Source organism: Rhipicephalus sanguineus, chromosome 1, assembly GCF_013339695.2.
Source record: "Rhipicephalus sanguineus isolate Rsan-2018 chromosome 1, BIME_Rsan_1.4, whole genome shotgun sequence".
NCBI classification, from domain to species: Eukaryota; Metazoa; Arthropoda; class Arachnida; order Ixodida; family Ixodidae; genus Rhipicephalus; species Rhipicephalus sanguineus.
In genome coordinates, this window is record NC_051176.1 from 269,052,704 (window position 1) to 269,124,792 (window position 72,089).

Here is a 72,089-nt window from a genome sequence, read left to right on the forward strand (position 1 = left end):
TACTTCTGCTGGAAAAAGTAAATAGAAGCCATGTCTATACTGAAATTCTGATATTCAAGGTGAGTGTTTCCTATTCAGACAGACTATCGACATCGAAATCAAGAGCGCGAGGCCTAACGCGACGCGGAGAAAGAAAGACGACGGTCGTATTGGTGGCGCAGGAATCGTGACGAGCGCAGTTTCCGTTGCAACGTGTCCGGTGCCGTGTGTAGGAGTTCGACAGCGTTCCTTCAGTGGTCTCGTAATTAACTTTAGCAGACTGCAAGTGCAAAGGAGTCAAGTCAATCGCTTCAAGATGGATGCCGGAACACCAAAACGCGCCTACAGCATGGATCATCCGCAAGGACTGGACGAGGCAACAGTAAAGCGCAGGAAACTAACGCCTTCATCTAATATTCCACCAACTGCTCCAATAATGGCTCATCAGATCAATCCTCACCATACGCCGGGGTCTCAGTGACCGCATGTGTGAGGAGATGCAGTGGCTACAGCATCACCAGCAACATTGCCTCCAGTGGGCCGTGGCCACCCTACAGGCTTCCAGAAGCTACCGTGGGTTCAGTGCCTCAGGATGCCTCGTGGGAGGACACCGGCTGCCAGTTCATCTAGGTCATCCTCCGTTCATCAACCAACAAATGGGCCTCATTTGCGAGCGCTTGATGATGAACGTCACCGCCGTGTGCGTGAGGACGTAGACGGCGCGTTCTCTGCCTAGCCCCACTGAGCAACTCTGCACATTTCTTCATGCACCACGAGGCAGAGAAGCTGTACGAGGCAACCACAGGCAACTACTCGCTGTAACGTGCTGGACGTCGCATCGCAAGAGGAAGTGGATACGCGCAAACTTTGTGTAGAGTCCCCAATAAATACCTTTCAGACAAAGGCATCTCCTGTGTATTTACTGTGTAGGCACTAAAAATTTAGGAGCCCTTCCCCAATCGGGGAAATGGGGGCAAGCGAAGCTTGGTGAGGCGTGCCTGTCGAACTGCCTTTCTTTCTTTCTTTCTTTGTAGGTAACGGCCGTCCCCGGAACGCTGTTTTCGGACCGAATCGGCATGGCGTCTTTCATGTTCTTTCCAGCGTTCGCCAGCTTGTAGGACGCCCCTACGAGAGGGCCATCACGCGATCATGGAAACGCGCTTTAGGAATTCAATTTTCTCGAAGTCTTAATTTGCCTTAAATGTGCAATTCTGATATCGACCTTACGCGTTGTCCAGCAGATCACTTCTATTCCGCCAACACGAAATATTTCAGTGAAGCGCCCATACCAAGTGTAGTGCTTCCCAATTGTTTTTTGCATCGTCGGTAGAATGCATTAGTATGCTTCAGTTCACTTCGCATTGGTAACATTGGGCGTGTCCAAGGCACTCGGTTACTCGGTTTCGCACCGGTGGGATACGGTCCTGTGTAGCTCATTTTTTAAATAATTGAGGCAAATTATTCGAAACTGAATTAGCAACAGCATGTTTTTGTTAAAATATATCGATATAAAAATGTCAAAGATGTCTTTTTTTATTCCTAGAGAAACTTTCGGAGGGTATCAGAAACGTTCTTGTGGCTATTGGCGGCGAGATTACCCTAGCGAGATCGAGCAGAGTCGGCACCTAGCGGCGAGCGGACGAAACCCCGCGGTGTGGATGGCTCCTTACGTCGTCTGCATGCTATAGCCACACGGTGTTCGCATGTGTGCGTTTGTCATGCGCGTGCTCAGATTACAGCTTATTCCGCTGTTATAGCACAACATCAAATCCTTGTACGTATGCCTACACGATATAGATAAGCATTTCGCCTTACGAGACTTGTATGCACTCTAATTAAAGTGACTACATACCCGTGTCGGTATGGCGCTACGTCTGACCATCGTACCGTTCATTCGCCAAAATCATTTCAATGTGGGTACCGCTTTCTCGTACAAGCGCGTCATATAATTCATTCGGCGTCGTCCTAAACGAAAAAAAAGTACTAACTGTCGAGGTGTGAATGCAGAATTTTAGCGATACCATCTCGTGATGTGTTGGCGATTTGGAAATCCTTGTGATACCGCAAAGCATGAACTAGTGTCTGCTGAGGATGGTTAGCGGTAAAAAAGACCTGAAGCCACGCATTTCTACAGCATACGCGTATTCATGCAAACAGAAAAGCAGAGTGCACAAAGTTCTACTTCATCTAATTACGCAGAAATACAGGCTCTCTTTCTTTGTAGCCGCTAGAGCAAGAAGTAAATATTCCTTGGCTCAGACGCGCAACACAGTTTATATTGTGGTATAGTCAAAACACAATTTAAACACGTGCAAATAAAGCAAGAAAAAACATCGAGCACAGTGCAAAACACGAATGTGAGTGAAGGCCAGTACCCCATTGATTGGCAAATTACAATTCTCTCACAATTAGGGTAAGGCGGGGCGAAATGAGACGGGGGGCAAAACGCGACATTTTGACTTTGCCGCCTTCTACAGCTAATACAAAAAGTACCTTTTCTTTGTTTCTCTGTTTCAGCGATAGGTGCCGGTAGTTTTCCACGTTTCTTGTGTAAAAGTTGTTGATTGCTCACAGCGTTCGCGCAGGAAAAATTGCGCGGCTGATGTCAGTGTGTTCGTGACCCGCCAAAAAGGGGCGAAATTCTGCTCGGCCAAATTTTCGGATCCGTGCATGAAGCTACTCCGGCGTCAGTACAACAACGCAAGTATTATATTGTTACTTTATACTACTATCTACATTCCACCAAAAGTTTAGTTCATTTGGTGTCGTGGGCCAAAGGGCAAATTTTTCTGAATTCGGGCATGTGGGAGGGTCAAAACGCGACAAAAAGGCATTGAATTGCCTTAGAGAGTGTCTTATTAAGTGAACACTTTATTTACGCTCATCATATAAAAATATTTTTTTGTTAGGATGTTACGGACGTACAAGAGAATATCATCTAGAGTTTCCTGGGAGGAAAACGACATGAAAAATGCACTGAATGCTTTTCAGGAGTTTCGGAGCAACACAAACGTCGGTTCTGTTTGGATTCAATTCGTGGAGTGCAAAGACAGGCTCATGAAGGATTGCGTGGGCGCCCACGGAGTGAACTTGAAGTGCTTCAACTGCAAGAACTCAAAGGATAAAATTTTTCACACTGTCTCGTTTTGCCTCACGCAGCGTCTCGTTTTGCCCCGCAGGTTGGGGCAAAATGAGACATCTGGTGCACTTTTTGTTTCTTTTTAAAATCAACCTTTGAACAGTCGAAACATCGCCATATTTATGCAGCACATACCTTGTACCCAAAAGAAAGTTCCTGTATTGATGTTTTATGGTAACGAGTGAAAAAAAATAAATTATTCGCTATTTTCAAATTTTTGTCGCATTTTGCCCCGCCCTACCCTAATAGGTACGTTAGGATGGTTGCGAGCATTGATGTGGCAATGGAGGGCGCATACATCACCATTAGGCTGCAGTCAACGCGCTTTACTCGCCAACAATCGACTAAAACCGCCTACGGCGAAGCGCCACTGCGTACACTTGTATACGCGCCGCCGACCGCCTATCCACATAAACACGGCGACGGTGCTGCCACCCAGGGGCGTAGCCAAGGGGGGGGGGGGTTGGGCGGGTTAAAACTCCCCCCCCCCCCCGAAATTTTTCAGTTTTGCTTGCGTATATATACACGCACACATACAAACGCATGCACGAACTTACATAAAGTATGGTTGAACCCCCCCCCCCCCCCGAAAAAAATTTCTGGCTACGCCCCTGCTGCCACCTATAGCCCGATCTCGCGGCGAATAACCCACTTCCGAAGCTACAAAAATATCTTTAGTGTTGCGCAACTGTTTAACTCATCGCTTCTTTACGAGCGACTCACAGTTGACCAAGAGCGGTGTATGGATCACTGCTTCTTGCCACGGGGTGCCGCCGCGCTTACTCAGTAGCAACACTAGTGCTCAACGGAATAACACCGAGAGAGAACGATCGCGTTTCATGACGCGCGCGTGACGTAGCTTCTCTAAAAGGCTCAGCAGAGTGGATATATCTACCTGATGACCGAAGGCTATCCGTTTATATATGCATATCCATTTGTGATGAGATTGCGTTATCTGGCCAATACCCATCATACAATAGAACAAAAGTAATGGCGAAATGCTCAACTATTGGCTAGATTAAAGAAAAAGCTGAGAGCAACAGGTATGCAGTGCTGAATCAAGGTTCTGGTGCGACGTCATCCTCACACGCGTGACGTTAGCGCAGCGCATATGTACCCCGACAGACAGTGGCGAAGCCGGGGGGGGGGGGGGGGGCACCCCGGGACGGTGCCCCCCCCCCGAATTTTTTTCTGCCAGAGCACAAAATGACACTCGACCACACTTACCTGCCCGGACCCCACGTCTGGTCAAGGGCGTGCCCCCCCCCCCCCAAAAAAAAAAAATCTGCCTGCGCCACTGCCGACAGACATACTACAGTGAACTAGAAGAGAGGTAGCGGGCTCACTGCGCGGTAGCGGCAACGAGGGATGTGAAACTGCTGATCTGGCCGTGGTCACAGGCGCCTTCAGGTGCGCTCGACTGTCGCGACAGGTGGTGCGCAGCAGTGCTAGAGGGGAAACGCGAGGCGTAAGAACGAATGTTGCTTACACTGCTGCGCACCATAGGTCCATTCGATTCACCCTGCACTGCCTGAACTGGTTCATGGTGGTGACGTCTGAGCACGACCTCCTTATAGAGGAGGTCGTGCGTCTGAGTTCCGTCGTCGTGCAGGGAACGTTTCAGAAAGTGCAGCAGCAACGAGATGCCGAAACGAATACGAGGAGTGCAGATGTCGTGCAAACCTTCTCCTACGGTCGGTTGTCTCGCGAATTGTGGAGGTTGTGATTCGTAAAAGCCGCCGCCGCTTACGCTGCCTGGCATTTAAACTACCGGAAAACGTTCACTGACGTATTTGTTGGGCGCCGTTACAATAGCCACGAATGCAGTCGGCTGCGTCGTCTGCTGCGGTTCCTGCCATTTTGTGCTGCACGGACTCGGCACTACCTCATGAGTAAGTGCCATGTGTCACGGCAGTCGAGTGCAGCTGAAGCGTTGGTCGAAATCAATGTAGCGGCTGTGACCAACGCTTGCTCACGAGGAGACATCAGCGGCGTCACGCGTTTGACGCCAGTGAGCCCACTACCTCACTTTTAGTTCACAGCTAGTGGACATACATAGAAAATATGTCAACAATGTTCGACGGCGAGATTCTAACTTTGGGCCACAGACGTGCGCAGGATGGCAACAGGGAGGGGGCGGGGGTGCAACCAGACAATGCAACACCCCTCTAAAGCTGTGGCATCACACACAAAACGTTTCATTACACAAACTGCACAATTTTTTTCCAGTTTCAACTTGCAGTGTTACTGCAGTTGCAATGATATACACACTAACTACAGCCAATCTCTTTATTAAGCGAGTATGCAACGCTGTTGGATTGTAACAGGGCCGTTCCATAACAGAGGTGAATTAGGTTTCCCATAGTGCCATACTGCGCCAACTCGCAACCCAGTATTGACCACAGCTTTCCCAATACAGGGGCAGAATTTTTACAGTTCAAGCCCATTGCGTGCGCTCTTTGTATATCCATTTCGTCATTTTCAGCTGACCATTGGTTATCTGCCCTACCCCTTATGCAACCCACCCATGTCCACTTTTTCCTATTAATGTCAGCAAGGATATCACCTACCCACGTTTTCTTATCCCCTCTGCTCTCTTCCTGTGTTACACCCATCATTTTTCATTCCATCGCACGCTGCATGTTCCTGAATTTCTTCTCAAGTTTATTTGTTCTCCAAGTTTCTAGAAACTGCTTTGTAAGAACTGGTGGAATGCAGTGGTTGCACACTTTTCGCTTTAGGAAGAGCTGCAAGCTGCCGGACAAGTTCTGGGAATGCTTGCCGTATGCACTTTAGCCCATTGTTATATTATATTCTTTGGTGAATTTCCTTTACATGGAGGCACCCCTGTTAGTAATTGACCTAGCTAGATAGACTTGTACAGATTCTATGGTCTGGTTGCCAATCGCGAGTTCTCTCGCCAGGCTATTGAACATTATTTTTGTCTTTGACCATCATCTTCAATGTATACAGCTATGCGCCATATTTTAACACCCATAGGCCTGACTGGCTGCCCAGGCGGCGCTGCGAAAACGGTGCTAAAAAGCGCCCCCTACGATAAGTTCTTTGGTTTCGAGTAGTCAGACTGGCGGCCGCATGCAGCACTAAGCTCAGATGCGCAATGGAGCCGCCGCTGTCGGTTGTGCTGCGCTTTGGATCTCGGCCAATTTCTGGCGTGGCTGAGTTCTTCAGGCCAAGCAATCTGCATAAACGCAAGAAGCTTGTCAACGTAAAGTATGTTTACGAAGTTCAGGAGATTGAAAGAACCATTTCGGCGCGCTGCAACTCGCAAGTGCAGCGAATCTCATACGACGTTGAACTCGAGTTAAGTTTTACGAGGCATGCTCGCGCGATTAACGACAGTGCATAAACGAAAAGATTGCTGTTAAGAAAGCCGAAATGATTTGCATTACACGACGAAACGGAATCAAGAAAGGTCCAGTGACGAAGGCTTGCCGTCGGCGGCCCGAATGAGCGCATTCGCGCCGTGTGCCGTTTTCTGCCGCATTCAGTCGCAAACACACTTTTTCCCCATGCACGGTCGTAATTTTCAACATTTGCTTCTAGGGAATTCGTCAAATTCTGTCAGCGTGCGGTGGCGGTCGAGAAGCGACGGCGCGCAATGTTTACAGCCGGCCGCTGGAAGCAGCCGGCTGTAAGCTGCCGGAAAAATCGTCGGCACATACACGGGGTGACTCATGGCATCGTTTTTCTCGTTTCTCACGAAATGCCGGCTGCATATCCTCGTGATCGCCGTCGGCAGCCACGTACGGCGTGCCGTCTGGACTGCACACAGGGAATATATACATATATAAACGCGTGCACGCGCGTACGAAAAGTAATCAGCACGTTGCGTTGCAAACCACGTTTTGCTCGCGTACTCACTTCACGCGTCGGACGGCACGTATCCAGCGGTTGCGTCGCTCCACTTCGTACGGCTTTCAGGGGAACCAGTAAAACCGCACATTAGGATCCTTACCACCACTTTCGAGGCAATTAACCACGCAACAATAACGGCGGCGACAGCGCTTCGGGACCGCGCACTGCTCAGAGCCGTCGCCCGGACCACCTACTTTCGGCACGGTTTGTTGAAGCAGGGATCGCTCGTCAAACATGTCAGACTCTGCAGGCATAGCGGACAAGTTCCTGCGTACGTTTCAAGCACTTTTTGAGCCTGAAAACTAGGCGCAAAGTTAAGTAAAACGCTCAAAGCAACTGAGAACTGCGTAACTTGCCGGTCGGCGTCCATTTTTGACTACCCAAGCAACTTCGGCGCACGCCACCAGGCTCCGCCACAGTACTCAAAACTCCAGCGCGTCAGCCCTATAGGCACACAGTATTTGGGACTGTACTTATTATATTGGAACATGTGCAGGTAGCCGCAACAGAATTAAGCAAACTGAACAAACATAATGCTACACATATCTTAGCTAATTCCAATTCAGGGAGGTTCCATTAACTTTTTTTAATTACAACTCCAAGGCCTAGGCTGGTGATGTACACACTGCATGTATGCAGCAAATGTGGCCCGTATATAGCTAGTTATGCCTTGAGCATATATATTGGAAGATACCTTATATTTTCTAGTCTTTCTTGCAATATAGTTGGTAAATGTGGCGCAGTCTCTTAACAATGAAAAACAGTCAGGTCACTGTTCAGATTCCCCAAACCGTGAAGGTGCTGAAATCGAACACATGGCGAGAGCATGCTCAAGCTGCATCAGATATTTCCAGTAGATACACTGGTGATACAAAGAATCTACAAGCGTCACTGTTAAGTGTAACATATTACCAGAAATTGCTACTGCCTGTTTGTGCCGCAAAGCGCATAATTGGTTTCATATAGTTGAAAGGCTATCAACATTTTTTTGAAAAACTGACTCTAATGTACAGCACTATATGGGGAAATAAGTCTTTCTTGCAATAAGGGTAAATGTGGCAGTCTCTTAAAGCAGGTCACTGTTCAGATTCCCCAACCGTGAAAAATCCACATGGCGACATGCTCAGCTGCATCACCAGTAGATACACTGGTGATTCTACAAGCGTCACTGTTAAGTGTAACATATTACCAGTTGCTACTGCCTGTTTGTGCCGCAAAGCGCTTGGTTTCCTATCAACATTTTTTTGAAGGCATCCCTTATTGTGGCCCTTTGCCAAATCCCTTATAAATGTCTTCATAATTATTTTGATGTTTTTTGTCGACTTTGTTTTCAAGAGACTTTTTGTTGACATGCAACTGTATAGCATGCGCAATTTTTCTAAGAGATGAAAGATAATGGACAGGGCACAAGGTACTGCACTTCACAACTACTATGTAGTTGTCTGCAAGTGCAGAATGAACTATAATTGAAAAAGGAACTTACAACTGCCACACTGTTTCACTCCACAAGCACAGATTAACTTTATTCAATTACAGTGAACAACATGCATTTGTAAATACTGTAGCCACTCACTCTAAACAAGATAACTTGTGTAAATTAACAAGCTACAGAAGTGATAAATCTTGCTGCCAAAATACAAGCCTATCAAGGCTCTTATATTGATTTTTAAAAAAATAGCCCTTTGGAGAATGCACTTATTGCTGCCAGAAAATTGTCACAGCAGCTAGCATTGAAATATATATAAATGTATATAACTCCCCGCCATAATAATCAGACACACAACAGCTATTTACAGACAATACAACTCTTGAGGTACACTGCAACACGAGACATGGCCGCTTGTCCCAACTTGTGCAAATGTAATGAAAACTGGGTTGATCTTATTGTGCGCACCTGTCCCTTCCCAAGATGAGAAGTGGCGCAACTGTGAGGGTCAAAGCTCAGCAACTTTAAAAACATTTCTTGTTCAACAATATTAAGGCACAACGATATGGTATACAAGGTAGGGATGAGCTTTGGTTGACAAGGGACAGAAGGATTCCTGCCAAAAACAGCGCATGAACTTGTCTGGTATGGGATCGAAACCACAACACACAGGGTGTGACTTATAGCAGCTGCCATGAATTGAATGAGCAGACCAATAGCCATTATATACTTTGCACGATGTTCATCATTACTTCACTTGGTTAGCAAGGCAGCAGGCAAAAATAATTCCGATAATCTGAAAAAGAAGAAAGGTAATTATAGGTACTAAATTTGAATTGTGTATCACACTGGCAAGGCTACATCTCTAGCACTTTAGTAGTATATGCTTGACAAGATAATATTCTGAAACTACTTGCATTAGATGTTGCACTGAAGTGATGATATACATAAAAACCAAACCAGCAGATTAAACATTTGCAATGTCACTACAACGTGGAAATGAGCATAAATTGCAAAAACAAAGAAAGAGGCCCAAACTAGCAGCACAAGTAGCAGCGGGATTACAAAAGAAAAGAAAGCTAAGGCTGTAATCACACTAGAGCTTGAAGCAGCCGCCTAAGTGGGCGGAAATGCAGGTGGTGAGCCTAACTGATCTCAGAGAGATTTCTTTGCCAGGGCGAAAGTGAGATTATTTTCCACTTTACTGGAAGCTGTGCTTTGGTAGCACTAGCATGTAAACATCCTGTTGCAAATTCAAAATAGTGGCCAAAGTGTCAATGGTGTTTCCCACTGATGCAATCACAAATTACTCTGTGCTGCATGACAAAACTCGTTCCCTCTAAAAGGATGCATTCCTCAAGAGCCTGATTTGGATGAGAATTGCAGAGGAGACTGGAAGTAGCAGAATGTGCAGCAGTGGTGCGTTGGTGTGCCTCAACATATCTCGCTTTTGAGAGCCCGGCGAATCTGCTGCAAAAGCTACTGGGTGTCCGCTTATTAGCTTCTGCCAGTGCATCTCCAGAAAACAACAGGTTGAAAAGGCCTAAATATTTCTTCTCCATGTTCTGCACGTATAGCTAAAATTCAGTACAAAATAAGCAACCCAGAAAAGAGGAAAAGTGGCATGCATTCAATTCCTTTGTTAAAGGAACTGTGGTGCAAGTTTTGGTTTTCCATTTGTAGTGCCACATCGTTCGTTTCAAGTACAAACATTCTTAAATGTATTTGCACTTGGTGGTGTGATTTGTGAGAAACTCATAACGCAACAGCTGCACGTTGTTTGCTGTTTGCGTGCCAACTGTGGTTTTGCTCGTGGTTGGCAAGATTTTCTGCTTGACAGAGAGGATGACGTGCACGCCCCATTTTTTGCCACCAGTTTCAGCACCACTGATCACCTGGGTGTCGGTATCATCCCTAGGCATTTTTTCAATCCACTTCAAAGCTGTATCTGACGGCACTTGGGAATGAGTCATCGACAGTTCCTCCCTAAGTGTTTGTTGGCAAAAATGTTAAGACAGTGTTCCTTCTTTTCCTTCTTATAACTTTTCCTTTTCATAAAAATAATTTAACATGCAGGAATTATGCTGATGTACACAGCAACATCAGCTAGGATGAAAGCCTGGCCAAGCCGCTTCGCTGTGCCCGGCCGATAGCCGTCCACTACTACATCGCATTTGGGCTAGACATCTATGCATCACTTTAATCTAGCATACATTATATTGCCTGAATTAACGAAAGAAGGAATTTAAATGGCTCGTTTTTCTTTGCTAGACACAACATTACTTAGAACTAACTTAGAACTAACTTAGAACTAACAGACCAGAAAGCCAAGGGAAGTATAGGGGGATGTTACTTGCATAGGCGTGCGCAGGGTTCCCCATCAGGGGGGCGAAGGTTCATTGCAGCGCCCCCCCCCCCCCACCCTACTAAGTCAATGTATAAGGCAGATTTTGTACCCCCCCCCCCTCTTAGGTAACTAGAAGGGTCAATGTATGGGGCAGATCTCGCCCCCCCCCCCTAGGTAATTAGGGGGGGCGGCCGCGCCCCCTGCCCCCCTGTGCGCACGCCTATGGTTATTTGTAGTAATTATGATGGAAATGTGAAGAAAGTAAAGTGGACGAAAAGATAACTATCTCTCCTCTGACAACAACATCTGACAACACATTTGGCAGTACTACAAATGAGGCATAATGCTGCTTCTACATATAACATTATTCACAGTTTAACGTTAAGCTAACAAACTACTGAAAATTAGTAAACAAAACTAACTATTGCAGCTAAGTGACTGGATTGAATGTTTGAACACTTTCTACTTGCATATTCATACAAATATCTTACCCAAATGGAAAAATCTTACACAAAATGAGCACCGAACACATAAAACGTGACAAAGGATTCTCTGTATATTATTTAACAAAGTTACCGTAAGCTAGCAGAGTACCTACATCCTGGTGGCAAGTGCCTCTCATGGCTACCCATTGAAAACACACTGCCAGCGCCCTAACACACTTCGAGACAGCTCCAAACGCCAGGTGTCAGCGTGTTAACACAAACAAGAGAGGAGTGCAAGATAATTTATGGTTGTGCCAGAGCTGGACTGAGCTATGAGACACTAAGGGATGGCTGGAACCATGTCGGTTTTCAATACAACAAGCACATGTAGCCCATTACAGCTCACCTCAATCAAACCGATGCCAATTCCTGCAACTCCAACATAGACTGCATATTGCGAGAGGTCCTCTTTCACTTTGTCATAGCAGCCCTGAAAAAAGAATGCATTATGATGCGTTTAATTTACTATGCATACATAATCTGATAATTGTTGGGGTTTTATGTCCCAAAACCATGATATGATTATGAGGGACGCTGTAGTGGAGAGCTCCGGAAATTTTGACCATCTGGTATGCTTTAACGTGCACCTAAATCTAAGTACACGAGCCTTGAGCATTTCGCCTCCATTGAAATGTGGCCGCCGCAGCCGAGATTCGATCCCGCGACCTTCGGGTCAACAGTAGAGTACCACGACCACTAAACCACCATGGTGGGTTCAAAATGTAACCAGACTTTTTACACAAATGCACAGTATTACTGTTCACCACTGGATCACAATAATGTAAGTGTATTCAGATGTGCACATGCACAAACAATACACACACACAAAAAAAAGCCTGTCACGAAAATTCAATACAATCCTAGCACAAATTGGCAATGTGCTATATTAAGCATTAAATGTTAAGACAATCACAACAGCACATGTGGACCGAATGCAGACCTCTGTGCCAAAGAACAACTAAAAGTGCTTACGTACATCATATGACTACCTAATATGTTCATCAGCGTATGCTGTATTAGCATTAACTGAGGGTAATTAGCGTTTGTAATTATGCAGCTAACATGTAGCTACCATTTTTTGTAGACTTCTATTGCCAAAGCCACAATCTGGTTACGAAGCATGCTGCAGTGAGAGAATGAATTAATATTTGCTGCCTGGGGAGCTAATGTAAACCTAAAGCACCTCAGACGAGCGTTTTTGCATTCCACACTATCAGCACATGGCCATCATGGCCAGGATCAAGCCTACAGCCTTCTGCTCAGCAGTGCAATGCCACAGCCACTGAGACACTGCAGAACAGTGAGGGACCACGACAAATGAGAACAGGAATACAGTAAAAGCTCGTTAATTCGACTCTCGTTAATTCGGAAAATCGGTTAATTCGGACACGTCATCTGGTCCCTGTAAATATACGCATCACTCTATGAGACTGGGCGCTCGTTATTTCGGACAGATTTGACCGCAAATCGGATAATTCGGCGACTTTCGGGCCGCTGGCGAGGCTCGAAAACGAAAAAAGAACAATTCGGAACAGAAGTGAAGCTCAAACGCAGCATCGCCATGGACATCAATTGTCGACTTGGCTTGACTTGAGAGTGCCAGACTGGTTGAACGCCTTTTCTTCGCGTGTGCTTTGTTCCCGTTCGTGTGCTGCATCGTTGAACGTCGTTTTATCGAGGAACGATTCAGTACGGCTCCTTTAGCTTGATTGTTGCTGGTGCTTTTGTGCTGACTTTACGTGTGAACGCAGTCTCCGCCGATGGCAATGCCTAAGTACAAGGCGAACGACTTCACCACCAAAGTAGAAATTTTGCGTGCCCTGAAAAATGGGCTCTGCCGACAAGAAGTTGCTCCTGTGCAATGACGTCGGCGAACAATACGACGCGAGTCTCCTGAGCGCAGTTAGCATTCTTGCGTATGTGTGGCAGAACACGCCTGCGCACGCCATTGCCAACTGTTTCAGGCACAGTGGCTTTGTTGTACCCGACTCCAGCGATGCCGAAGTGTCGCCGGACTACGGTGCCGACGTTGGGCAGGATTTCGGAAGTGTTATGCCTGATGCAGTGACACTAGAGGATTATATCAGCATTGATGATGGCGTTGCCACTGCCGGCTGTCTGACTGATGAGCAAATCGTCAAGGAAGTGATGCATGGCAACGAATCCGAGAATGAAGAGCCTGAAGAGGAGCAGCCACACGGGCCCCCTCGCACTGTGAAGGAAGTCGCGGAGGCCCGCCTCGTCCTTGAAGAATTTTTTGGCACTGCAGACAGCATGCGAGCTGCTGAGCACCTTAAAGGGCTCAGAAAAATTGTTTCCGCGCGAATTTCTGCTCGAAAACAGACACGCATCCGCGATTACTTTGTAAAGTAAAGGTATGTTGAAAAAACTCTTGCATTTATTGTGTTTATTTCGACCATTCGATAATTCGGACATTCGGTTAATTCGGACATTTTTTCCGGTCCCTAGAAATCCGAATTAACGAGCTTTTACTGTATATACTAAGTTGCCACAAGTTTAAAAATGCAGCATCCAGTGGCCCACAAACACTTGATGTAATTACCAAGAGATATGAAAGTGGACAAAAAAAAAATTATGGCAGCTTCACACTAGTGTTGCCCAGCCTGAAGGAAGAGCAGCGCTGGGTGGCCTTCCTTGTTTCGCTTTATTTTTTCCTTTCTTCTCTTTCTTCTCTTGTATCTTTTCATTTTACCTGTTGCTTTCTATTTCTTTCCTTCTCTTTCTCACTCTTTCTATCTTTATTTCTCTCTCTGCTTCTTTCCCTCTTTGTTTCTCATTACTTCTCTCTTTCTGTGTTGCTCTTTTGTTTTTTGTATCTTATTTTTGTGTGTTTCTTGATATCTTTCTTTCACTCTGTCTTTTTCAGTTTTTCCATACTTTTTGTGTCTTTATTCCCTTTATTTCTCCCTAATTTTCTCTTTCTTTCCATCGCGTTCTTTCTCTCTCTCCTTTTACAGCGAAAGCTGTCATGAGATCACAACAACGGCCGATTTTGGCGCCGTAGTTTTCCGTCGCCGGTATCCGTAACCGCTATCGCACGAAATAAGAAAAAAAACGAAATAAGAAAAAAAAATCCGGGATGGAAGAGGGTTCGAACCTGGGCCATCTGCATGGGAGCCCATTGTTCTACCACAGAGCCATGCCGGTGCTTGACACTCCTTTGCAAAAAGGCCCTATACAGGTTTCATGTCGGCAAGGACCACATTAACATATGTAATATAGCATCGTAGAAGAGTCACACAATGCGAATTGCGCAACAAGAGAGTTGTTGAATGCTTCTAACCCATTACAAAGGGCTCTGCTGTAATTCTTCGTCATCAGGCACAGCATCAACAAAGTGCACATAATGCCTTACAAGTGTTTTGAGGTTACCGCAATTCTTCGTGGAATGATGAAAAATGGCATAGTGGCCGATTCACTACTTCACAAAAATTAGTTATTCATAGCGTAGTGGTTACCTTGCAAGTGCACTTGTATTGGTTGCCAAGAAAGCCCATAAGGGCCCCATAATCCATTTCCTCAGAGACTCAATAAAGTTCTTTCCCTCTCCCTCTCTTTTTCTCACATTAACATATGTTATATATAGCATGGTGGGAGAATGAAATAACGACCGGGCATCCCACAATGTGAATTACTTAACTAGTGGGTCATTTAAAGCTACCAACCCATTACAAAGGACTCAGCCATAATTTTTCATCATCGTCAGCCGCCGCATCAACAAGGTGCACATAATGCCTTACAGATGTGTAGCAGGTACAGATGTGGCTTCTCCACAGAATGACGAATAAAGGCTCAGTGGGTGCTTCCCAACTTCACAAAGATTATGATTTATGGCGTAGTGAGTACCTTGCAAGTGTACTTGTATTAGTAACCCCCAAGAGATTTTACAATGGATTCTAGAAATGCCGCTCTTCCAGCTTTCGCTGTGACTGTGCTGCACTTTCCGCAAGGTCCTGGAGGCTTTTTTTCCCCCTTTCTCTCTATCTCTATTTCACGTGCTCCATTCACCAAGCAGAGTTTAACGCTCGCACCCGCTGTACTCGGTAGTGGGGCTTGCCCAATTTCTGTGGCGCATACCTACCTGTGGTTTTCTGAAGACACCAAAGTTTTTACGGCCGGCTTAAACAGCACTGTTACTCATTTGTATCCCAGCATCAACAAATGTTGGCATAACGCAAAATGGTGCTGCCAGTCTCGTGCATGTCACTGAGCCTCGAAATATGAATTTCATATTGCGCGCCACATCGAGGCTTTAATATATGCCTAGTAGATGGCACTGCCTACACTGGGGACAGTGCAGCAAAAGAAAGAAAAATGGCTTCCCCCACAATGAGCTCGAGATGATATGTACCTCAAGTTTTTCCCATTTTATCGCAATATATTTGTTAATTATTTCATTTTGATACTTCCAACCTGATAGAGGAATGCACAGGGCGTATTGATATGTAAATTTTTTGAAAAAAAAAAAAAGTGAGCAATAGTGCATTCTTTTTCTTTTTACTTCGTTGCACACACATATGTTACCGTCAGGAATGTGGGGTTCCCAATGTTTCCATGGTTGTTCTAGCACGCAGTAAAGGGTTCTAAAGTGAAGCTCGCAGAATTCATGTTACAGGTCGCCTTTGGGCTAATGAATTGCAAGAAGTCAAGTGAAGCACCGCTCCATGATCGTTCATTCACCCAAAATGCCCTCTCGAACAGCGCTTCATATGTGCCCACTTTTGTCAGGTATGATGGCGTAAACCATGTGCCGATCAAAGTGCCGCACAGCAGCACTCGGAGGTGCAAGCTACCGCAATTCACACAAAGAACAAGACTTCAATGCAAAAAGTGCAAGGCATACTATGCATCAGAGAAGACAGACCAGTGAACTGCTTCGGCATGTTCCACACAAATGTAACCCAGTTTTCGTAGCGTACACATATGTGTACATTCATTATCTCAATAAATAAGGTTCACTAAGGGATAGTTATTTTTTTCTGTATCATTTGGCACTTTCTAATAGAAAGTCAGCCATTAAATTTCTGCTTCTTTGCCTATGAGCATCATGGGACACAAAGGGTGAATAACCTAGTTGGTAAATGGAAAAAATCTGTAAACAGGAGGTGGGTGCTCGAGCCGACATTTCAACAAGTGGACTTGTCTTCTTCAAGGCTGGAACTGATTTCCTTAGAGCTCGTGTGTATATGCTTCGTGTCCTCTCCTCCACAAGGGAGATGGGCAACTGCGAGAGTGGGGGTGGGGGGGAAAAGGCCGCCATGACGAAATGGGTGAATCAGAAGGAAATGGAAAAAAAAACAAGGAAAACGGGGGGGGGGGGGGTATACGTTTCGCTGAATGATGATATAGTCAGAGGAAGCACATGCCACTTGACAATAGTAGCTTAGAAATTTCTAAAAGAAGGGCTTCATTCTCATTGGTTTTCGTTGTGTATGTACCATATCGAATGGATTCAAGAGCCCCCTCACAAACCTTAATAGTACCTGCTGGCTGAAGTGTGTTGAACTTGTGAATAAGGCATGACTGTATATTTTCTGTCTCTTGGGGACCGAAGTTTGACTGAAGTATGTAAACTTTGAGATCATTGAAGTTGTGACCTGCTACATTAAGATGCTGTGCCACTGCTTTGGGCAATTTCTTTGCTGTGTCCGCGCGATGGCCATTTAATTGCACTCTCTCGTTTATTGCTCCCCGGAGCGCGATTACATCTGTTTCCGTTCGGCGCTAAATTACACAAACGACGCCGCCGCGGTTGCATTTCCTGTTTTGGGAACTCGGAAAAACTATCGGAAAAACTAACTCAGTCTCGTTGGCGATAAGACGAAGGATTATTACAGCTTCTTCACTCGTTTTGCTTTCCGGACGGGCGTACAACCATACAGTTTGCTTCCGTGCGCTCACTCGCACAGTTCGCTGACACTATGGAAGTGCGCACCGGTTGCTTTGCTGCTAGTGAGTTGAGCGGCGATTCTTCCGATGTGGACTATTTCCCGAAGTGTATTTTTGTATGTTTGTGAGCTATGTTTAATACAGCGCGTAATTCTTATTTATAAAAAATTCGTATAAATGTTTTTTTTAGGATTTAGCTTGATGTTACTTACAAATAAACCATGTGTATGTAACAACAAAAATTATTTTTTTTGTCACTTTACCGTCTAACAGAATTGCCTGAAGAATTTGTGTCAGGAATAAAAAAAATTACACATTTTTGGACTGCAGTTCACGAAAAAATTCGACCCTCAAAGGGTTAATACCTTGGCACAGCTAGTGGAGTATATATGTGAAAGACCAGTACACTGAGGCAGGGAGCTAGCAGGGTTAAAAAGAAAAATTAGGTTGGCGCCAGAACGCTGACAGCAAGCATAAATTCATTGTTGAAAGAAGTTTATAAAGAGACAATTTAACAGAATCCGAAGTTTAAGAGCTAAGAAAAAAGCTTTTCAATTCAATGCAATAAGAACCAATGTTTGCCTGCTTTGAAAACTTGGAACTAGATTACAAGTAAAGCAATCAATTGTATGGGCCTAAAGGGGGTATATCATGCAATGTTATATCCATCGAATTTAAAGGAAAAGCTTCACAAACATAGAGGCGAGATCACATTACCAGCACACTCAAAATACATTCCAATAAGCAAACAATATACAATGAACATGTTACGTGACGTACCTTTGTATAGTAAGACGCCTTTTGTTTATCGCAGTTTTCACCATCGGTACAACAGCTGCCTGGTGGATGACGCATTTTAGAATTGTTCCAGTCCGAAGGTCCACTAACACCACAGCACTTCAGCTACAGAGAGTAAAAAAAATTCCTTTTCAGTTCAAGCTTATGAATAGAGAGATGGCAGAGAAAACATCAGGCTAAAACAGTGACTAATCAAAATTCCTTCCTGGTTGTCAGATGAACAGGTACCAAATACTCTTCATAAGCGTAAAAGTGGCGTTTATGACAGCAGCCTAGCAGAAATGATAAAAATAACTCTCTCAGCTAGCCCAACAACATGGGATCACAATCACTGCATGTTTTTTTTGCTCAATTGATCACTTTTTTTTTTTTACCACGTATGTCAACAATTCTACTGCTCCATCTTTAATGGTCGTCAAGTGAAAATGTCAAACTTAAAAAGGCAGCCATGAGTGCTAGCACTTGCATATATACATCCACTGAACACGTATGCATTCACAACAAGCACTTCAGCTCCAACACATAGCCAAACTGGATATCTTTGCAGCTTAAAGAAGCATGGCCATCTCCTTTAAATGCAAATATGAAAATCAACATAGGCGACCTACATGTGCATGCTTGCTGTGGTTAAATTAAGGAAGTGACACCCTAGTGATACTGAATTGTATCCAGATACAAAATCCTATTATGATACAGACACTCAGGTAGCATTACTAATTAGCACTTCTTACTATTAATAAGAAGTGCCATTCACTTGGTGCACAACTGGCTAAATATGAGACAAGATTTATGTTGAAATGTACTAAACATATTACACAAATGCAGGTATAACACATCAAGACACAACTAACAAAAAGCATGCCAAAAAAGGGCATAGCAATACGTGTAGAGAAAATTTGGGCAGTTCCTCCAAGAACCTTTTGTGAAGTTCTGAACATGTGCCCAAAACAAGAATATTTCCTACTGTCAATCAAAAGTGCAATAATGATAAAACCTAAAAACAATTTTTGTGCCACATATATAGGTTTTTAATGCCTGACCTCCCTCTGCTGGTAACATTTGTAACTAGCATCCAGGTTTAAAGATTTTTTTGATGTTTCAGATATACCTTGCACAATTTTTCAATTCGGCCAAAGGAATGAGCTGCAGTGTTCGAGGGGCACAGCATAGCACACATATTCTGCCAGTTTTTCGTAACTGTAATGCATAATCTAATTTACATATCTGCTTAGAGTTCAGTGTTTTTCAAAACCCCGCAGTACATGCGTAAGTACTAACAGATTTGGACCACCAGATTTAGTAACAGTTTCTAGCACCTGGAGCTCTCATGAGGACCTAAATCTAGGTACACAATTGTTTTTGCATCTAACCCCAACTGTAGTGCAACTGCCATGGCCGGGATTGAAACCAAAAGCCGCACGCTCAGTAGTACAATGCCATAGAGCCCCAATCGGGAGAATTACCTAGTCATTAAGAGTCAGACAGCAAAAAAAAATTCTGGGTTTTTTGGACACACTTGAAGACAAGGACACAGTGAGGGACACAGAAAATCACAAATGGAAGCACTCCAGCAACTGGAGTTTATTGAAAAATCCTGCCTACATTCATACACACCATCTTCACACCACTGAGTTTAAGAACATTTATTTTTGTGACAAGGTAACAGAAGGTGTGCCAACACCATTCGTTGATTATAGCTTAGGACTCTATAATCTCTTGGGTGCTTCTATCTTTATGGTGGCTGATTATGGGAAATTTGAAAACCTGGGTGAGCAACCACAGTCGTTTCAACGAATCGATAGATGCACGTCCCTGTACCGTGCAGCGTTCTATGTTCTCTAAGGCAGTCATTTATACAGCTGCCTGTTTGGCCAATGTACAGGGTGTTTTTTTTAGACAATACAGATTTTTTATAAAAATTCTATGACAGTAAGGCTCCTGCCGTTTTTGCACATGAACTCCACGTCGAGGCGGAAATACTTTGCCCTTAATTAAAAGACAGTGTTCGACTAATTAACAAGAACTCATGAATAACTTTTTAATTATTGACTTGAGGACAGGTGTTTATATTAAAAAGTTGTAGTGCGTGCCAATTTTTTAGAAATCACAAAAGTTGCAAGTAGTTCGAGATATTCATCATCGAATTTCAAGGGCGAAATCGAAACTGATCGTGCCCTGCCCGCACAAAGCGCGGCGGAACACTGGAATGACACGTGACAGAGAAGTGATGAAATTTGAATGAAGGCGCGCCAAAGCAGAACCTGGTCAGAAAAATCAGCAAGCATTCTGAAATGTACTAGTAGACAGCTTAATGTCTGTGTGCGATGGGTCGTGCCTACCTGTTTCTTAACCCTTTGCGGTCCAAAACCTTTACCCACTTTCCGGCTCTAGCGGTCCGAAACTATTTCGCCAGTTTCTGGCGCCGCGAATAAAAACACAAGCTGTGGAAGAGAAACGCACAGGATATTTATTTTTGCTCCTGCATTCTGCAGGCAACTCTTTTAGTGATATTTGGGCAACGTATGATACCGCTCAAATCATTCCCCTGTGTGCAGGCCAGGGTTATTACTGCAGGTTTCCACCGCCGCCGTCGTCGTCTTCGTCACTCACTTCTGTCGAATCACTGTCATCACTGTCTGGTGGAGGCACGTAATTCTCTTCCTCACTAAAGTCATCCTCGCTTTCGCTAAAAGCACCGCCGTAAAACGCACGCGGTGAAAACGTGGCCATGCTTCTCAGCGAACCGCGCGCGCGAGTGGGTACGCTCTAGGCCCCGTGCTGATCATAGTGCTGCACCCTAGTGTCAAAAAAGTAAAACCTCAACAAACAAAGCTCACTTATTCCTCAAGAGATGGCCCTTCATGTATACAAAAAATGCGCGCGACTCGCGGTGAGAAAACAGCAAAATTTAAACCACGAACACCCTTGTCGGGCGGGGCCCGACAGCGGACCGCTACGGCCGTGTTGCGTTGTCGGGCGCTGCCCGACAACGGACCGCAAAGGGTTAAACTATAAAGAGGCACGAAAAGCTATTTTGCCTGTCTACAAGAAGTGCCACCGTGGCCGCCCCCGAGTTTTATGCTTCCCAGACAAAGAAAAGGTTGATATTGCGGTTTTCTTGTGCACAGTTTGAAAGAAACAGATAAGCACCAAACGCTACGTGCAAAAGTAAAGCGATGCGCGGGCACAAGCAAGATGACTTGCAGCTTTTCACTGAAACATACAGCTGAGGCGCGCCGTCATTCAAATTTCATCACTCCCATGTGACGGGTAGTTCCGGTCTGACATAGCAGAGCAGTCACGCTTCATACGCACTGGTTGCGATCAGTTTCGATTTCGACTTTGAAATTCGATGATAAATATCTCGAACTACGTGCAACTTTTGCGATTTCTAAAAAATAGGTATGCCATAAATTGGCACGCACTACAACTTTGTAATATAAACACCTGCTCTCAAGTCAATAACTAAAAAGTTAATTCAAGAGTTTTTGTTAATTAGTTGCAACACTCATTTTAACTGTGGGCAAAGTATTTCCACCTCGACGTGGAGTTCGTGTGCAAAAACGGTAGGAGCCGTACTGTCAGAATTTTTATAAAAAATCTGTATTGAAAAAAAAAAAACCCTTGTATATTGCACCACATGTCAGTGGTAAGATGGTACATTGCTCGAAATGTAGGCAGAATTTTTCAATAAACTTCAGTTGCTAGAGTGCTTGCGTTTGTGATTTTCTGTTTGCCTCACCGTGTCCTTGTGTTCTTCAAGTGTGTCCAAAAACCATAAGGCTTTTCCGACTAGCCCAAAAAACAACACTCTGGAAGAAAAAAATTTCCTCTGCAAAACTATATACATTGCACAGTTTTTTTTTTTTTTAGTGTTTGCAAGTTTTGGGAACAGGTGTGGGCTCAATGTAACAAAATGAAGTGCAGCAGTGCACAGCCCAGAAAGAACAGACTTTTGCAAACACGCACTGCAACAGGTATTAACCCTTTCAGACACGACCTATGAAGAGCCGTCTGTGACCGAGTCAAATTTACACAACATTATTTCAAGGCACTTGGTACTCTATTGGAAAAAAAGAAAGTCATAATGCACTGCTTTAAGTGTTACAGTAGAAGTTATTCAGGTTCTGTTTTTGCATTAGTAGAATCAAATGTTATGGTTGAAAATATAGTGCAATTTCATCTCCCATCATGTCCATTTCGAGCAAAGAAACATACTTTTGACGTGGCTCATGGAAAGTGGCACACTGAACGACTCAAACATAGTACTAGTGCCTTCAGCAAAGTTATCACATGCAACAGTACAATGCAAAACGAAGACATTTATCACACAGGAGGTTCAAGTCATCCAAACCTCAATGTATATCTGGCTCTTTCTCCAGCCACTATTTCACACAACTACCAAAGATAAGTTGTGTACACATATGTGTATAAAGCACCTTGAAGGGTTAGCAAGCCCATAACACAGGCACCAAAACAGGGGCCCTGCAGGATGCCGAAAGCAGGGGCTCTGTTACACTTAGGCTCCTGTGTACTGACCTCGTGTTGGATGAAATCCCAGGCTTCCCGAACTGGCGTCACCTTGCCTTCACCTTCTCTGTCATAGTCTTGCAAGGTTTGCATGAACCTGTCTTGGGCAATGTGTTCAACCTGCATTGAAATAGTTTTCACTCACAACAACAGTCAGAATGTAGCACAACAACTAGAGATTCAAGAACAACAACAATTTGAGATTTAAAACTATAAATTCTAAGGCTGATAAATAAGCCCATTTTGACTACCATTTACCTTTTTCTTTCGCTAGCTAGTTTCCTGGCACATGTTGCTTCAGGTGGTCTATGAAGGACACAAAGTCCTACACCTAAAGGTGTGTGGAGTTTATAAGGGATCACACAGAAGGGGGCTTTATACTGATTCAAGCCATATGGAGTCTGATAAGCATTAAATCTCGGTAAATAAGTATTCTTACATTCTGTCGCAAAAATTAGACCCAAACACTTAAAGTTCCTTAGGCACCATGGCAGACTGTCACCTGCTCTTGCCAGACAGTAGCTAAATTTCAGTGGTTTTCTTTATGAAGCAAACCTGCTGGCTTTACATAGCTTCACAAAGAAAGTACTTCAGAAACAAGGCAATATTTACGAACTATAAATGCGTGCACTATCACAGAGCAAGCCAACCAGTTTTGGCAGCAGCACATATATCACAGCTTTATACACAATGAGTGGATCACAAATCATAATATGCTAAATTAAGATTAAATTCTGGGACTTTGTGCCAAAACAACTGATCCATTTATGAGACACGTCACAGTGAAAAGACAAAGCTTGACCACCTAGGTTTCGTTAACATGCACCTGAATTAAGGTAAACAAGCATGAATCATAATATGTGAATACAGCAGCTGCATATTATACAGTAGGCTTAGAGTAGGCTGGACACAGTTCATATTTCATTATTCTCATCCTGGATGCCACAGACAACCACACAACGAGGGGATGCTCTCGTGCTAGCCACGAATGCTACCTACAGTGAAAATTTTAAGACTGTGGGCTTGTGGTGAAGTATTTGTCGCAGTGTGCTGCATAAACACCATTTTATAAGAGAGCTCGACTCTCCACATAGACTTTCGGACGACTGTTTGTCGTACCCATTTCAATCTGAAGAACATGCACACTCTGATCAGATCGGAGTTGTAAAATTATTTTCATGGTTCGTAAGCTGTCAAAGCACAGTTCTTGGTTTATCATGATGACCATGCAGAGAAAGCCACAGAAAACAGAGGCAAGCTGATGCATCGGAAGTGCTGTCAGTGTGTTTTTTCTGGGTCCCATTATCTCAGCGAATATTGTTTATGAAAGCAGCATCCTGATACAGTAATTTTCCACCTAAACATGTAGAAGAATAATAAGTGTGGTTTAGATTACGACAAGAATGAAGAATCTATTGCATCAACTGAAGTTGCACAACCTTAGAGAAACTCCACTCAGCTCCAACTTGTCAACAGCCATTTATTTTGAACAACTGCTTGAAAGAACAATGCAAGTTAGCATGAACAATAACACATTGCGCTGCACCCTCACCCACCACCTCCTACTGCCCTGTGCTGAAGCCAATAAGAATTATTTGGCACATCTTAATGCTAAATAAACGAAGTTATTGGGTACAAAGCACATGGAAGCTGCTTATGTATGTGTTTGACACAGAACTGACAGGAGATGCCAGTTTTGTGCGAATACTGGAATGCAAATGATAGAAAAGTTTTTCTTTATCACACTGTAACTGGTATTTATCAGATCCAGGTTTAATTCAGCAAGTCAAACTTTAACAGGAAGTTTGCAACAGCATCTTTCTTATTTCAAGATGACAGTTTTATTTCTTACCTTGTCCTTGTAGACAAAGCCCAGAGCACCAGCTGCTATTTCAGCAACCAAGATCAGGAACAAAAATACTGAAAACTGGAGCAAAATCAAGCCATTAGACATTCACACGAGTATTTCCTGAATAATTTGTCAAAGGTTAAGTGCACTCTGGAAAACGACCACTAGTAAATCAGCTAAATTGATTTCGATATCATAAAGCTTAAAACTAATCTACCCATTTCAAAACAATGCAAGGACATGAACGAATAGTCTTGCTCCTCATACCATAAAAGCAGCCCTTTACTTTAAAAGAGACTAAAAAAAATCTAGTCAAGATTTTGTACTAGATATCCGCTCACGCAAAGTCAATTTCTTGAACAAATAACATAGTGCAATTGACTCGCCATATTTGCATTCCGCCTTCAATGCCACTACAAATTAGCTATCACAGCAAGTAATTGGATGTTTCAACAGCAATAAATAATGAAATTTCTTAGTTTAATTTTCATGATTAAATTTCCGGAGCATAGAATAAGGTCGAATGCAGATAGTTGTAGAAGTTTTAAAAGATGGGCTAATTCACATCCCAATTTTTAATACTTACAATAACAACCTCACAAGACTGCCACTTAAATAAAAAATATATATCTAAGCAGACAAGAGAAGTGCACGATACCCCAAATTTATATCAACTCCAGGGTAAGAAACTTTTACCTTTGTGATCAAGCTTGTTTTGTTTTTTTTTGCAACTAAAACACTATAAGACAAATATCTTTCACTCTTCAATAAACAAAAATATTGTTACATGCCATCAGGAACAAGAACGCTTCAACAAGACGATGAAGACGAAGAATGAAATAGCGCTCGTGTTGTTGAAGCGTTCTTGTTCCTGATGGCATGTAACAATATTTTGAAATTTCTGAGGTTATGGATACTAAGCAAGTAGTAATCGGTGCCCACAATATATTCAGCATAAGAGATTAATTCTCTACAGTGCATTGGTAGGGTTTTCAGGCCACGTTTGAACATGTTTTGTGTTGTCTATATAATATCATTTATATTGACAGCAGTAATTAAAAACCCTTGCAATGTAAGTGTTACTTGGACAGGTTGCCGTATATATATCAGTTTCATAATAAATGCATATCATAAGCAATTTCAAGTAGCTTGAGCAAAGCATTTCTTTCTCAACTGTGCAGTCATGCACACAAGCCATACAGGCTCATGAAGACTTGACTTGTGAACTGTACAAGTTTTGTTTCCTGAAAATAAAGCTATTCTTATCTCTATGCTGCACTCTGTTGAAACATGCAAGTGTGTGCCCTCATACGAGTGAATATTCCAGGGACATCTGCAAGGTCAGCCCAAATAGATCCATTGCATTGATGGCATATCGATGGCATTTTCCATTTCCAATTATACTGTCATGAATGTAATGAAGTCATGACAGTTTAATTAGGCACAATGAAACTTATGTAAATGAAAACCCTACACAAATATTTCTTAAAAATGCACTGCCACTAATGTGATCCTTTGCAGTTTACAAACAAGAAATCAAGACACACACACGCAATTTTTCAGGAGTGCCATGATTGCTTTTAGAGTAATAATTAACAGAAATGCATTTTACACATCTAGTGAGCATTTAAGACACACAGGAGAATCCTTCTTAAAAGTCCCAGCAACAAGTCATTCAGCTGTGGACGTTCAACAGCTATGGCAAGTATTTCACATGAATGGCCCGCACTTGGCTTAGATTTCTTGTAGTTCAGAATTTTCTGAAGGTGTTCGTTTTCTTGACCATACTGCTTGTTGTTGACATTAAGCTTAGGGCAAAAAGTGAAAACTGCTCCAGATCTCTTCAAAGTGTCAGCAATGCTGCACCCAACTAAAATCTGCTGTGTGAAAAAGCGTACGGTTTGTCAAGTCAGGAATGTGAATGTGACGCATGGTTCAGAGAAAGGAGCAGCGGTTGCCTATTGTGTGCCAATAATTTCTTAATTGCACATGAGGATTAGAAGGAGAAAAATGAAAGAGCACATCTAGTTTTGTCACTCATAGCTGGTGGTATTGTTATTGTTACTGTGGTATTGTTATTGTTACTGTGTGATGTATAGATTTTTTAATGAACACAGCCTCAACCATTGGACACATTTCAGGAGATAGAAGATTAATGATCACAAGAATTGCATACATACCAGCATGAGCATGCAGTAGCTCTCCTGCATGGCACCGCAGCATCCCAAGAACGCAACGAGGAATACAATGGAGCCAACAACAATGAGGATGACAGGCGCAGAGACATAGTCATCACCAATGACTGGTCCTGTTTTCTTGAAAAGGTGCAGGCTGTAGCCACCACAGACTATAATTACGATACCCGATATCTGTAAAAAAAAAAAAAAAGCTTCATGAAAACAGTTACCACTCGTGAAGGCAGTGCGAAGAAAGCATGCAGATATTTTGCACAGCCTGACAATTCCAGTGAATAATAAACATTATATGGAGCACATAAATAATTCAGACACAAATTTCAACTACAGTACGACAAATGACAGCTATCACAGAAAACACAGAAACTAATGAATAGAAAAGCTATAGGCTGTTTAAAGGCGACATGTACAATATTTCAGTGGTTACAAAGTGTTATGGCATTTACTATTTGTGCAGTTTTCTGACACCAAGAAAAACAATTTCTGCAACTGCAGTAATCAATCACAAGTGTTGCATGTTACCATGTTTCCTCAGAAAAGATAAGCATGAATCGCATAACAGTGAATCTATGTGAAATTGTGGTGAGAAGTGACACTTTAGTGGTTCTACAGAGCAATACAATGACCAACTGCCATGCACAATGTATGAAGACTGCAAGATAGGCTCCATTTGCCTTGACTGCAGAAGCGTTTAGTTTTGCTTCATTTGTACGAGAACAGCCGCCTATATTGATCACATCTTAATAGTTTTGCACAAAGATTCTACAATTCATGAATACTGTAATTATCAAACTGTCCGCACAGATTTTACACAGTGGCACAGCTGCTTTGCAAGTGATCAGTTTCCCATCAAATGAGCTAAGTTCCCAAGCTTTCCAGTTTCAGCTCTCAATACTGAACCCTGTTCATAAAGCATGCACAGAAAATGAGGCGTTGATCACACAGCAAAGGCTTTTATGCCCTTTTATATAAGGTTCAATACCCTGCATCTGCTTACATCCTGTAAACAGGTTCTCATTTTTCATCAGGTAACTCAACAAAAGATTCGGTAATTGAAAAAATTTTATTCACATGCACTAAACAACGGTATTGCAAAACTTTCAGATTATACAAATATGCAAATTTATGTGTGGCAATTTAAACACATGGCTTTAAAGAAGAAAAAGCAAGGCAGAAAAGTGACATAGTATTAAACATTCCTTCATCAGAGAAACCACACCTTACACTGTGCTGCAGGGCGGTATAGACATCCATGTAGCATAGTTTATTCTGAAGGGGAATTTTCAAAAGCATACACCAAAGTTCCTTGACAACAAGTAAGAGTGAAAATAACAGACACCTCTGGAATTAAATCATGCATGTGACACCACTTGAAAATGTTACCCGACCCTCTTTACAGGAAATGCCCACCCAAGCAAACAACGATTAACTTCTTGCTACCTTATTACTTGCGATGAATTGAAGCCATCTAAACCAAATACAGTCAAAGAACTACTGTTAGAAGCAGGTTAAAATGGTGGTGGGGACACCAGTGCTTTGGCAGAATTTCTTCAGGTGAAAAAAAAGTACAATACGTACGTATATATAACTCCTTAGACCCAAAGATAGCAAACGACCTTTATGAACAAAAAAACTTACTTTATGCTTTAAAACCATAGCGAAATGCCAGAGGGAGCACCCGATGTGTGTGGACAAAGTAACCATTTCATTAGTGATATGATAAAGGTTGCTTTTCTTTTGTGAATACAGAGATGAAGATGCAGTATCGCAAGTTGTCATGATGATAATGCATCATGAATTTGGGTGTCAACACATTTCATGGATGCATTCCATCGTCTATGATGGCAATGATTTAGATCAAATTGACTATTTGCAAAAATCTGTCTGCTCTCCTGCAAGCTTTTTCTCTAACCAGAAACTCTTGTTTTCAGACCACTTTTCTCGCAATTTGTGCTTCCCCAACTCCAGTCCAGTGATGGTACGTGAACCCCAGAAATGTTTGTCAAAAATTCTGATGTGATTGTCTCGCCTCATAGTTGCCTCTCAGCCCACAGATGGTGACCGAGAAACATGTCATTGAGGCGCACTTTCAGTGTAATGGAGAGAGAAAAAACACATAGCACGAGAAAGGCGATCCGTGAACGAGAGTTTTTAGAAATGTTGCATGAAAGCTGACAAGCAGATTTTTTTCAAATCCTCAATTAGTGTGTTTTCTCAAAAGCTGACAGCAAGAATACCAGTAGACTGCTTATATAGTTACTGAAAAACCAAAAAGACGCGTACCATCAAGGAAAACAAGTAAGGACAGGACAGAAAGGGCGTCACTCGCAACTAACTTTTATTCCCAGAACATCAGCGTCATATATAACCACAGCGACCCTGCGCGCACACATCGCCTCACAAGCTCGTCCGAAAACACGCGATAACATGATCAACTAGTCGAAAAATGAATCGATGAAACTAAATTCACCCCCACGCAGAGCAACGGATGTGTCACTAACACAGCATTCTTTCTTCTTTCTAATATAGTATGCTTCCATAATTTCACGCGCTAAGACATCGTTACTCTTTCCAAGAACGGAAACACTGGCAAACCTAGGCTCACACTTGCAGGAACCACAATGCACAGGCAAATGTGCTGAAAGTTTATTTTTCACCGAAAGTTCCTGCTCCCTCATTCTGTCGCTTATGCACCGGCCTGTTTGGCCGATATATACCCTACCGCAACTAAGCGGGATCTCGTACACCACGCCAACCGAGCAGGCAACAAAGGGCCTTGCGTGCCTCTTCCCACACGGGGAGGGCCTCGGTGCAGAAGAAATTCGTGGGCACAGGCTAGCCAACTTGCGGGGCGCCGAGAACACCAAGGGTACCTTGTACCTATTAGCCACATTCTTAAGGTTGTGAGCAACCTTGTGCACATATGGCATAACCATGGGCCTTTCTTCCATCGGCTGCCCATTTCTTCTCGATCCCTTCAGTTTCTGAAGGAGGGTTTCCGAGACTGCAACAACAACAGAACCAGGGTAGCCGGCTGAACACAGCCTCGTGACCTGATTATTGAAACTTTCCTGCATTCGATGAGGACAAGATTTCACCAGCGCTCCTTCCAGGCACATGGAAGCAACAGCCCTCTTGACAAGTTTCGAATGCGAGGCATCATAAGGAAGAAGTGCCTTGCGTGAACGTGGGCAATATGCCCAACATATGTGCGTCTCCGAGAAAGTGAGACTCAGGTCTAAAAATTGCAGCACACCACCAACAGGAAGCTCATGCGTGAATAAAAGACCCTTGGCGTGTTGTCTAAAAACAGCTAAAACCTCATCCACTGAGTTAGTGGTTGTCAAAGAAGGGTTAGCTTTAAAAATGATTAAAAAGTCGTCAACATACCTAAAAATCTTCACTTCAGCATCGTCAATAACCTGAGCCACTTCTCTGTCAAAATCCGCTAAAAATATGTTACATAAAACAGGTGCCACGCATGAACCTATGCAGATTCCTTTTCTTTGAATATAAGACTGATTATCGTGACACACAAACGTGGAACATAGATAGAATTCGAGCAACGTCATAAAGTTGTCAAGGGAAATGCCAGTGGCGCGCTCAAAGGCAAGAACACCATTCTGCTCAATACAGCTTCTAACAACTAAAAACAACTCTGCGTGGGGAACCGAATAAAACAAATCTTCAACATCAATAGAAAAAGCATTGCCACCTTCGTTTAGGCCTATCAAAAACTGTGTAACATCATTTGACTTCTTAACAAGAAAAGGGTCATCCACAATAAGCGCATTAAGATGCTTCAGTAAATATTTGCTCACATTTTGTTGCCTAAATTCCCGTTCGCTGACAATACACCTGAATGGCATGTCGACCTTATGAGTTTTTACACTAGTTTCATCGATTCATTTTTCGACTAGTTGATCATGTTATCGCGTCTTTTCGGACGAGCTTGTGAGGCGATGTGCGCGCGCAGGGTCGCTGTGGTTATATATGACGCTGATGTTCTGGGAATAAAAGTCAGTTGCGAGTGACGCCCTTTCTGTCCTGTCCTTACTTTTTTTCCTTGATGGTACGCGTCTTTTTGGTTTTTCAGTAAGCATGTACCAACTAGCCCAACAAAAAGTTCTATTATGCTTATACAGATATGACATCACATCTGGGTAAATATATGTGCTACATAATTGCTTCAGAGCTAATCTTGAGAATGGGTAAAAGGCAATATGCAATAAAGGTGTCTCTGGAAAACACTATGCTTTACGCCACTCCATAATAAATAGACAAGTGCTAGCCTTTACACAAGGTAATATGTACAACATCCAGAATGAGAAGGGAGCGTCAGAAGGGAGCATTTGGTAGCCAAAAATGAGCATTTATAAACTAACCACTGTGGCTGCAAGCTAAAGAAAGCTGAGCTAGTTGATGCATTTTTCAAGACTGAAGCAAGATTAAGCAAGGAAAAACAGTAGTGCTCTGCCTGTTTCTTCTTCATTTTCTTTGCGTGTGCTAAATTTCGTTCCAACTTTGACATTTTTCTGCATTATTTTTTATTAAAAATAGGAAGCCCGAAGAGCCCTATCACAAAACACGTGCACATAGCATATATTATATGAAGGTGCAGATGAAAGGATCAGAGCAAAGTTCATGCATTTGCAAATTCAGAGAATGGAAAGCTCTGCAGGTGTCTCAAGCAGCAAAAGAGCGACATCATCAAATTTCCTCACAGATGGGCACAATATAGGAGCCACAAGATATACATGAGACAATGTGCATATTGTGGCCTTATAGCAGAGCGTTTAATCATTTCAGCCACAAATAACGCAGAAATCACCTAGCATGAAGTTTCAAAAGTTTGCATCAGGTCATGTGCAAAGATATTTAAGAGCCTCCTGCTTATCTGGCTTCCTGTTGTAAGCGAGTGATCCATGAAGATCACAAAACATGTTGCTTTGATTGCCACTAAACTTCTGCTTTGCTATTGAAGCACACATTTTTAACCAACGTTAAAGGTACACGAATGAGAAATGCATTTGTACATTATGTCTCTACAATAGCAAGCGACAGCTATTACCCTGGCAGGAGGATTGGCAAGGCTGACACAAAGCTAAGAACAGAAGGATGGCAGTGCCCCCCAGAAGTTCCCACATCGCCGCTTGCCACGACACGAATTTTGATGTAAATACAGATCAACTCATATGTTCATTGGTAAATATGGAAAACTGCCTCTTTTAGGGAGCTTTCTTTCGCCACAAAAAGCTCAAATAAAAATGTTTTGTACGAATAAACAGCTCAGTCAATTTTGCGGAATTTTGAAATGCTTGTGCCTCATTTTCTCTGTTAACACCCTTTTTCCCACAAGCTGATGAAAATAGAGCACTGAAAGAATATTCCACCAATCAAGACATGTTTAGCAAGACACTAAGAGTCTGCATGTGTTTACTGGGAAAATAACAGCACTATTAAAGATTGCTGGGTTTTCCAGCGAGTTTTCCTTGCATTTCAGTAACCGGACAATTACATGAAAATGTGAGAAGGTGCTAACTGCAAGATAGAAAGTTGGCGAGTTTATATGCACACTTTATAAACAGAGTTTGCGACAACAGATGAGAAGTAAAGACAAGTGAAATATTTGACTGAATATTGAATTTTTCAACACTTATGGTTTTACCTTCATCTAAATGAACATCAACTCAGACCACCAAACAAATTACGTGCTGCTGCGAGTTCCCTGCAATTACACAATTTTAAGCAACATTTTGCAACTTCAGCTGATACTCCACAGTTCAAAGTGATTTTTTTTCTTTTTGCCTTGAAAGAAAAATTGTTCATCAAATAAAAGAATCCCTGGCAGTGGGTTGACCTACCAACATTAATTACGTCCAGTTATGAGCCCCTATATATAATAATAATTATTTAAAGATTCCAGTAGAACACTTCTAGAGGCGAGTGGACCAACAAAATACCTTTCGCTACGCAAAAATTTCACCAGCAACAGCACATAAAAGCAAGCTGTCCGAGTAGATGTACCATGGCAAGCAAATGTCTGCCAGTGATCCCAATTCCTACTGTAGCCTGTTACTGATGCCAAAAATAGCAACTGAGATGTCACTGTGATGTGTCCTATTGCCAAAGGTACAGAAACTGCATAAAGAAAGGTGTGACGATTGCCAACAAAAGCTGTTATTCTTGGGAAGCTCCAAGCATTCATTTTTTTTCGTGCAATAGTTTTTTTTTTTTCGTGAAGAATTAAAATGCCCACACGTAACCCGATCGCCCAATTTATACTTGCTACATCGCGCGTTCATTGACCCATTTTTCACTTTAAAAACACTGACCTCGCGCAGCATTATTTGGCAGACTAACACTTGATGACACCTGCTCATAGTTGTATGCGAACGAACCGTTTCTGTTCCCACTGTAAATAGTTCCCTGTCAGGCCCGTAACGTGCGGCTACACGTTATAAAGCAGAACCTACGACATTTCATTCAGTAAGGAAACAGCTCACGAGGATCAAGGAAAGCAAAGCTAATGTTTTTAACACTATTCTGCACACGTTAAAGCCAAACAAGCTCAGTGCAAGCTACAACACAAGTGCCAAATGAATTAACTGTATCTCATGAACTTTGCTTTCATTCAACCATACACGCCGCAGAAAACATTACAGGCCTACTTATTCCACGGACTCCACTTGCGCGAAGTGTTTCACATAGTTTCTGCAATGGTGGTTTCGGTTTTTGAGCAAGCACGTGCAAGATGTCCATATCGCTGGCATTTGAGTAGAACAATGCGAGTCATTGTGTTTACGCATAGTGTGACTTTAAAATCATATTCACAACACCTTGATTTTTGTTAAAACAAAAGAATCGGATGACTATTACAACGACAGACGCCGCCTTAAGCGAAAGCTCAAAATCCTCGCGGTCTACCATGAAAAGTAAGAAGCAGTAGGTTATGCCGTGAACAGGGAGACATCGCAACACGATATTGACCACGTACAATACATGCCTAATTAGCACAGAAAACCCAATACTTGAACTCTATTGTAAACTATTGCGAAAGCGTTAACCTTCGTTTGAACTACGGAACTACGCAACATCTTGTGACAACGGAAGGCAGACAATTTTGAACGATGCTTCACGCGCGTCAAATAACAGGCACCTAATGCGCGGTCACATAAAAACCTAATTGAAAGCATATAATTCTGCGTTTTACACCAACATAACGCAACATGCGGTGTATTCAAAACAACGTTGTATCAACAGGTTCATATTGAAGCAACAACGAAAAAAAAAAAAGTCCGCTGCAGCGCCTTTCTAAAACACTCCTAGTAAACGAAATAGCGCCTTTGGCGTGACCTGTGTGACGTTGGCGCGAACTTTACACGACCAGATAACCCTCACTATTTGACCAACATCCACAATACAGAATCGCAACGCTGTCTCGGGCCCCACAATGACGGAAAACGCTCAAGGAACGAGCCCGCATACGAAAGAGACACTCCCCGCAAGCTGGTCCAGAAAAAGAGCGGCTCGCTCACCCCCGCTAAACTAGCGACACGTATTAGGAAATGACAACAGATGGAAACAACGCTGGCGCGTGGTTCACAACTGCTGTCATCAACATTTAGCACGACACACACTCATCACAACACACACAAAATGTCGTCTGCTACGAACAAAGCGCAACAGGGAAAAAACGCGGAGAGAGCAGCGCGCGCGTACAAAAAATCACACTTACCGCAAAAAAGAAGTTAAATATGAATAGTAGGTTTTTGATACACGACATCCCACATCCTTGCACCATGTTTGCGCACTACCGGGGACGGCTACGAACTTCAGCACAGCAGGGAACGCACAACAACGCAAATGCACAACCTCCCGTTCCGCCGCCCGAGCTAAAATGGCAAAACGCGTCCTCCTCCGCCGCGCCTGCTTGCCTGCGTGACGCGCGCGTCACGAAAGGGCGCGCTGCTGCAAGTAGTGACATTTTGCATCAACTTTAAAAGTTATCTTCACTACAAGTTTATAACTATATAGTCTTAATTATATTATGACTTAAAACCAAAGTGTCTTTTATGCCTCTTATTAACAAAATTTCTAATCACGAGGGGGATTATTTTTTTCGCGCACTGATCGCGCGCGTCTTGTGGCAAATAGTCCGTCGCGGCGGTTGTTGCGCGGCGCTGGTATGCGCGCAGAGCGTGGACGCTGGAGCACGCCCCTTTCTGGCCATTCCGCGCGCATCGCGCCCTCATTTTCATTTCCTATCTGAATGACGCGCTTTTCGGAAACAGCGAGAGATGAAGTTAGTATTTACTGATTGTTCGTGCTCGTTTACCGAGTAGCCTCAACTTAATTAAGTTACTTAGAACCAGCATGGTAACCCAAATGGTCGAGCCACGAGATTTTTTTTATGGTGGACATGGTGAATGTAGTACATAACACCATCCCCTCTCCCCCCATTTTGTTTTTTATTATTGTATGCCATAGATACCTCCGCAATATCTGCTGAAGCAGTAACTTTGGGGCGTTTCTTCAGTATCCTCTCGAGTTGGGTAATTGTGTTGTTAAACTTTGGGGCATAATTATATAATATTTAGTCGATTACCACAGTATTACGAAAGTAATCAATATAAGGAGAGGAATCATCGATTTTTATCTCGACCTTATTTTGGGACCAGCAGTTACTTGGCCAACATCTCGTGTACCACCACGAGGGTGTATTTACGACAACATTTTGCGCACGCTTTTATTTTTTTATATTTTCTTAATATTCAGTGATCTGGGAAAAGTTTACGGCTAGTAGATAATAGCCCCCACAGAGATGCAACGTAGGCTTTAACCTAAATTGATTTTTTCTTCTTTCTTCCTTCCGTGTTTTACGAGTGATGGAACAGATTTGCATTCACAAGCACGAAGTCGTTCATTCAATAAATAATAATAATATCTGGGGTTTAACGTCCCAAAACCCCGATATGATTATGAGAGACGCCGTAGTGGAGGGCTCCGAAATTTCGACCACCTGGGGTTCCTTAACGTGCACCTAAATCTAAGTACACGGGCGTCAAACATTTTCGCCTCCATCGAAAATGCAGCCGCCGCGGCCGGGATTCGATCCCGCGACCTTCGGGTCAGCAGTCGAGCGCCATAACCACTAGACCACCGTGGCGGGGCTCGTTCATTCAAACTCCAGTGGTTGCTGCACGACGCCCTCATTAAACATCGTTCAGTTTTGTTATACTGAATTACGTGCAAATTGCGAATGGACACAATGAAGAACGACATGTAATTTGTGTGCAAGTTGTTGGTGCTGTTCACGAACCACTTTGCTTTTACTTTCCTATTTACCCGTATACTCTTGAAGCGGCCATCCTGCAGCAACGAATACATGCAGTATATTTTAAAAATTAAATTCTGAGGTTTAAAGTGCAGAAACCACGATGTAATTACGAGGTACACGGTTGTGGGAGGCTCCAGATTAATTCTGACCACCTGAGTATTTTTAGCGCGCATCTGAATCTAGGCATTAAAGTTATTTCACTCAATCTGAATCTAGTTTCACGAGTGTTCTTGCACTCCAACCACTTCGAAATGCGGCCACCGTGGCCGGGAGTCGAACCCGTGTGCTTGAACTTAGCAATGCAACAGCTAAGCGGCGGGTCGTGCAGGAAAATCGTGGTTGGCTACGCAAAGGCTTTATCTTCCGCAACCGAAACACAAACAGACGGTCACTCATGCATAATAGTTACCAACCGTTGAGTTGGTAACTATAGGGCATTTCTCCCCTTAGACAACTTAAGAAATGACCTGTCCCTAGAAAAAACAATTTATTATTTGGCTGATATCACCGTGTTTTGTGATCCCTTAAAAAACGTCGAGCTTCCTCAGCGAGCACTTAACACTCGATCATATGCATCTGCAATGTGCCGCTTTTTTTTCTGCCATTGCCATTGTGCGCCAGATATGATAGGTATTTCATTCGTTAGTCGCTTACAAGCTTCTCAGTTGACCTGACGTCCAGCTGTTAATTAATGCCATCACGCACATCAAATAACGTTAACAAGTACTTTGTTGCCGAACATACTCCGCGAACGTAAAACCATGCACTGTGTGCGATTTTTTCCCTTCGTTTAATCGAGTGGAACAAACGAAACGTAACTTCCTTAACAAAGCAATCTTCGGAAATTGCATTACGAGCATATGCACAGCGGCAATTTTTCACTGCTTCTTTGGACTTCTCTGTCGCTGCTAAATGCCGATGACGAAGCCGGAGTGTGTCAAATGCATACTATTCATTTTTTTTCTTGCGCTCGCAATTTCCCGAGCTCTGGTTCCCCGGAGTATTTGAATAAAGTGCACACGTCCATGTTAATCCAAGATCGCCCAGGAAGCAAGTGCGACGGTTTATGACTTATCTCTCAAAGCATGTCGCAGACGGGGATTCCGTGACGTAGGACGCTGACTCAGAGCCGCTATTGTCGCTCGAACGTCAGAGGGCCGTTAAAGGACATCGTAGATTACTCCGAGTGCGGTGGCGTCCGGAGAGGAGTGAATGCGAAAGCAGAATGCGTCGGCCAAAGGCGCCGGTCACAACATCGACACCAAAGTATGCCTGCGGTTGTCACTCGGCGGCAATAATTGCACCGGCACGTGGGCCCGTGGTTGACTTGCCTTGTCGCAGTACGGAAGTGGCGCATTTCCGTTACCTTATTGACAGCCACGCCTAGCGCGGTGCGCATACTTCTGCGTGCGTCGAAATACCTGCGGAAAATGTCGGAAGACAAGCCACAAGGGGCGAAAGCGGGGGGTACTCTCCTGGCTAAGTCAATGTAAGTCTGTCGTCGCTGAGTATAGTCTTCGAGCCGGCACGTGGTGCGCTTTACTTTCCAGTTGGCACGTTATGGCGTTTTGTCAAGCTGTAACATGCATGCATACCGTGCGCACGGGGTGGGGGGGGGGGGGTGCGCATGGGGGCGGCCGCCCCCCCCTAGTCACCTAAGAAGAGGGTACGCAAAGTCTTCCCCATACAGAGGGGGGGGGCGGGGCGCCGCGATGAACCTTCACCCTCCCCTGAAGGGGAACCCTGCGCACGCCTATGCATACATGCATATTTATAAAAAATCGACGACGCCGTTTGCGTCGCGCAATGGTGCAGCTCGAGTGATAGCGGAGACCTTTGATGTGATAGGCGAAGGTACTGACCCAGATGTACGTATGTCATCATTGTGATTTGTGCGTTTCTGAGCTAGGCAATGAAGTACCTGCAGCTGAATCCGCGCGTGATAACTTACGTACACCTATAGCATAAATATAAGGATTGATTGATTGATTGATTGATTGATTGATTGATTGATTGATTGATTGATTGATTGATTGATTGATTGATTGATTGATTGATTGATTGATTGATTGATTGATTGATTGATTGATTGATTGACACAAGGATGTGGTTGAGGGTTCCAACGGCGGTAGTGATAACACTCTTTGGGAAGGCACTTCTCTCGAAAGCGAAGTATAGTGCTCGATTGAGATAAAATTGTACCTTAATCTACATCATAACTTAATATGCACTTATCGCATGTTATACGCCTCGTTTCGCAGAACCGTGGTTTCAATGAACGCAAGCACAAATACAATTCAATATCTTAGAAAACACGTGCGTAATAGTATTTGTAAACAGCGACTATGCTGTCCCTACAAATATTCAGGAAATAACAAAAGCGGCAGAGAGAAAGAAAAAAAAAGGCACAAAAAGCTCTCTGGTGTGTTTGCTCGTAAGCTATTCGCAGCCATAATATTTGCTTCATTCTGGCCTTTCGTGCAGATCAAACCAATTAAGTATGACGTAAATGCTATTTCGAAGAAATTAGTGAACACTTATTTTCATCAGAAACAGCACGTTCAGCGCACTCTTGAGACATCGGCGCAATGAATGCATACATGAACTTTCGCAATGAGCAAATGATCATTGTTGAGCAGCGTTTTTCGCCAACAGAACAACACCTCAATGGGAGGACAAGGGCTGATAGAGCGACGAGCGAACGTAGTCCCTGTTCACGAAGCGGCAACTGACTCACGATTTTCACGGATGCACCGTCGAGTCATGCAATTACAAAAGACCCCCTCGACGTCTTTCCGTTCACTGTTATTTTTATTTTGCACGGTACGGAGTGAGCCTGCGAAACGGTTGTGCCGCCAACTGCCCTCCTGTTTTCACCGTAATACGCCCGCAGCATCGCCTTCCCCCTCGCCCTCTTATTTCGGGAAAGAGTCCGCATTCAAATGACGACAGCCGCCCACGACTTTCGCCCTGCGACGAGTGAAGTGGGCGTCCGCGAGGCTGTCGGGGTAAATAGACCGATCGTGTTCGCTCCAGCGGACAAGTTTCGTTCTCGGCACGTGACGTCGAGTTGACCGCGGCTAAGACCCTTCGCAAGCAACGCCGCGTGCGCTTTGACGGCTCATTGGTTGAGGATGAGCTGCTGTTATGCGCATCCTGCTAGCAATGGTTGCAGGTTGCATTCCCCCGTCGCCGCACTGAGTCCTATCTCACTACGTTGACGTTTCGGTACTGTATACAAACTTGGATTCTGTTTGTTTGGGTCCGTCCGGGAGGCCGTAATGAAAGTCTCTTGGAAAATTTGGTCAGCCCACGGCGCCCTTAACAACAACGTAACGCAAATATACTCTGTATCGAAAACGCTCGACTCTCAACACGAACTTTCGTTGATGCATATATGGTATCACCAAGTAAACGCACTTGTAGCTTCAAGCACGTTAGTGGAAATGTTTTGCCGTTCAAGGGATGGCCGCATACACTATAGTTGATTCACGACTGCGGCACTGTAGGGTAGCCATTACCTCCCTTAAAGAAAAAGAGAGAGAAAGCAAACAAGTAAAATGTTGTACATTGGTTCGTTTGCGTGAACCATCTGAAATCTGATCGCACTTTCATATCGAAAGGAGCGCTGAAGCAGCCTGTTCACCTGCCTAGTCTCTGTCTACCTTTCACAGGTGGGAGCTGAACTCGCGCCCTCACTGATATCAAGCCATTTTTTCGCCAACTTACTTCATTTACTTTTACTTTATCGATTCTACTCATTATATTTCAAAAGCAAGAGAGAGATAGGGAAAAAACTTTATTAGAAAATCAGTCAATGCACGTCAGGAGAAAGTCTACTTTCCCCGTCGCCCCTATCCGTCGGCCGGAATCCCTTGAGGCATGGCAGCAGCAAGGGGTTGATTGAAGATGTCCTGCTGGACGTTGGGGTCTCGGCTGCCGAGAAGGGCCTCCCAGGATTCCAGAGTGTGCGAGCCTTCATACCGAGCCGGGCATGCCCACACCATGCAAACAAACTATTTCCCTATACTTCATTTCCTCGGCCTCATTATATGTTGGTGTAACAAAGTATCGTTATACATATTTGCGACTTGCTTTTTTGTGTAGAATTCATGCGAATAACACCTATACGCAGCATGCTGCGCTGCAGTGGCTTCACTCGCTGTTTGTCGCACATGTTCCACGCGCACCGTGCTTCTCCGCACGTGTACCCCGCGTTGGCCGACCGTCAACCCCGATTGGCGATCCAAATGCGCGGTCCGCGCTCGCGCCCTTGGCTAGGCCAGCTCCACGGGCTCTGGGCGCGGCTTCTGTGACGTCACTGCGAGGTGAGGGCCCGCCGTGCGGCTCACGCGGTTCCTTGGCCCACTTGTCAGCTGCGCGGCAACGCGTATTTATGGCGCCCGCAATGCAGGGCCGCGCCTCGCTCATGCTTGCGGCACCGCATGCGCGCTGAGGCTCCACGGTCTGCTTGCTTCCTTTCCTTCTTTTCGAGACTCGCTGCCCCTTCAGACATTCCACGCGAATAGCGCTGTAACTTCACAACACTCGGTGACGGAAGACCCGCAGGTGCACCCGTCCGCGACGTCACCGTTTTGAGGGCAGCTTTGACAGGTCGGCATGGCACGAATTGCCGCTGATGACTATCAAAATTGATTGTACCGCCACATTTCTGTTGCGAAACGATTAGTGAACTTTCTTTCTCTTAACGTTTCAGGCCGATATAACCTCGGAGGGAGTGTACTCCTTCTGCAAGCTTATCTGGTTACGCAACAGACAAAAAGTCACCGCAGAGATTGGAATTCACATGAAGCGACCACGCGAGAAAACGACCAGATGTGATAAAAATGTTAGCTCCTGTACAATAGACTATTATAGGTGTTAACGCCTATTTAGTAGACTATTAGAGGAATGTAACTGAGGTAAGGAACTAAACGATTAGTGAGAGTGACGGAACTAGAGATAAACAGAAAATTATCATTAAGGGTTATAAGCCCCCCCCCCCCTTCGTTCGCACTTCTCGTAACTCACTCAGACAGTTTCATTCATGTACTTGGTTTTTATTGCGTCGTTCTGTGCAGTCATTTTGTAATTTTCTATCCTATAGCGTTCACTTGATTTTTCCTGTACCTCCTCCTATTCAGTACTCATTCCTTTGCAGGCAGGGTATTATGAAATAAATAAAACAGAAAAGAAAGCATAATAAAAGGTCCACATCCCACCAAAACATAAGTTCGAAAGGCACTCCAACACAGAAAACTGCCTCGGGCACTTAAAATACCGAAGAAACGGAATCAGTGGCATTTAAACGATAGTTTATTCAGCCAACACATGCAAGCTCTACAGGTGTTTATGCACTAAACGGTTTTAGTTAAGCTTAAGGGGAATTACTTTTTCATAAACGATTACAGACCTTATACGTCAATGGCAAACGACAAAGCTGAAAACTAGGGGTGTGCGAATAGTGAAATTTCATCTCGAATCAAATTCGAATCGAATAGTGGCCAAAAATATCGAATATTGAATCGAGTATCGAATAGTATATTTACACGAAATGTGTACCGCCAGTTACGGCAAGACAAAGCAAAAATCAGGGACTCTACGGCGTGCTGACAGCTTCATTACGCACTTGTTCGGGAGTGGCTTTTGTTTCAGCTTTTATGGGCGCGCAACCATGTTGATAGAAGAGCCGCCATTCCAGTGAGCAGCGCCACTCCTAACCTCCTAACAGAGAAGGGTACGGTAGCTAGTTTTCTTTCGCTATGGTCGCGCAATACGGCTCACCTGACAACGGTATAATGTCCTTCATCGTCATGTGTGTTCCGGGCCCAAAAGTCTTTGGGCGCCCGTTCGCAGCAGCGTTTTAACTGCGCGCCGGAACGATGGGAGTTTCTGAACTAGTGGTGCGGCGCGGCAGTGGCGACTGCCCAGCGTGAACAAATTTTTAGATGCAAAGCCAATGACCGAGTGTTTCGCAGGCCAAAGTCAGGTCATTTTACGGCGCTTGCGGGCATATGCAACTGAACTACGCAAGAAGTCCGTGTCTTCGTTTCGGGAGCGATGTTGTGAAGGACTTGACAGTTTTCTCATGTGTTTTTCTACGTGCGGAAATAACATAATCTCCTTTAAGATCAACATGCACCCGCTTTCGAACCATGATGTCGGTGAAAGTTCAACGAACGGCAACGTTAACGTTAGTTTTAGCCACCTCACCCTGACCAAGTTGCACCATTGGCCTTTGTCGCATTTAGATATTCGTCCTGTCGAATTATTCGAAACTTCGAATACTACCTATTCGAAGGTCGAATCGAATTATTCGATGAGGAACTATTCGATTCGAATTCGAAACTCGAATTTTCGCACACCCTTACTGAAAACAACACGCACACCATCGGAGCTCTTGCCTGAAAAAAGTATAACTCCCAAGCTCGCTTCCCATTTAAATGCTAGCCCAACAGATAATAAACAACTGAAATAAAACGCACGATGTCTTCTTTTTAATATCATTTGTCGTCTTAAACTTCTTTTTAAGTGCAGCTTGCTGTGTTGCGGCGGCTGAGCGGCAGTGTTGCAGCAACATGCTTTCACGAGAGGTATACTCGCTGCCTGTAAACGCCCATGGCATTCAAATGACGGCAAAACGGTACCCTGAATGTCTAGATGCATACATGCGTTCGAATCGTGTTGCGCGGCAACCTGCTCATAAAATATATCTGCACATTACTTCTAACGCATACAGACGCTAAAGAGCTTGATATACATAAATAAAAACATGCAAAATTATTTTAAAGCCATTAGAATTACACCTTTTTACAGCAATTATTCCTCTAACGCTCCTGTACTTCATGCTGCAGGTTCGATATAAGCGTTGTCGCGTGCGAATATTCGAAAATTTCGACCATCGAATCGAATAGCGTCCCTCGATTCTGTCTCCGAATCGAGAAGCGGCTATACGTAGTAAATATAATGAAAGTCAGCGCTGTGTGTTGTTACCTTCCTCTGTCCTTGTCAGTTGCGCTGTTCGTATATTCAAGTATATTCAAGTAGTAAATATGAACATTCTGGAGTAGTTTACGAACATTTAAAAGCCTCACCTTCTCCCAAACAAGCACCAAATGTAAGTGAAATTGGAATAAATTTAATCTCCACGGACACAAGGTAAAGTAATAAGACGTGAAAGTTTATACTAAATATACTGGCAGCAGAGCTACGTTGCTCGAAAAGCCAGACTTAACCGGCTATACAATAACGTACAATTCACACTCTTCAACGACATAGAGCTCTCCAAAAAGTCCTGTGCTTGCAGAGCATTTGCCAAATTGCTCCTGATGTCTCATTTGTTCTTTTAATGCTAAAAGTACGAGTTCTAGGATGCGAAATGTTCAATATTAGTTGTAGAAACGGCCGTTCAACATTAAAAAAGTATGCGATTCGGCCACTGCTCTAGTCGAACACTTTAAAAACAAAGTGTGCATGTGAGAGAGAGAGAACGCTACTCGTACATATGTGAACGTTATGAAAATCTTGCATAATATGTATGTGGAGACAAGTAAAAGAGTCACGTATCGTAAAGCCTTGCCCTGAGCAATGCACATGACGACATCAATATACAAGTATATACTGCTCGTTGATGAGAACGACAATCAGTTTGTGAAAAGCGATTTCTTTTACCAAGTTTCGTCACAGTAGCAAAAAGCCCCCCTTCCCCTAACGAAACAAAAACGAGCATAAAAGAACAAGAAAGCGAGAACAACGTTTCGCTTGTTGTTATAACAAATCTATCCTAATTATAACATTCGTCTTCACTTGTCGCGTAGAATCGTAACTGGCTTCGGCCGCCGCGGTGGTTAGGTTATTCGGCCTCTCACCCGAAAGACGCGGGTTTCGATCCAGGCCTCGGCGATCGCGTTTCGATGGCGGCTAAATGCTAGAGGCCCATGTACTGTGCGGTGTCAATGCACGTTCAAGAACCCCAGGTGGTTGAAAATATCCGGAGCCCACCACTACGACGTATCTCATAGCACCGAGTCGCTTTGGGACGTTAAACCCCGCAAACCACCACCGTCGTAACAGGCTTGAGCGATGAGGAAACAAGGTGCTGCTCGTTTTAGCATGGGCGCTATACACCATACACGTCACGCGCCCGCTGAATGTGTCTATCGAGGTCGCGCTGCGCAACCTTGCCTCGGTGACTGGGGTTGCATAGCCGCGTTGCGGCAACTGCTATATTTGTAAGCGGCCGATGAATCCATCGCGCACGTGTCATCATACACACTCAGGTTATGTGCAAGAGATAAGAAAACACATCGGGCGGAAAACAAATACGCAAAGATAGGAAACTCTGTGCTGATGTCATCCAAAGACACCGTTTTAGATACGTGTGCATCGAATGCGACATGCGCTACACTTCATAAGTAATAAGGAGGAATCTGGATGGTGACGAGTGGCTGCGTAAATGCATTCAGTGTACAAGGCCTTCATATACCACTATAGCATTCGATATAATTGGTGGCACCCGCTGTGTAAATCGTTGTATGAGGACGGGTAATAGAAAAATTGACAGATTTGTCCTCTATTGCTTAATTTATGATAATCCGTCGCATTCATTCACTCATCCATTCATTCTCAGCCTGTCCCTTGCAGGACCAAGGCCTCTCCCAATGACCTCCACTTTATAGCCTATCCTGTGCGAGCTGATTCCACTTTATGCCTGCGAGCTTCTTAATTTCGTCACTCCATCTACTGCGTTTCTCATCCCGTGGTACCCATTCTGCTGCTCTTACTGTCCACCGGTTGTCTGTCCTATACACATTACGTGACCAGCCCAAGTCGATTTCTTTCGCTTGATGTCGACTATAGGATACCTGCTACCCCTGTTTGTTCATTGGCCCATTCTGCCGTCCTCCAATCTCTTAATGTTACTCCTGTCATCTTTCGTTCCATTGCACACTGCGTGGTCAATTTTTTCTCCAGTTGCATTGTTATCCTCCATGTTTCGGTCCCATACGTTAAGACTGGCCGTATGCCGTGATTGTACACGTTTCGCTTTAATTTCAGTGGCAGATTTTCTTATATTATTTGGGAGTGCCTGCCGAATGTGCTCCAGCCCATTCTTATTCTTCGGTGAAATTACTTTTCGAGATTAGGCTCTCCTTGTCCGAGGTATACATATTCTCGTATAAACTGCGATGTATGGTTTCCAATCGTGAACTATTTCTCTTTCGCCAGGTTATTCAACATTATCTTTGTCTTCATCATATTCATTTTTAGGCCTACTTTAATACTTTCTCGGTATATTTCCTCAATAATTTTTTTTTGCAGTTCTTTGCCATCGTTACTGAAGAGTACTATATGTCATCTGCAAATCATAGGTTGCTGAGACATTCTCAGTTAACTCTGATTCCTGCTTCCTCCCAGTCTAGCTTTCTAAATACTTCTGAGTATGCAGTGAACAGCACTGGGGATATTGTATCTCCTTGTCTGACCTCTTCTTTTATTTTAATTTTATCACTTTTTTGCGGAGAAGTAAGGTAGCTGTGAGTCAAAGTAGATGTCGGCTAAAGTATTGACATGAGTTTTAGGTACTCCTTGTCGGCTTTTAAGACTGCTGGCATCTCTACTGAGTCGAATGTCTTTTCATAGTCTATGAAAGCTAAATAAAGGGATTGTTGCATTCAGCGGCTTTCTCCATTACCTGAGTGACCACGTGAATGTGATCCATCGTAGAGTATAGCCTTTCCTGAAACTCGCTTCTTCTCTATAGGTTCGTTGAAGTGAAGTGTTTCTCTTATCCTGTTTGAAATTACCTTTGTAAATATTTTGTATATCAGTGAAAGTGAGCTGATGGGCCTATAATTATTTAAGTCTTTTATGTCTCCCTTCTTGTGTATTAGTATAATGTTGGCATTTTACTTGATCACGGAAACAGTTGCTGTCTTGAGGCACTGTGTGTAAAGTGTAGCAAGTTTCTTCCAAATAAATTCTCCTCCGTCTTTAATCAGATCGACTGCCGTTCCGTCATCGGCAGCCGCTTTTCCGCGTGGCATATCGCGTGTGGCCTTCCTAAGCTCGTCGGTAGTTACATGTGGAACTTACGTATCTTGCTCCTCGTTACTTTCGCTCGAGGGTGGATGACTTACTTTCGAACTATAAAGCTCAGCGTAGAATTTCTCTGCCACCCGAACTATGTCATTGAAATTCTGTTATTTATTATTTGCAGCGTTAAATTAGGTGTTAAGTGCGGGGTAGTGGGTTCGGCTCTTGCCAACGTCGTTTTTTTCGTCAACTTTTCCCTTTTCCTTTATCCTATAATTTATGTACCCGAACTAAAGCTACAAATAACATCCACTATCTATACGCTTTCCTGAACTTCATTAATCTTGGCATCGTATGGTTGCAATGAGATAGTTAAGGTATGAATGATTCATCTATTTCTCTCTCTCTCTCTAAGGTATGAATGAAATCTGTATTTATATCTCTCCCTGCTCATAACAAGGAAATTTTCGAGGGCTCGTTTATTTGTTTGAGACAACCTTTGCTGGTTTTAATGAAGCCTGCTCACAACACTAACTTAATGTTGATCGGCTACAGAAGAAGATTAATACATACGAGAAAGTGCAGAAAAGAGTGCGTCCGGCATTTGCGATAGTGGTATATATGTGATACTATCGGCAGAATGTCCGGAGACACGTCAGGAATAGGCTGCGTATCTTTTTCTTTTTTTTTTTAGGATTTCAGCGTTGTGTACTTCTAGGTACACACAGCTCACAACCAAGTTCCTCACAACAGAGCTCGTACACAAACGGCTCCCTCAACACACGCCCATCAAAGCACAACAAACAACAGATTGTTTTCCTAAGTCACACTAAGGTCGGGGCATCTGCTGCTGTTATTCCTTGATGACCAGAAAAGCGATCGCGTCGCCTTGAGCGCAGCGAAAGCGCTTTAGCGCCACGGCCAGTTCCCTGGAAATGAGGCGGCGGACCTTGGGCGAACGCGCCGTCCACAGCTGAACGCGGTGCTCGGAAAAAAAAAAAAAAAAATGTTGGCATTGCGAAGCGTCTCGCAGTGCGAACGCTGCATAGGTGTACGTGGAGATCGCCCCTATCGCAGCAAAGGCTTTCATGCCGCCCTTCCCATATTTTTTCGCCGAAGCTGACAGCGGCACTTGGATGCTTGTCTCGTTGGCAGTGAAACGGATCGTATAGTATATACGGACGTTTCCCCCGCGCCCCTCTTCCTCTCTGCACGTGCGCCAATCGCCGAATCGTGCACGAACACCGCTGGAACTGGCGCGCGCGTAGGCAGCTATTTAGTTCATTGCTAAATGATAGAGACCCTGAAGAGAGAAGAGACAGAGCGTGCTTAATTTGGAGCCAGTCGTGTTGTGCTTTGCGAGAACTCCTTTAGTAAACAAAAGTTTTGTTCGACGACGGCATGAGTGGACACAAAAGCACGTTGCATGAAAGCTCATCTATAGGATGGGGAAAATTGAAGCAACCTCAAGAGAGGTATCGAAGGTAGGGAGAGGACAAACGGAAAAGGAACGTGCAATGAAGTGTCGTATTCTGCTTGCGCAATCTTTTACACGCTACCGCGCCGCGACTTGGCACTTCGCCGTAGTTTCCTCATAGCACAGCAATATTGTTGGCGTGCTATTTAAAGTTCTTTTTTTCCTCCCCTCAAGCTCCCTTCTTTGATACTTGTAACAATCATGGAAACAGCTGGCATTGCAAACTCGCGATCAAAATCTCGGTGTCACTATTATTTCGACTGAAACTTCCGCAAAACGAAAACAATACAAGAGCCCAACACTGACGCATACAGCTGCATGACAAGTCAAGGTCATCGCCCGTTCAGCTCACGGCGTACATATTAGTCACTTCAGAATGCATTTTTTTCCCGTCTCAGTATTGTTCGTCTCAGTATTGTTCTTTCACGTAGTTCCTGCAGAGACGTATCGACTCAAGCTTCAGAGCGTCGTGAAAAGCGTGAGGACATCAACAGAGGTTAACATAACGTGGCATGTGCCAGGAAAATCAGGACCGGTAGTAAGATGAGAGGATGATAGGATCGTAAGAAAACACGGGTTATTGCATTGAGTGTGAATACTTGTGTATTCCTCCTCCGTCGGTGTGATGAAACGCGGGAAGGATGTATGGTCCGGGATAGGGGCTCAACTTATATGTAAGCATCCAGACTGAGCTATCAGCAGCTTTTATTTCAGCTCTCGTTTTAATAAGTGCATGCCTTATGGACAACGCGACATCACTCGCCCCGCTGTTCAAATGCAAGAGAGATGAAACGTGAGAGAATATTCAGCCGAAATTATAACGTTATCTCTGTTTGCGATTAACGCGGGAGAAGGCGAAGGCAAAGAAGTTGTGTGGTGCTTATAAACTTTTTAAGAACTATGACCTGGCATTCAGCTATACTTCATTTAGTTTTGCTCGAACGGTACGTATCAACCTTGCGCGTTTATGCCGCCGTTATACCGCAATACGAGTTCCGGCTCCACCTTCGTTTCATTCAGACAAACACGGGGCAACACGTATATGCAAATAACAGCCGTTTCCCCCATTACTCACGCGCTCACGCGCAGCCGCTCTGCGCTTGAGTCAGCGCCAATGCAGCAAAAGCGACCGCGAGATAGCATTGAAAACACACGCGCTGTGGTTGCTCATGGCAGCATGCCACCGTTGCAAGCTGGTGCGCCAGAGCGCTCGCTTCTCAACCGTTTTAGCTCACTCCCTCGCTCCATCTGCTCGCTGCATCGAAGCCGAGCGCATGGGCCGCCGTTGGTTGGATTGGTCTCAGGTCGTTGAGTTTCACTAAAGCGCTGCTTTAGTGAAACTCATTAAAGCGCTGGTCAGCGGATTCGATTAAAATATATGGATGCGCTGCTATAGAGAAGGTCAGTTCACACTGTCGCTTGCGGCGCAAGCCAGCGTCGTCGCTATTTATATATATATATATATATATATATATATATATATATATATATATATATATATATATATATATATATATATATATATATATATATATATATATATATATATATATATATATATATTAACCTCAGATTGAGAGGACATCGTATCGCGCCTTGCAGCTATGTGATCCATGGGGCTGCCAGAGGCCGATTAGGCGTCGTGGGGCGGGAGATCGCTGAAAGCCACTCTGGTGGAAGCGGATGTGGCGCGTTGCCGCAGCAGTCGCCCGGCCATTAGCCAGCCAGCTTGACTTCCGACGGCTTCTTGCGGAATAACGGGCGCACTCGCTTGTGCTGTGAGGCTGCAGCGTCGCCCTTCGCGGCGTGCCGCCTGCAGAGCACGGTGAAACTAGGCTGTTTATACATACGCACATACCCGGCAAAGGAAACAATAGAGGATTATGGCCAACCCGCCCGGGAACGTGGCACATGCGCGTTAGTTGTGATGGCAATTTCGCTCAAGCGTGTAAGTTCCGTGCCCAAGCCAGGCGTCGTATATATCATTACCGGATTTCCGGGGTCCTCCCCATATCTACGCTCCAATGTTATTTTTTTCGGGCCTCCTAAATTATTACCAACAGTTCAGGAGACAATATGTTCAGAAAAAATATGAAGAAATGGGCAACAAAAATGGAAAGTGGTTTTTCAATCGCGACCGTTGGAAACAAGGTTCACTGCAATAATAATAATAAAAAAATGTTCGTGCGCATACTTCGAAGGTTATAAAGCAATGAAGGCGTTGAAAACAGATCCCTCTTCTCAATCTGAGTAGGTCTTGCGGACTTGTTGCAGCTTCATAAGCAATGAAGGCGGGAAAATATAAGGCCAGTGAAGTGTACGCGCTGTAAATGGTCGAAAGCCATGTTTGCCTTCATTGATAAGTCTACAGGGTATTTATCTCTTCGGGGCATATACTGTTGCCCGTGTGACAGGAGTCACCGTTTTGGAGACGTGTGCGCAGCTGCATATCAGAATCCGATCCACTGGCGCTGCCTTGTCAGGCCGTTTGACCGGCAGGTTTCGGAGTGTGCGAAGTGCACCTGTACTCGCTGCCGCCCGCTGCAAGCTGAACACGTATACAGCGGCGTAAATAAAGAAAAAATCACAAGTGGGCAGGGGCGTAGCCAAGAGGGGGGTTGGGGGGGTTCAACCCCCCCCCCCTCGAAATTTTTCAATTTTGCTTGCATATATATACATGCACACATACAAACACACGCACGAACATACATAATGTATGGTTGAAGCCCCCCCCCCCCCCCGAAAAAATTCCTGGCTACGCCCCTGCAAGTGGGGACAGACATCTTGCCATGGCGGCCATTTTGTTTTTTATAAATATAGGTTTTATTTTTATTTATAGCACTTTCAGCAGTTTGTTATAACCCGTAAACGTACAGGCCTATTTTTTTTAACTTCACCTCCATTCGCCATCGTGTATGCTTTCGTGCAAGGCATGTTAATGCTCACAGGGGATTTTTGAAAAAATAACACAATCATGGTCGAGCAATCGGATTCATGCGTCATTGTCAACGGCTTCCACCAAATCGTCGGCATAAATAAATAGCGGTAGATGATCGGGTATTCTATATTTACTTTACATTTTAAATTCTAGCATAATAAACGTTTGCGGTAAGTCATAAGCAACCCGTGCCATTTCATAATTTGAAACGAAAAGCAGCTTTCACTTTTGCATTTCGTTTCTGCTCTTTGGAAGGGATTCATATTGCAGAGTTGACAGATCAGGACCACTCTGCCTCCCCCCCCCCCCCCCTCCCCCCAGGAGCTCCATATCGCTTCAGGAGCTCTATATTCTACGAAGCGACATCCGACTAGTTTTTCTTTTGCAAAAGCAAACGAAGTGGGCGCGTAACATAAATTTCAGGGGATATCTTCTTGCGCGCACATTTCATGTTACGTACGAATACGTCAGATGCACACGCGTTCGAAGCCTTCACTGTCGATGTTCACGAAAATGCGAAAGGGTCAGTAACTCCTCAAGGCGACAGCTTAGTGCGCCTCTCTCTCTGTGTCGTGTGTGCGCATGCGTGCGTGTGTTGAAGGAGGTAATTCGAATATTTATCCAATTAACTCATGGTCAGAAGCACTGTCATAGCCAGGGGGGTGATGGGGAGGGCGGGGAGTTCAACCCCGTCCCTCCCGTAATTGTTCAATGTCGTATGTGTATATATACAGGTACACATAGAAACGCACGCACGAACATACATAAAGTATGGTTGAAACACCCTCCCCCTCCTGGAAAAAAAATTTCTGGCTACGCTACTGGTCAAAAGTACACTGCACATCGTTCCTGCACAGCCCTTTCATTTCGCTCTATTTGGAAACGTAACATATGACTCAACCAGCGATAAGCATGGATATGCCATCATAAACTCTGCACGCATGCCGAACAGATAGCCGAGCAATGAAGTGACCAATAATACTGTAAAAAAAGTCACAGTTTCGCCGCAACGACGAAGCAATGAATGCGATAGCAACAAATTGGAATGTAAAGCGAGGAACGGAAAGCAGCTCGAAATTGCTAGCGCGTCGCTCGAGCCCAAAGGACGCACGAAAAGAACGCACACAGGACGAGCGCGAACTAATGCGTCACAGCTCGACACTTGAAGCGCACTGCTTAAACATAAAGCTGGACGCCCGAAACGAACGAACAGGTACACACAGGACGAGCGCGAACTAATTGTCACACTTGTTACTTATTTCTGTTTGAACAGCTCGCTCCTTTCGCAAACGCGGCCGCTGCAGCGAGCGAAGTGACCTTCGTACGCTCTGTGACTTCAGCGCGGACATCGCGGGGAAAACACAAGACATACAACCCCCCGTTCCACCCCACCAGCCGCCACTTCTTTCCTCGAGATAAGCGCACGAAGGCGACCACGCCCTGTAGGGTGAAGAGCAACGGCGTTCACAGGAGCGGGGCGACGATCTTTAAAGCGCGAAACGCGCGCACATCGCGCCATCTATGTGGTTACTAAGAAAGCATGCTGAAGTAAATGGTGTATATAAATAGCTTGCCGTTAGCAGGCTGAAAGACGGTACTGTTTGTGGCCTAACCGTGTAACGCCTCACGCTGCGAAGCGAGAGGTCGCCTGTTCGATTCCGCGCGTCGGAAAGTTTTTCTGAATTATTGTTCTTTGTGGCTTTCATAATATATATATATATATATATATATATATATATATATAGTATATATATATATGTATATATATATATGTATATATATATATATATATATATATATACGGTGCATGACGGCAGCGACGGGGACGGCAAAAATCAGCTGAGACTGTCCATATAATTGATATCGCAATAAAAAAAAGACAAAACAAAACAACGCGCAATCCCGACGCAGACAAGCAAGACAGGACACCACCACAGCGCTGAGGTGGTTGGTTGGTCGGTCGGTTGGTGGTTGGTTGGTTGGGAAACCTTAGTTAGGTCCTGCAAGGAGCGCAGGTGGTGTCCTTTCTTTATTGTCTATGTCATGACTGTGCGCTGTCTTTTTTTTTATTTTGACAATGTTTAACCAACAAGCCCGAGTTTTCAATATATCGGACTAATAGTACCCTTTGTCTCTTGCTTCCCGCTTCAAGGCTGCTATTAGATGATGTTAGCCGGACGAAGGGGGCATTAATTAACTTCCTGAAAAGTACGATGAAACGTGGACAACAAATGTTTTTTTTTCTTTTTTCAATGAAGAAATTCATGTACTGGCCAACCCCTCGCATAATGCCCCGGCCCAGGGGCCCTTGATGTATTAAACCAACAGACAGACAGACAGACAGACAGACAGACAGACAGACAGACAGACAGACAGACAGACAGACAGACAGACAGACAGACAGACAGACAGAGTGTAGTGAGGAAGAGAAAGAAGAAGAGTTTCCGCGTATGTTGCTGTGCGCGCGATCTACCTTCGGGTTCCGCCGGTACTACCTCGACTGTTTAAGACGTCGCTGCCTCATAATAAATCGTCGTACGACATCTGGTGGAGGTTGCTGGAATCCCTGGCCTCAAACAAACAAACAAACAAACAAACAAACAAACAAACAAACAAACAAACAAACAGACAGACAGACAGACAGACAGACAGACAAACAAACAAACAAACAAACAAACAAATCGTGACATTTTTAATAATCCAGCGTGGTGGCATCGCGGCTGTGGCTTGGCGCTACCTAAACACGAGGAACTGGGTTCGGCCCCAGGCCACGGCGTCTGTTTTCCGATGACGGCCAAATGCAAGAACACCCGTGTTCTCATATTCAGGCACACGTTGAAGAACCCCAGGTGGTCAAAATTAACCCGTAGTTACTCATAATCGGCCTTCCCCATAATCATGTATCGTGGTTTTGGCGCGCGAAACTCCGCAATTGAATAAAAAATGTTTAATGATGTCGCGCGAAAGTCGACCGCACGGCATGCCAGTGCCTTATGACCGCTAGAAATAGCGAGATCGACGACAGTGCTCGCAAACGCACAGGACACTCTGCCGGCATCGTCGGCGACAGTCTATACGAACCCTGCATGCCATATTTTTTATGTGGGAGGCCCTTTCGTTCATAGACAGACTGGAATACACAGATAGAAGCTTAACCCCCCACTCCCTTTTTTTTAAATATTTTTTCGTCATATTTTCATGCCACGTGCACGGTGCAATAACAAGAAAAGAAGTTAATACCGATGGCACATCTGGGTCGTGCACGTGTGCTGCTGTGCACTGTTCCTTTTTTCTGTAGTTTTGCTTGTTTCTTAACAGAACCACGCAGCTAACTTTTGCATGATTTGCGTCCTCTTGACGTGACAGAGTAGGAGAGGACGGTCGCACTAGAATGTGCTTTGTTATATCGCCGTTTTCGCAGCTTACAAGGTGTTAAAAGGCGCTGGCTTGCTCTGCGGTTGACTCTAGAGAAATGGGGAGTGGGGGGAAGGAGAGAGAGAGAGAGGTTGTACATTTCTTGTACGTCACAACCTGCAAATCGTACCGTGCCATATATCTGCCCACATCAGACGGCACCCCGGTGCGGCCCTGCACGCAATGGAGTGAGTCATTGCTATTTGGGGCACGATATGCTGCGTTTATTGTCGGTAGAGCGGGAAGTTAGCACAAGGCGTTTGCGGAGTGTGCGCCAAGTTATCGGGATATCAGCTATTGCTGCGTTAGCTGCAATCGGCGTCACACCGACCGACACTGAAGAGCGGCGCCGAGAGATAATTTCTTGTGTTTTATGTTCCAAAACCACGATATGATATGAGGCGCGCGAGGAGAGGGGGAGGTTAATTTCGTCCGTGGAGTTCTTTAAGTTAATTTCGTGGAGTTTTCCAAGTTAATTTCGTCCGTGGAGTTCTTTAACACGCGCCTATACATACACGTGTTTTTTTGCGTTTCGCCTCCATCAAAATGCGGCCGTCGTGGCAGGGAATCGAACCCGCCTTCTCGCACTTTGCAGCGCTACACCTTGTGGGGGAAGAAAAAATCTCCGAAAACATTCCAGAAACTCCTAGGAAATTTTATGCAACCTTTAGTATAAGCATACGAGTACACCACACGGTCTTTGTTTCAGACTTTACAATCCGATCTTGTGTAGTGGCGGTTTCACGTGACTTGCCCTTTCTCACTACCTTCGGGGCTCACTCTTCAGCTCTACTTCGCCCGTATCACTTTTCGGCTCGTTGCAGTCTTCTGATCTCTGCTATAGTCGGTGGCAACCCTCGCGCCTAGACGAGAGGCACGGGGAACTGCGTTTTATAAGGCGCCGGTTTTCAAGACAGTGTGACATTTAAGTCTATCTGGGAAATGGCACTCCACAAAGCGAGCTACGCGTAATTTTTATCTAGTCACATTGTTGTCTAAATGTACACCGTTTCTTCTTTTTCTACTCTGTCATCACTGCTATCCTCTCTCACTGCCTTTACTCCAAAAAGTGTCATTACATCGTCTCTGGTTCTCTTGAAATTGCTCAGTTTGAAACCTTCACTAAGCCAGACGCACACTCGCTGGATTTTGTAATATCTGCACTTGAGAGCTGGCATTGGAAAAGAGAACGGGAAGCTTGCAGCTGATTTTAGTCAAGGTTCGCCGTGGGAGAAATATGGAATAAAAATGGCTCTTTTCCTTTTCTTTGCTCATCAAGCAACAATGGAACAAGGCAAATTGCAAACTATGGTTACACATTTTTCCGTGCAGCTTCGTATTACATTCATCTGGACGGCAACCTTCTTTTTTTTTTTTTTTTTTTTTTGAATCTGCGCCTCCTCGATGATTTACGCGGAACTTGATGGACCATGCACTTCGGTATCGGGACAAAAGCGTGCCGGTTGAAGCTTGCGATGTCACTATTGCCAATAATTAATCGAGCTTATCGTTCTTGTTAGATAAATTTTACTTGTAAAAAGAAACAACAACGTACTACGGTGTATTGACAATTCAAGAATGCGGGAAAGGTCGCTCGCACAAAAAGCACAGTACGCCTGTTCTTCGTCTGTACACGCTTCAAAATGTGTTTTAAGCATAGGCGTGCGCAAGAGAGGGGCAGGTTGTGCACCCCCTCCCCTCTGATCATCTGAGGGGGGGTGCGTCGTCTTTCCCCTGCATTTACTCAGTTGGACCTGTGCCGTCATTGTTTAAAGCGCAAGGTTAGGGTCACGCAGAATCTTGACGATAGTGGCAGCCGAGGGCTCCTGATGTATTTCAGGAGCACATTTACTTCCTATTTTTACCCCGGAAAGCCGGGGACCAAAGGCAGGCAGTTATGGGAAGCACGTCATCGTTTCATTTTCAATTTTTTTTGTATCCTCAGCGTATGTTCCTGCGTGCGTTTGTATGTCACCCGTTTGTATGTATGGGCCAGATTTCGCACCCCACCCCCTCTTATGTGACTAGGGGGGTCAATGTATGGGGCAGATTTCGCCACCCCCCCTCTTAGGTGACTTGGGGGGTCAATGTATGGGGCAGATTTTGACCCCCCTCTTAGGTGACTAGGGGGGAGTCAATGTATGGGCCAGATTTTGCGCCCCCCCCCTCTTAGATGACTAGGGGGTCAATGTATGGGGCAGATTTGGCGCCCCCCCCTCTTAAGGGGGTCAATGTATAGGCCTGATTTCGCACCCCACCCCCTCTTATGTGACTAGGGGGGTCAATGTATGGGGCAAATTTTGCGCCCCCCCCTCTTGGGTGACTAGGGGGTCGGCCGCCCCCCGCTGCCCCCCCCCCCCCCGTGCTCACGCATGTGGCTAAGCCTACAACGTCGACGTCGGACTCATTGCATCTACTTGTTGCAATATCGCTATGCATGCTGCTGCGACACTGTCTTCGCAGTTGAAATCAAATCCAACTTATAAGGCTGAAAAGGGTGCGCTCCCTCCAAGTCGGGACTTCCGCTTCTCCCGCGGGGAGTATTAACTTGATTGCCGTAGCCGGGGGGGCGGGGTGTGAGGCTTCAACCCCCCCCCCCTCCCCGAAAATTTTCAAGTTTGCATATGTATATACACGCGCACACATACAAACGCCTGTACGAACATACATAAAATATGGTTAAACCCCCGCCTATCTCCCTGAAAAAAAATTTGTCACGGCCCCGATCAAATTTATCAATCGAAGGGATGAGAGATAAGGGAGGCTGAGCCAGGTAGGCTGCCAGGCTGTGCTTATCGATGACGTCTTCAGCTCGTGCTAGGACCCGTGTCTGAATGTCTCTGTGAGTGCTGGAGAGAAGGGCCTCCCACTGTTACTCGGTAGGGGGTGAGGTTGGCGGGCGGGAGTATACATGTCATTCAGCCAGGTTACGTTGCCGCACAGGCACCAGCGTGGATCGATGACACCTGTGTGGATGTGCGAAAAAAACGAGGGGGCACGGAAAGGTGTGGGATGATGCAGAACTATCGGTAAGTTGACTATCAATAGCATCGATAGTTTTTTCTTTTTTTGAAACTATCGATAGTGTAAACAAAGAGAGAAATGTAATGCGGAAAGGCAGGGAGGTTAACCAGAAAACATATCTGGTTTGCTACCCTGCACTGGGTAAGGGGAGACAGAAAAGTTAGAAAGAGAGGGATGGGATAGGGAGGGAGGGAAGCACAAACACACACACAAAACAAACTATCGATAGTACTACTATCGACAAACTATCGATGAGGCAATCGGTAGTACCATCGTTAATATTGCTAGCGATATTACTACCACGCATGAATATTGCTTTGTTTTGATGTATTCGGGTTTCACCCACAAAGACTGTTAGCAACGTTTGACGCAGACCGCGCCGTAATGTTTGAGGAGCTTCACGATTGTTTGAGATCATTCTGTTAAGATTACGCGCCGGACGCGAATAGTCAATTTATTCGAGAGCTTACGCGAGCACCAGTGATAACGCTGGAAGGTTCGATGACTGATGAATAAAAGACGATGCGTTCCACCGATGATCAGATTACTCGACGGCCGATGACTGTTCTCGCCGCTATCAGTGCGCAGCGTGTATCGCTTGTGTATTGAGTTTTTGATTTTCTAGGCACAAGTTCGCCCAAATAAAAAGCTCCGTATTTCCCAGTCTTACTGCAGCATTCTTCATCGTCACAACCACGGGACAATAGTATCGATTGTGGTGTGAATAATGATGTTGTTGCTGACCAGCCGTATTGCCAAAATATTTGCGATAGCCTACTATCAGCTTCGCTTAATTTATGAGCAATTTTCGGCAGTAAAAATTATTTCAGCAGTAAACATGGCGGAATATGTCCATCAATAAATTCATATCCAAAAGCAACCAGTTACACCTTACAACTGACAAACTTAGTTCTTGATATTTCTTTTTATTTATGTATGTTCATGCGTGTATGTTCATGCATGTATGTTTTAGTTATGTATGTTCATGCGTGTGTTCGTACGTGTGCGTGTACACATACACATGCAAAACTTACAAATTTCAGGGAGGAGGGGGGTCATTTTGAACCCCCCCCCCCCTCTGGATACGGCAATGCAAGTAAAGCTTTCGCGTTAAAATATAGTGGCGACATATTGCCAACCCCTAAAATGTGTCATGCATGTGAACCATGTATTACAGTCGGGCTCCTCCCTGGCGTTTCTCTCCCTTACACTTACCAACATAATCATGAGTAAAGTAAAAACGTTAGCACCCAAATGAAAGCAACACAACTAAAACAAAACGTTAACAATGTAACATAACATATAAATGAAATTTCAGGTGCACCTTTTTACCGCGATAAATCTGAAATCGTAACAAGGAACCTAAAATATTTTATTATATAATGCTTTATGCGGTTCTTCCTTCGAATATTCATGAAAGCTGTGAACGTATGCACTTCGCCATGTGTTGCTCTTGTAGTTTTGCTCGGCGTTTTTCGCTTCATCAACACGTAACCGATTTCTTTTTTCGCCCCGAGACTGTTTATTCGCTGGACCCAGTTATTGTGTTCGCATATCCCAGTATCGTGAAAAAGTTGATTTGATTTGTACCTTGATTCGGTTAATCAGTGTTCGTACGCTTAGTGTTGTTAATTAGATTTCCATCTTGCTACCGACTTAAATATTCTGATTAAACTCAATTGGCAGAGCAACTGTCGCTTCATATAATTATAACCGTTGAATTAGTAGAAGAACAGCCCAATATGAAATGAACCGTCAGGGTAATGAATCAGTTCGTGGTAGCATTACCGTCGACATGTTCGTTGCCGACATTTTCAGTGTCATCCAGCACTAACCTCTGATAACGGCGATTTCCCGTGTCCAGCGATGGTTCCAGCGCGTTCGTTGAGAGAGTCAGGATTACAGATTTATCAAATGCGCAGTCTTTTTTTTTTTTTAGTAATTGGTGAAGATTTTTTTTTTCCTTCTGTTTCGTACTCGATATTAAGGTTGTTGGCAAATTTCGTTTTCACGAATCCGAACGTAAGCCTTAGATTCCACTGACAACAGCGTCTTCCAGCCTGACACGTCTCTTGCGAACTTGCGTCCAGTCTCGCTCTATATGGAGCAGTCATGTTGTGCGGTCACAGCTGGGAGGGCGTGCGGACTGTTCAGCACAATCGCTATATATATATATATATATACAAACCAGCGGGCATTGTTTCGTCACTGACAAACACGTGCATGACGCAAGCGATGGTGAACTATTGCTTGAAGTCCTTGCATATGGGCCACACGATCTTGCACTGCGTGCCATTGTATAGCTGTCTTTTTCATTCCGCCTGGCAGATGTGAGATGATGCCATGCAGTAGACGTACGGGAACTAGAAAAATACATGTTTTGCTCTACGATCCTTTCTAACCTCCTTTTTTTGTGTTGCCTTCGTGTATGTATACATATTTGATTAATACATCGCAGCCGTCGACGCGAAACGCTGATTCCAAGAGCTGCTATGACTGTCTGCACGAATAAAAACGTTTGTGTATACATGACATTGTGTTCCAGTATGCCTTAAGTCGAGTTTTCAAAAAAAAAAAAAAAAAAAAGCGATAGGCCCGTGCAAGAAATGTGGACACCGCATGCCCGCATGAAATGATTCAACGCTAATTTCGAAGAATATAAGGGACGAGCTTTGAAAAGGGAATAGCAAGCGTTGTTGACAAAAGAACTCTTCTTATCAGAGGTGCACTTCTCCATGGGAGTTATATAGAGAAGTGACCGATCACTTCCTTGTTCAGTGTCTCCCCTTCTCCGAAAAGATATTGCGTCGCGCTCCGAGAGGCGATGAAACGAAGCGAACACCCTGATAATAAGCAAGCTATCAGAGCGGGTATCATTCAACCGTTGCTGCTTATTGCAGAACAGGTTATACGGGGTTCGGGCTTCGTCTGAGAGAACGGGATCCCCCGAACTTGCTCTCTCCAGCCTTACTTTCACATTAAGTGCAAAGTTAAATAAACTACAGGGTTTGGCGTCCAGTAACCACAGTCTGGATGCGACGCACGCCGTAGTGAGAGGCCAGGGGAGTAATATATTGCCACACCGCTTGTCTAATGTGCACTAGAATCTCGGCGTTTTTACATTCCGTCCCCCATCAAAATGGGTGCGTTGTAAATGGGAATCGAACCTGGTACCTGGTGCGCAGAAGAACAACTGCACTACCATTGTGGCACCGAGGAAAGCGAAAGTTCGGCCGTTGGAATGGTTTCCATCACAAGTAAAATCCGGCAGTTTCACGCCAACTTTACTGCGACGCGGTGAATTGGGTTCGGATAACTTTGTGCCACACTGCATGCGCACAAACTTAATTATAACCATGGTTGGATAAAAAAAAAGAGAATAGCGTTAGCTAAAATGGCTTCCTGCAGCCTTTTTTTTTTTGTATAACCTATGTGATTACATCCTTGTCAGCGATTTAAGCCGCTCCACTTGAACAAAATACTCACGCTCAGGAAAATTGTGCGTCATAGGACTGCAGTCAACCCGTGAGACATTCTGTCTGTAGCGAGATAGAACAATTCACGACACCAGTGGTTTCGAAATCAATTGAGGCCCCATACTGCATTGTACTGCACATAGCTCCTCGTGGGTAGACCTTTGTCCTGTTCGATCAAAGAGTGGCTTTTCCAACTGAGAGTTAAAAAAAGAAGAAATCCGGAGGCGTTACTCGCCAAAGCGACCGCATGAACATGAGGCGCGCTGTAGCTGGGACCTGGGTTAATGTTGACCGCGCATCTTTAACGTGCACCTAAATTTAAGGACACGGGCGTTCTTGCAATTCGCACACATCTAAATACGACTACCGTGGCCGGCAATCAAGCCCGCGGCCACGTGCTTAGCGGGACAGCGGCGCAACACCGCAGCCCCCCACGGCGGTTATCACCAAGTATCACACAACCGAGAGAAGGAGAGGGCGAAAGTGCCGGGGAAGACACAGATCCACGAATGCCTGTACCACGCGGAAGTTGCGACGGCGAACTCGAGGGCTCAGCGGCCGGGCCGTAGCGTCCGCTGGGGATCGGGGCCGCCGCCGGTGCAAAGCTGTTGCGTCGACGGGGAAAAGCGGCTCGGCCACCTGTGCAACGCGACCCAGCGGCTGCGTGTCCGCGACAGGTGTCAGTCGCGGTGCTGACGCGAAGCACCGCCAGGCTTCACGTCGTTGTCCGGGCCCTGCTGTACCACGAAAGCCGCGCGAGCGCCGTGTGCAAAGACGAACGCGCGACCGAAGAAATCCCTCCGCAGACACATAGCCATTTTCTTCTCTTGTTATCGTTCACATGAAAAAAGGTTCGTTTCTGGGCCCTCTGCGACTGCAAGAATGATTGACAGATTGCCCGTCTCCGACAAAAAGAATATAACTATTGTTGCAGGGACCATCAAAGCAATATTCTACGAATACTTCCGAAGTTGATGCTGCTGACGTCATAACGTTGTTTGACGATGACCGCACGTATTATTGTCAACGGTGCTTTGGTAGACGGGCATGCGCATGACAGCGTGACGAAAATGACGGCCTCGGCGAGAGCGAATGACCGCGCTGGCATGACGACAGCGTGTCACGATGGTGACGTGACAACGATTTCGAATCACCCCAAGCTTTCAGAGGCCACATACTCCACCTACCATTCGCCTTAAAATCATGAAGATTTTTTCGCACCTGAGAGTCAGTCAAAGAGATGTTGTGGTGAGCCAGCAAGACGAAATCTTGGAAGAAGAAATGCGCAGCGGGCTTCGGCGGTGGAGGTTAGAGTTACTGTACATGGCTCCTGAAAAAGGAGCCACACACAGTAACCCTAGCGAAGGTGACCTCGCCACCGTCACACCCAGGCAACTGAGAAACGCGGTGCAATGCCACCACCGATTGCAGCGAACGCTTAAAACCTTTACACGGCGCTAAGATGGAATGTAATGAAGAGATCCCAAACAACTGCAGTTGCGTTGATTGGCGCCGCCCCGTAAATAGGTTGTCTGGGAGCATGTGGTTCTTGCTTCGGCGCCTCTGCATCGTCCGGCGGCCGACTAATAAGACGAGCGAAAGAACAGAAGCGCAAGCTATTGTCATAAAGCTGAACTGACACAACAGGTGAGAGGGGGGGGGGTGAGCAGGAAAATGATATAAGAATCTGGCAGTGAATTCTAGAACTGCAAAATAATTTATACCAGTGAGGGCATAAAACCATGGCAACAGCGATCATAACGAAGCTCACTCTGACCAAATATATGTGGTTGTCAGTTATTATGTATAACTGAACAAGGTGCCCACTACAAGTCGTTTTCTTTGAGGCGAAAAAAGCGATGGAAAGAGCGAGAAAGAAATAGAAAGAAGCAGAGGCAATAAAATAGATAGAAAAACACACAGAAAGAGTAAGAAAGAAAGATAAAAATAAATAGAAACAAAGGAAGGCCGCCTAGCTCCGCTGTTGGTTCCAGCCTTCCGCCGCTATAGTGCAAGCTGTGCCATTTTTTCCTTTGACTCCGACAATTGTTTTTGCATCGCGTGAACGATGATTGGCAAACGGTATATTCGGGGTTGACGTGCTGAGATCCGGACGCTACTGGGAACAAGCGCTGAAATTTCGCGCGCCGTTAACACATTTTATTTATTTATTTATTTATTTATTTATTTATTTATTTATTTATTTATTTATTTATTTATTTATTTATTTATTTATCAAATACTGCGGACACGTAGTCTAAGCAGGGAGGGCAATAAAATGGTACAACAGTGAACACGTTTGGAGAAAAGTTGGAAAGAACGAAGGAAACAAAAACAATATTACAGAAGTAGAGTTAATATGTCCGGCAAAACGCTATAAAACAAATCAATAATAATGAGGATTATGATGTTGATTCGATTATACAATTCCATTCGGTTATAGTACGAGGGAAAAAAGAATTCTTAAATATGTTCGTTCTCGCGAACTAAGGTGTTAATTCATCTTGTCTATGGTGGCGTGTGGGTCTGGTTAATAGGGGTGATAGATATAGAGATTAGTCTAGTGGTGAATTGTTCGTGTAAAGCAGTTTAAGAAATTCCACTCTCTTTTTTTGTCTTCTCATCTCGAGTGGTTCAATATGGTTAGTTTTCATAAGTTCTGTGGGTGAATCCAATCTTGAGAATTTGTTAAATATAAATCTAACTGCCTTTCGCTGCATTCTCTCGAGATTATTGATATTAGTTTTAGTATACGGATCCCAAACAATACATGCATACTCCAGTTTAGTTCTGGTTAAGGTGTTATAGCATAGCAATTTTACATCGGAAGGGGCTTTTTTAAGTTTTTGTCTCAAGAGGCATAATTTTCTGAAGGCTGAGGTGCAAGTGTTACTAATGTGGTCATTCCATGATAACATGTTGTTAAAGGTGACTCCTAGATACTGATATTGGGTTACTTCTTGCAGAGGGGATGAACCTAATTTATACGTATGAAGCAAAGATGATTTCTTGTGAGTAATTCGCATTAGTACGCTTTTGTCTGTGTTTAGTGTCATTTTCCAGCACATGCACCATTTCAGAATATTATTTAAACTACCACATAAGCTAATTTGATTATTGACAGAATTAGTATCTTTAAAAAGCACGCAATCATCAGCGAATAATCGAATCTGCACACCACCTTCAACCATGTTAACAATGTTGTCAATATATATAATAAAAAGAAGAGGGCCGAGGACACTGCCCTGCGGCACACCCGATGTGACTGGAAGGCCACTCGATTTTGCGCCATTAATCTCTACGATTTGATTCCGGTTAGACAAATATGCAGCAACCCAAGAAATAAACATTCCCGGAATTCCTGCATGTCTAAGTTTCAGAATTAATTTATCGTGTGGGACAGTATCAAAGGCTTTCCGGAAGTCTAGAAAAATTATGTCGATTTGTCCGTTTTTGTCAAGAGTTGATGCAAAAGAATGAACAACAGTGATCAGCTGTGTGACAGTCGAATGCCCTCTTCTAAATCCATGCTGACAATTAGTTAAAACAGAATGCTGATCTAAATATGTAGTTATGCTTTTTGCGATAATATGTTCAATAAGTTTGCAGCATGATGACGTTAAAAAAATAGGACGGTAATTTTCTACGAGAAGACGGTCTCCCTTCTTACGAATTGGTGCAATGCGGGCTGTCCTCCAGTCGCTCGGTAATTCTGACAACAACAGTGACGTACGAAATATTATAACAAGAAACTTTGATAAATTTACCGTATATCTACGAAGAAACAAATTGGGGATATTGTCAGGTCCACTAGAACATTTGGGTTTGAGATTTAGTAGCATATTAAGTACACCCGGCTCCGATATAAAATTTACATCAGAAAATTGCGGCACTGCACAGTTGTGTGAACAATTTAGAAAAAAACACTGAAAAAACGTATTAAAGTGATTGGCAAGTTCTATGTTTTCAGTGACCATCTGTCCATTCACTGTCATTTGTGATATTGTTTTTTTCTTCTCGGCAATGTAATTCCAAAACTTACTTGGGTCACTTTTAATGAAATTTGGCAGAGATGAGTTAAAGTAATAGTCTTTCGAACTATGCACCGCAAGTGCAAGCTCGCCTTGCAATTCGGATATCAAGTTTGACTGCGCATGGGCCTTCTTTAATCGCTTAATTTTGCGCTTCATATGAATAATGTTACGATTGATCCATGGTGTTTGCTTGTGTACTCGTTTTTTCTTATTTGGTATGTAATTGTCTATGCAAAAATGACACATATCTTTGAAGCGAGTCCAAAGTATGTTCACATTATTTTCGTCAAAATCAGTTAAGCAATTTTCTAAGTAACGAATCACACATGCGTCGTTTGCGCGAGAATAATCTTTGACAAAATGGGCAGATGATTTTTTAGTTTTTGTACAGGAAGCAAGTAGCAAGGAAATGTAGACGAGATAGTGATCTGATAGGCCATGCTCGACCACCACCGTGAATTCAACAAATTTGCGAGCAAAGAAAACCAGGTCTAAAACTGAGGACGAAGAACCTCGCACAGGCTCAAGAACAGCTTGCATGAGATCATGGGTTAACATATCAAAAAGTATGTTAACATCCCGACTGTGATGAAGCCCGGAGTCGAGGCGCGCCCAGTCTACACCGGGCAAATTAAAGTCACCAACAAGAATAACCTTACTACAAAAATACAAACAACGCAATTCATGCAAAAATTCGGTGGGGGCGTCAAGAGGCCTATAAATCGCGAAAAGTACGAAGTTAGAGCCCCAAAGCGATACCTTAATGCACAAGCATTCCAACGCAGCAGGTATTATTTTCTAAAACAACAGCTTCAATCTGATTTTTAATTAAGACTGCCACACCTCCTCCCCTAGAAGACCTATCCACTCGATAAACATTGTAGCAAGGGGGAAATACATCTTGATCGTTAATTTCCTCGCGAAGCCAAGTCTCAGTGATAACTGTAATATGGGGGTCATGTTGAAGTAACAGTATCTCTAGCGAACTTGTTTTCTTTACGATACTTCTAGCGTTAACATTAATTAAACGCAGACGTTTATTTCGCGGATTTCGCGGATATACGTTACTTCATGCTTCTGTGTGCAGAGGGTGACTTTGCGCAGCCTGCACGCGTTTATTTTGCGATTCGTCCCAAAAGTAAGTAAGCGTGTCTAACTTGAGTTTGTCATGTATAAGTGACACCTTCTTCCCTTGTAGTTTATCATTTTTTGCACTTTTCCACAGAAGCTTGCGCTTCTTTAAGGTGGCTTGCGAGTAGTCATTTTGAATGAATATGCTAGTTCCCTTCAATTTCTTAGCATTCTGAAGTATTTCTTTGTTTTCATTGAAATTTTGAAGATATAAAATTATCGGTCGCCTGTCACCTTGCCTGCCTAACCTGTGAATACGACCGACAGACTGGCATTGTACATGTAGTTTATCATTAAATACACCCTTGACTACTTTATCTTTGAGTGTATCTTCTGTCTCGTTTGGAATTTCGGGTATCCCATGGATTACTATGTTCGAACGCCGGCTACCATCCTCGAGATCTGTTAGGTTCTTAGCCTGGAATGTTATAATACGTTCAATGGATTGTAAACTATTGTTACTTGCTGCCGGATTATCCTTTGTCTCAGTGATCTGTGCCTGCATTCTGTCAAACATACCGTGAAGCTCTAAATTTAGAGCTTCACGGTTTCTCTGTTTTCAAGAAATGCGTTTGAAGCTCCTGTATTTCATTAAGAAGAGCAGCCTGCCCTTCAACTAACCGCTTAAGCATTTCGGCCTGAGTAGGACCAGGATTAGCTTCAACATCGCTTAGCTTCACATAAACTAGGGTATGGAGTTTCGAGTATCGCACGTGGTCCGATTTCACGTTAGCACATTGACAGCTTCGGAAATATGCGTCCAGCATGTGACTACGCATCGTCGTGCATGTGCCCCTCGAAACGCGCATAGTCATGGTCAGAGTACGGCCGCCGCGATGGTAGCAGCCCACTCTGCTCCAGATGAGAGACGCCGGTTCGATCGCAGCCGCGGCGGTCGCATTCCGATGGAGGCGAAATGCTAGAGGCCCGTGCACTTCGATTTAGGTTCACTCACGTTAGTGGTAGATATTCCCGGAGCCCTCCACTGCCTCATAAACATTGTATTGGCACGTAAAACCACAGCCATTATTAATATAGTCTTAAGCAAACGTCGATGACCGCGCATCTGTTATATTTAAAAATGTTGTGTCATTCTCGCGACCACCGTACCGGACAGTGTCGGCATGTAGCACACACACTGTCGTACCGATCCCTGGCCGGCGCTGGTCCCCCGTATACGGTAAACTCAGTTTTCAAGTTGCATTTTACATACGTATAGCAAAGTAGGCGGGCGTCAGGATAGTCTCCCAGACGAACTGCTGCAATACATTGCCTATGACAGATTGCCTATGACAAACATCGCCTGACATACATTGCCTATGACAGAACGCGAATGTGCGCTGATTTCCCATCAAGCTGCGAAATAACGACCCTTAAGGGCTTTTCAGGAAGCAAACAGGAACGTTCAGAAATTCCTGAATTGTTTTGCAAGAGCCAGCACTAAGCACAGTCATCATAAAAAAAAAAAAGAAAAAGATTATTTTATTTCAAGGGTAGCAACAGAAGGGCGAGTCAGAAATGCTCACCGTTGTTGTCTTTTTTTACTTTTTTTTCGCCGCCACATCTGACAGACAAAGTCAAGCAAGAAATTTATACTAGCGAGGAATGCGGGGAGTAAAATAAAAAAAAATGGGGGGGGGGGGGGGAGGGTTGAAGCTGTAACAACAACAAAAAAAAACGTTCTACGGATAACGTTGCCATAGTGGGCTTTGTCATGTTGTTGGCATTCATACGCTGTTTTTGTAGAATGCAGCCGCACTTTACCGCCTAACTTTCAAAAGAATGCACACGAAATCGAAACTGCGGCAAGTTACGTAACACATAAATGGACGTATGAATTGTGTTGCTTTGTCCTTCCTTCTTTTCTCTTTCTTTCTTTTTTCTTTTTTTGTTGCATCGAAAATAAAGCAACTTGCCCTGAGAGACTATAGCTGCGCGAACACTGTCATCAATTTAATTCTTTCGTAGCTAGTGTAGTGGCTTTTGGGACAGTGGATCTTTCTGAATTGTATCTACTTTATCAACGAATACATCAGTCAGCCACCAGTTTAGGTATTTTTTTACGAAATACAATTGAAGGGGCAGTAAAGACAAACGCCAATTCAGTTTAATAATTGTTGCGATTCTAAGTCCCAGAACCACGATATGTTATAAGCGACGCCGTAGTGGGGGGTTCCGGAATTTCAACCACCCAACCTAGAGAACATTCCAGAAACAAGCCAGATGCACTCAAGTCTTGCGTGACGTTGAAAGTAATGGTGCAGATAAAGTGCGGTGGATTGGGTGCACACGATGCGCGCGTTCTGTTCTGCAGCACCACACGTCACATCACCGATATGCACCCGTCGCCGTGTCTCGGAGATTTAGCGTATGCTGTTCTTGAGCCGGAGATCATATGATCGAATGTGTGTGTTGTGGCCAGAAATACTGACCAAAATTTATTCTCACAAACTTCCCGCCGATACTTCCGGGCCAGTAATACGTCAGTGTATACCATCGCGGGCTTCGAGTTCGTTTCCAGTATTGGGCCTGTTTTAGCGCCAGTTAACGTATCTAAACTTACAAGGTTCAATAATAAAATTCTATTGATTGTCAGAAACTTGTTCAGGCGTGCTTTTGGTTGCGTAATAATGCAATGTAGTCATTCTATACGGATAAGCAATTAACTAGACCCTGATTAAGCGCTGTCATTATCAACAGGGTAACCCGGTGAGCTCGCGCGGAAGCTTCGTTGTACCCGTATTTCGTTATATTGTGTCTTCTCTAGCTCACCAGGTTACCTTTCGTGGCAAGAGTCGCTACTTAGCAGTCGCAGGAGCGTAAGTTTTCGAAAGCATCGCCGTAAAGTACTCTTCACTGACATTTAAGGCGGGTTTGCATTAGGTGTCCCCTCGAGTGTATAGAACCATAAGCAAGCTGCTTTTACGGAGTATGCTTCGACGCCTCAAGTGTATACAAAGTGAAGTGTAGTACGCCTTCTTATTTCTTGAGTTTAGAAGTTCTGTGTTAGAGTCTAAGCAGGCTCTCGAAAGATGTAACTACACGCCGAGTAAATTTCTCTCCATAAAACGTGTCGTGAATGCATAGACGGCATGCGAGCATGCAGCAAGGACGAGCAGCCACGTGTGCAGTGAAGGCGTTTTAAGGCCGGAAGACTGCGTTAGAAAAACAGCACCGCCGACGCTTGTTTGCAGACAAGGCCACCGTGTACTAGCGCGGCACGCACACATCCCATGAAGCGAACAGACGCCGACGCATGCAGGGAGCAAATATTCGGCAGCCGCGGCGTCGCATCCGCAAACGGTGGTCTGACTGGGCGCGCGCCACAAAATACTATCCGTTACTCTTTGCCCCGTGCTCTGCGATTAACTTTATTGTTTGTTCTTGGCCTTTTCCAAATGGCGTGCTATTTTAACAGGCGAGGAAAATTGCAGCGACTGTAGAACTGCGACCACCGTCCCAGAGCACCACGACACTGCAGGTGCCATTCAAATCTTCATTTCATTTATGATACCTCAAAGAGTTGCGGTATTAGATGAGTGATGGGATTTGATTACATTGAAAGAATGATTCCAGAGCAGCCTTGAATTGATGTGGATGGAAGTGGGACACGACAATAGCAAGTCGATGGTACCAGTCCCGTGCGGTTGTGACAAAAAGGGAGCGAAGATGAGGGTATAGCTTTAGCTAGTGGATAGTAAGTGATGGCAAGTGATGGGCAAGTGATGGACTGGTAAGATAACTGGGACTTCGAAAGTAACATGATAGAATTTGTGAAAAAGGCATAGTTTAGATATATGACGAAGCAATTCTAGGTTAGTAAGGTGTACATGAGTTTTAGGCTCGGAAACGCTGGAATGGTATGAACACGCAGAGTAAATAAAGGAAGCCTTATAAGGCTTGTTTTATTTTATGGAGTTATTTCGTTACGTAGCTGGTAATGTCTGTGAAAAAAAAAAAACGTTTTTCTCTATTAGCGAGCCTTTCGAACTTTTTTTTTTATGGTATAGTAGCTGTTCCACGCGCACGCGTTTTGCAGAACGAAACAGCATTTTCTTTTTATTGTTTAGACGCTTCTGTGCGACGTTGAACCATAGGGATTACTTTTTTCGGTTCCGGTAACGTTGGACGCATATATAGTGAACAGTTCTAGTATTTTGCTTTTGAAGAGTAACCAGCAGTAGCTGGGTGCACTGCCATGTTGGGCACGCAAGCACCTTAGTGTTGCTGGCCCATGATGACGCAGCATAACAGCAATGCGTCTACACCGCACGGCGTAGCTCTCTCTCTGTCTGCATTCCACGGATGCCATAAACAGGTACAAAATAGAGCAGCGTGACACGACGTGACAGCGCATATTCTACCTTTCGTGCTTATCTCGAACACATGCTGCGTGTGTTCTGTCAAAAGGCCGCCCTGGCAGCCGGTCCCGTTGGGGAAGTGTTCGATGCATCGGCGCGCGAAGGCTGATTCAACCTGAAGCGCGTGTTGCGTATGTCCGTCGAATTTCGCCGTGACAGCACACAGAAATACAGGCTCGTTCGTTTGTAACTGTACAGTTTAGGCGATAACGCTGGCGTAAGCTGCGACAAATTAAAAAAAAAGTGGGGGGGTTCTATAGGACGAGCAGTCAGCGCCAATCGGCCATATATAACTTTTCAGTTATTCCGCCGAGCTTTTTCTTTTCCTCTTCAAGTGCGCGTAAAGGCGATGTCGGTGCTTCGTAGAGGCGCCGGCTACTCATTTACTCGTGCAATATAAAGAGAAAATCATTAAAGCACTCGAGAGTTCCCTCGAGTTCTGTGTCGCGACACAGGCTGCAAGTGCGCAATCGAAATTCGCAAGTCAGAGCACCCACGTCCGCGTGAAGCACGTTTCACACGCATGTATGCCAATGTATCAAACGAAATGAAGAAAAAAAATGAATAAAAGCATTGTGTGGCTACTTCATTGTGCACAACGCGGCACTAATTTTAACGTTATGGCGGCTTGCAATATCGTATGTAGAATAAATGTAATCGTTGTGCAAATGTGCACAAGTTTGCGATCATGAAGCTTCATTAGATCTAAATGACTTTTGAAGAAATGTTAAAGAAATCCATCAATGAACCGACTGTACAGAACAGTGCCTTGAAGGATCAATCAGGCTTTGATTGTGAGCCTACACTCTAACAAATAGTGGAGTACTTGGGGAGAATTTCTGCTACGGAGCAATAATCATCATCTGGCTTGCTCGCGTTTCCCCTTTTCTTGAAAACTCGGCTCTCGCCACTCTCCTATCTAGAATGCTATGCCACGCTGATAGCGCGCCCGCCTTTCGTGCCCTGGAAGTTCCGGGACCGCAGTGATAACGCAAGGAAAACACCTGAGGTAGACGACGATTATAGGTGCGCGGCAGAAATACTCCCCCAAATATTCGATTTTTTCTTAGCGAACACACTTTGCGATTCTGAATGAGCCCCTTCCTTGAAATTAATGCACAGAATTGAAATATTTTCCAGATGTTAGTTTACTGAGCAAGGTCTCGCTTAAAGTGAGTAGCCTGCCTATACGGAACATGTATATGATGTTTTATTAGAGCCATTTCGCAGCACTGATTTTGTAACGCGCATAAACATGTTCTCATCATAGAAATAAATTATTCATCACGCTTTGTTCCCTTCTATTGATATCCCTATCGAACTTAAAAGGAGAAAGATAATAACTAATTACTAAGAAAGAAAGAAAGAAAGAAAGAAATACACGTGGTATAACTTATTAAACACGATGCAACGAGAACAACATAGAGCTGAAAGAGTCGGCAAGGTCGCATGATTTGAAATATCACGCGTAGAATTACTGCGAATCGGTCTAGTAGGAATAAAATCGTCTTTATATTTGCGCAAAAACATAGAGACAAAGAAGCGAAAAACAAGGACGAGCGCTTAGACACGCAGATGTGACTGGGACAATGTTTTCAATAGTTTGCTTGCGGTGCACTGTCATGTATGCGAGGTGACACTGCACTCCGTCACGAGTTAAAGAGCAGACTAGACGCGCATTCCGAGTGCTCTAAAAAAGAAAGTTTTTATATGCTGCATCTCGGTCGCATACGGTAATGCCGTGACCAGAGCAGCGATTCAGCGCTTTAGGTCTGCAGCCCATGGATGCGCGGGGTAGCGGCTCATAGCTGCTTCCGCGGTGTTGCAAAAGGACTACATATCTCGCTCTTTCGCGATCCTCCTCGAGAGCAGCTCGACCTTTCTGTGAACGTCGATACCCGCGCGCGGAGCACTTCTTTCGCTGACGCTATACGCGGTCATAAAGGCCGAAATCATGCATTACATCGGTTAGTCGCAATATTGAAGAGATTGCACATTTAATTCGCAGAGGCCTTTGCCATATAGTGTGTGTCGAGTAACGGCTTTTGCTTTTGGTGAGCAGCATCTTCGCAGCTCACTACACGCCCTTTCGCTGTGATAATAAAAGAAGTGGGGGATTCTCCCAGCGCTTGCGGAAGATACGGGGTACAAATTAACGCAGCATGTTAATTCAACCCGAACGTCGAACCAAAGAAGACATACTGCCAACGATGTATTTACACGACAAGAGTATCGAGCTACCCGTTTAGAAAAACGGTGTCTGATTCAACACTCCGCGTGGAGATCCGCTTCGTCATAGTGCACTGTTTTGCGGCCGCAGAA

At 44.4% G+C, this 72,089-nt stretch overlaps 1 protein-coding gene across 1 annotated transcript; it reads right to left on the reverse strand.

Moving 5' to 3' along the window:
- Positions 1–8,493: 8,493 nt before the first annotated feature.
- LOC119378944 (23 kDa integral membrane protein) lies at positions 8,494–34,462 on the reverse strand. Its single transcript, XM_037648041.2, has 7 exons — positions 34,276–34,462; positions 26,523–26,711; positions 24,346–24,420; positions 22,503–22,613; positions 17,946–18,068; positions 11,602–11,685; positions 8,494–9,219 (listed from the first exon to the last, which is right to left on the reverse strand). The coding sequence occupies exons 1-7, from the start codon at positions 34,339–34,341 to the stop codon at positions 9,172–9,174; spliced, it is 696 nt and encodes a 231-aa protein (XP_037503969.1). The 5' UTR covers positions 34,342–34,462; the 3' UTR covers positions 8,494–9,171.
- Between the last annotated feature and the right edge of the window lie 37,627 nt (positions 34,463–72,089).

Coding starts and splice junctions, on each gene's coding strand:
- LOC119378944 (XM_037648041.2), bottom strand. CDS start 34,341: ATGGTGCAAGGATGTGGGATGTCGTGTATCAAAAACCTACTATTCATA. Junction 24,421..26,522: donor GCTACTGCATGCTCATGCTG/GTATGTATGCAA, acceptor ATTTTGCTCCAG/TTTTCAGTATTTTTGTTCCT. Junction 11,686..17,945: donor AGGCGTCTTACTATACAAAG/GTACGTCACGTA, acceptor TTCTTTTTTCAG/GGCTGCTATGACAAAGTGAA.